Source organism: Coturnix japonica, chromosome 4, assembly GCF_054131305.1.
Source record: "Coturnix japonica strain WE chromosome 4, WE-NBRP24, whole genome shotgun sequence".
Classification (NCBI taxonomy): Eukaryota; Metazoa; Chordata; class Aves; order Galliformes; family Phasianidae; genus Coturnix; species Coturnix japonica.
Genome location: NC_140666.1, coordinates 58562131 through 58631115, shown reverse-complemented (window position 1 = coordinate 58631115; position 68985 = coordinate 58562131). Strand labels below are relative to the sequence as shown.

General features: G+C 35.7%; 2 long non-coding RNA genes across 2 annotated transcripts; one reads left to right on the top strand and one right to left on the bottom strand.

The window, feature by feature from the left end:
* The first annotated feature begins 13248 nt into the window (after positions 1 to 13248).
* On the top strand, positions 13249 to 23717 carry LOC146761088 (uncharacterized). Its single transcript, XR_014945386.1, has 2 exons — positions 13249 to 13557; positions 18252 to 23717. It is a non-coding gene; the product is annotated as an uncharacterized LOC146761088 (long non-coding RNA).
* Positions 23718 to 42292: 18575 nt separating this feature from the next.
* LOC107313580 (uncharacterized) lies at positions 42293 to 59934 on the bottom strand. Its single transcript, XR_001555071.3, has 3 exons — positions 59734 to 59934; positions 43296 to 43366; positions 42293 to 42797 (listed from the first exon to the last, which is right to left on the bottom strand). It is a non-coding gene; the product is annotated as an uncharacterized LOC107313580 (long non-coding RNA).
* Between the last annotated feature and the right edge of the window lie 9051 nt (positions 59935 to 68985).

Sequence of the window (68985 nt, the reverse complement as noted above, 5' to 3'; positions counted from 1 at the left end):
CCTATCCCATGCTCTTTGTTAAGGGCTTCTACTCACATCTATCATAGCAGATCTAGTGCTCTTGTGTGTGAAAAGTACAGTAATGTAGGGATGGCCATAAAGAGAACAGAAAATAATAGACAAGACCTAGGTAGGGATGTGCTAAGTGTAAAGGCACTTTCAGTTGTTTTAAAAAAAGTGATTCAGAACAAGTGAGGGGGTTATCAATAGAAATCAGCAAATAATTTGGGAATGTGTCTGTGATATTATGAATGTACTTGAGTAAAAAAAATGCCATTTTGAATGATAACTTCCTTTATGGAAAGCAGCAAATAGCTGCAGCTGTCATGTTGATGTTGTGCTGACATTCTTTTGGGGATAAAAAAACTTATTTCTGTGCATGATATAATTAGAACTGTTTTCACCAAATGTGGCAAATGACCTTATAAAAAAAGTCAATGCAGAACAAATCCTGATTAGATTGTTTTTGCTAACATCGTATCATTAAACTGAGAAGAATGTACAAATCAAAGAATGGTGTGCAGGTTGTAATTTTGTTCTGAGAGAATGAAGAATTCTATGTTTATCTTGTGAAATGATGTTTTTACTACACTTCTAGAAACAGAATATGCTTATTTTGAGAGCTTTGGCAACCTAAATATCTAGAAGAAAACATTAGATCCACACTTGAGAAGTTTTTGGACTACAACTCTATTCCAAATAAGAGAACAAGCCACCCTTTTCTGTTGAATGTAAAGTGACTTGGAATTGAATCACATTTAGTCTTCTTGTTATCAACTGAATGTAAGTTATTTTTTTTGCAAATGTTCTTTCAGCTGGTTTTCAAAGAATGTGGTTTGTTTCAAAAAAGATATGTGATATTTATATTAAGGATTTAGAACTTCTGCAAATTCTTTTCTTGGGTATCTCAGACTTACTTAATGCCCTTAAATGTATATTTTTATCATTATTATTATTACCTTTAACCAGTTCCATCCATGGGTGTCTATGTTTGCCTATGAGGTATGCTCAGGATCTCTTGAATTTTAAGTAACTTCTTCAGTTGCGATCCAAAGTTATATAGTGTTTGTCAGATCCACAAGCTACCCTATGAGAGTATGCATCCATTCTGAACAGCTGTCACATGAAGTACATAAGGTGTGCCAAATGAACCAGAGAGAGGCTGGGAAGAAATGACATTGTAACTGTAATGGAATTTACTGAAGACTGAGGAAGTAGTGGAGCTGATCTGTTACCTAGCCACTGTCTATAACCAGCATCATTTCCAACACAATGTAGAAATGTTTGATGAATATGCTCCTAGTCCAGTTTCAAAAAAAAGGTACAACTAGTATAGCAATTGTAACAAAAAAGGTACAATTTCTATAGCAATATACAAATAGTATAGTCTGGAGCTTTTAACTTCTGTAAACAGTTTTACATGTCTATGCAGATGCATAGAATTAAAAAAGTACAATAAAAAAATGGTATTTTATGAAAGCAGTGTTGTTTCAAAAAATTTTCCGTATGGCTTTTCAAGATGCAAATAGTGCATGTTATAGCTTCACTCCTTCATCTAGAAATGTACAAGGAGATGTGTAAAACCACCTATTTCCTTACTGTAATGGATATTTTGTAACTATGTACTGTAGAATAAGACTTATCTTTGCAGGAGTACTAATCATTGTCAATCAATAATACCGATCAGTAACGACTTTCCATAAATCTCACCAAGAGCAATCGTACTGCACTAACTTGGGACTTGTTATAAAAAATTGCCTGGGTTATCTAATCTCTATGCTAGACAGAGCTGAAAATGCTTGCTCAAATTAGTTTGTGATAGAAGCAGATATCTCCATTCTGATGTGCCTGAGCTTGAAAAGATCTCCTTTAGCAGAAAATTGGGTAAAAGCTTAGTATGTCTTAATCCCAAATTTGAGATTCCATTTAAAAGTTTGTAAGGACAGTTTCTATATTTATGTTAAGTTTATCTAAAGCTGCAGGAGGACCATCACCAGGGAACTGAACTTTACCTTCTCTCTCACTATTCTTCTGTTTAGGTGTACGTCTCAAATCTGACCCTTACCTCCTCCCAAAAAAGGACTGGTCTGGGCACTTGCAGTCTCTCTGCCACATTGGTTTTGAGCTGGCTGAGAATCCTGAGTGGAAGGGAGCCCATCAAGTCACCTGCACTAAGTGTGATTTGGTGCCGTACTTATTCCTGCAGTTGTTGGAAGGCACTGAGTGGGATAAGGGTAGAAAATAAGCTAGTAGGAATATTTTCTTAGCAGGTTGTATAATTTTTGTAACATTAACGTTAATACACACGTTTCTAGAATATCCAAGAATTAATAATTATAAAGATAAATATTTACCTATCATGAAGAGGTTCCACTGTTAACTTCAAATCCATCCCAACTGGCTTTGTTGTACTGGGTGGTAAGGCAACATCAGCATTCTTCCATACTCTCCAGCAGAGTCATAGACCTTGGTAATTCCCTACTGAGTTTGATTTATTAAGATGAAATTTTAAAAAAATCAACTACACTCTCCGGAGTTGCATTCCAGAGTGAGTTTATACTGTTGTATACTATCTTTTTCATAAATCTAATAGTAATTAGAATTTTCATATTTATAATTATTAAGACATTGAATATCAAATAAAAAGAAATACTTAAATTTGCCCTCTCTTCTTTCTACTTTCTGAAGAATGTTAGAATTTTACTTCAGATGAATTATAAAAACAGTTAATTCAGCCTTGAACACTATTTCTCCCAACTGTGTGTGTGTAATTTTCTTTCTCTGGGAATAAGGTGGTATTAAACCCTCTTACCTCTTTCTCTCTTTGAGAACTAATACTGCTTTTGACTGAGCCTTAGGAAAGTAAAACTATGTATATGCTATTATAAATTTTCACTTTTTCTTTCGCCCCCCCTGTATTTGGAAAGTATCCCCTACACATTTTGGTTTCCTAACCTTTTCATTCTGTGTTTTCTAAGGAAATTCTGAAGTATTCTCTGTATTAACTTGCAAAGACCAACATACCGTTATGAGGAGCCTTTTCGCATTTATCCATTTCCTGTAACTAATTTATTACCACACTTTTTTTTGCCGTCTTGTAACTAAAACTGGTTTAGAATTTTCAACTGAGTAAATACCTACTTTTTTCTAGTTTTGTTCCTGTTTAAAATAGTAATTCAAGCTTGTCCATACAAATATTTTTAATGGATATTAAAAAGGCACAGAAACTCTTTGCAACTACATGCATATGCACAGCTCAATTACTAGTGATTTTCAACTGGATAAGCCTTGCAGTTTAGGTGAGTACCTAATCCTAGATTGTATAGAAGTATATTTAATAGTATAGAATTGTTAGTCAATTTCTACCTGATATTTTTTCAAAATAGTAAAGCTAAGAATAGTTGATATATCAAGTCTGTTGCCATCAAGTGTTTGAACTTTAATTAGAAATCTTCATTGGCTCCCAGTGTTAATCTCTTACGCATTTTAAGACATTTTCAATTTCATATACAAATAATCTTGAAATGCATTGCAGATAAATTGTAGCTTTCAAAAGTCCCTATTTCTGAAAAGAACAGTGTTACAGGTGTATCTTTTGTCAGTCATGAGAACATGGAAATAGTTGAGCTGACCCCTAGAAAATGGTCTGGGAAAACTGGCTGCACATGGCTTGGACACATATACCCTTCTGGGAGGTACTGGAGTCCCTGGCAGTGTTCAAGATGTGTCTGAATTAGGAGCTATGAGATGTGGTTTAGGAGCTTGTGGTAGCAGTGGTAATGGAAGGATGGTTGGACTTGATGATCCTGTAGGTCCTTTCCAACCTTGTGACACTGTGAAGTCTAAGAACTTACAAAAGCAAATTTCAAGTAGGGATTGAGTAATTGCATCTGTTTTAGTGTTGGCTTATGGTAATGGCATCCATTAGGACAGTTCTGTAGACCTTCTACACCTCATCTTATAGTTGATAGGTTATTTTCTTGTTGAACTGTAATTTCAGAACATCTGCCTTGTCTTAGTAAGTTCACAGCAATAAGGCCGTTTCTATCAGCACAGACCTCATTTAATATCAGTACGTCATCAGTGTTATACCTAAACTCATTTGAGAGATTTACTTGAAATAAACTATTTCACACCAGCTAGGTACACTAGTTGTCCTACCCAGCTAATTAAAATAGTTAACATTGGAAAGAGAAAAATAGGTATGATTCTTCATCTGATTCTCCTTTAATTTTTCTTAACAGATTCTTCATCTAATGTTTCCTATGTAGCATGGCACATCAATTACTTTATCTTTTCTAAATCAAGGCTATTTACTTGCCTTAAATGTCTCAGAAAAATAATGTTTCCCCATAAATGAAAGTAATGTCCTTTTTTTTTTTTTTTTTCTTTGTTGGCATTAGGATAGCAAAATGGATTCATGTCACATGAAGAAAGAATCCCTAAACATAAGAAATTAAAAATGAATTGCAAGGTCCCTCTCTATGAGCAGTGTTAAAAGTATAGCTGAGCAATTGCAAAAGAGAAACGTAATCTAATATACGCAGTGGAATAGTGCCTCAGGCCAATGGTGAATTTTCAGAGTGATACAATCATGGGTTTTATGACCCTACACTGCTTAACAAGATTAGAAATAGACTATTTGTTACTGTCCAGAAATTGAGAAAAGTTGGCAAGATCAGCATGTAGTTACCTTCATGGACCTTGACCAATGGAAACTACCGTGTTTTTGATGCAGGAATACTGAAGACTCTAATTTGGTTTATATGCAATTTGTTTACTGAGAAGCTACAGTTACAGGAGACATTATTACTGTTAACACACGTAATGATGCAGTGGTACTGTTGCTGTAGGCTTGATTTTCCAAACTTGTAATAGGGGGAACTTTTGTGTAGAAAGATACAGGCTTTTACAAAGGGACTTAGAGCTTCCCATCTGATTTACCCAGAAACAACAAAATAATACAAACTAAGAGTAGATAATTATGTTAAACAGGCCACCTAAAAGAAAAAATTTAGGCCTCTATGATTCTAGTTCGGCAGATAGATAGGAGTTGAGCAAAATGGAGACAAGGGGCATGGTACAGTCTTTTGAATAAATGTGCAAGCGTGAAGTTATTAAGGGGTGGCAGTTGTGAGAAAATGCAGCAGTCTGTTTGGTTTCATTCTATGTTTTGTAGAGTATAAGATATGAAGTTGCTGATGGTTAACTACGATACCTCCTCACAGTACATTTTGAAGCTGTATAATATTTTCTTTTTATGGGCTTTTTTCTCCTGGCAGGTAAAAAGGAATTATCTATATTTATTTTATTTACGTCTCCTAGCAGCTTCCTTATCTGTACCATGAACTTGTTTTTGAATTCTTCTAAATCTCTTAAACTCGGAAATCTTTTACCTTTTCTGAAATCTATTTTGCTGACTGTTTAGGGAAATAGTTTTATCTACTATCTTCTCATAGCTCCTCATAACTTCAAATACTATCTATTCTTCTGCTTCCTGTATGCAGCAGCTACCCTAGCTAACATTGAGGAGCTAATAGTATTTTGGAAATACAAACTGTACAGTATTTGTAACCGTAACTCAATTGAATATATTCCGTTGGTTACTTTTTTTCTGCTCTACGTAACAATACCTTCCTTTTACATGGCTAAATAAATCAATTGAAGAGGCCACAGTAAAACTTTACCTACAAATTAATTTAGCCCACAAATTTCAGCTATAGGAATGACTCCAGAGCCTACTGAGTTGGTTTTTATATGAAGTTTCAGCTGAGATTTCTAAGTCTACTTTCTTCAGATGCTTTCCAGGCAGTGTATGAAGGAACTTCAGATATGGACAGGAGAGAAGATAATTGCACATACACTCATAAAAGAAGGTAAAAATAATGAATTGTTTTGTTTTTGTAAACCACTTTGCAAACTCATACTGACTTCTTGTGCACTATGGGTAAACAAAACTTGCTGGAAAAAGAAATGGGATGTGTTTTCCCAAAACAATTTTTTTTTTTTCTGAAAAATAGCTAAGAAACTAGTACGTAGAGAGTACAATACTCTGATGCTTTTACTTAATCTTGAAACTGACAATTAAACATGAGGTAAGTATGGTCTATTTTGAGGGTCTCTCTGGATTGTCCTTATTGTCAAGTGTTCACGTGGTTGTTGTTGCTCAATCAGAATGTATTTGTGTTTAAAAGAACTATATTGTTCTCCCTTTTTCTGTGAAAGCATGAGGGAACAATCATCTTGTAAATTAAGGAGCTGAGAAAATGGGGAGATTAGTGTGAGCTATAAAATAGAGCATCTACAGGTCTGCGAATAATGTTATTTTGAAGAAGTACAGAAGAAGATTAGGTTTAAACATGAAAATAATCATAAATGATATGACAGTTAATACAGCATAGTGCTCATAACAAATGTTTTTTTTTCCCCACCTTCATGGGGAAACAGAATGTTCAGCTCAGTACGAAATATGCCTTAATAAAACTAAAACATAAATATCTTATTGCACACTTTACCAGGTACATAATTTTCACTCTAATTCCGAATCCACGAAATTACAGGATAAAACAGTTTGTTAAAGCATCTTGACTACTGTGGGAGTGCACCAATATAAAATGGCAGAAATATTGTCTTGTTTTTAATAGCTAATATGAATATTGAAGAGTTCAAATTGCATGTACTGGTGTTAAGTTAATGTGAGTGCTCTTTTAAGATTTCATACATAAATAATTGATTTTTACTTAAGAGTAAACATCCTTTATTTCTGAAATAGCCTACTGCAAAGACAACCCAAAAAGCTCTGCCTGCACGTTTATTCTCATGAGACAATAGCAGAGAAGAAAACTTCACCGAATGATTTCAAAAAGGTATTAGCCAAGCTTATAAATATGAAACTACATAGAAATATACTACTACAATGGTTAGACAAAGTAGGCAGAATGTTGTACTTTTTAGACTCAGAAACTAAGGAAGGGTGGGAGTAGTAGAAGGCTGTGTTACTGTCTCTGCATTTACTTAGATCTTGATTTACAGTGTCAAGTAAACAGAAGGAAGCCACTACCATTTTTTTTTTTTTAATCCAGAATAACTAATCTTTTAAATTTTTTCATTTTTAATACATTATATTTACTTCATTTAAGACATGAAATATTTCTTAATCTCACTAAGGGGATGAATCCTCTGGGAAAAGAGAACAGAAACAGAACTTCTAGAGCTTAGATTCTCTAAGTGGAGAGTAACACCAATTATATAAAATACCTGATATAAAACCTTTTTCAATGCCATTCCAAATTAGCAGTTTTATCCTCATTATCAAGCAGAACAGAGCTATGCTCAAGAAAATGGGCAGAAGTGGTTGCTGCTTAACATATCATCTTTCCAAATAGTATAACCTGGTTTCTTCGATGCATCACCCGATGCTGCTGCCACACTAGATGTCTGTCCCAGCAGTGAGGCTACTGTTGGTCTCAAGACAAATTTCCACTGTGGGGTTGCTGGCCCAGCTCTGTTTTTTCCATTGCAATCAGAAGAGGAGGAGGATGAGAAGGGAAATTTCTTCTTCATGGGAAGTTAAGGAAAGTGGGTATTTCCAGGCTTAGAAATAGTTCTGGTTGATACTGGGTGACTCTATGCTCCACACTTGTAGAGGAGGAGAATGATACTAAAATGAACGAAAGAGCAGAGAAATTGGAATGATAGTGAAGTGGGTAAATTAGAATTTAATTTAGGAGGTGCCTTCATGAGGACTGTGAAATTCTGCTATGTCCTTGTGTAGTTCATTTTATAAGTTGTTTATTCTTGATACTGGGTACAATACAAGTTTATTCATTGGTAAGCTGAGCTTGATTATGTCGCTGATGCAATACAAATAAACCTGTGAACATCAATGGAAATTGTTACTTTATTATGTAAGATGCATTCCAGCTTGCTAATAAGCAGGTTTAATCTGGACTGTGGACAAAATAGCTCACGTATTAGTATCTTCTACTAAGTATTTACATACTAAGTGTTTAGTAGTTTAGTATTTACATACACACTTCAATTTCTGGAAATCTATCAAGTACAGCTTTGCTCTTCATGGCTTCTATTTAGTGGCTTGAAAAGATCACCTGATTCTTAATAAAATATATCATTTCAACTTGAATCTACTGATTTGTATTACATGGCTTATCTAACCTTTGCAGTTCCAGGAATCAAAATTTCTTCCCCTCCTTTATTTAATATAAGTTGTATCAGGTCCCATGGGCATGCCTGAGTGACAGAACCTCTCTTGGTTAAAGGAAAATTGACAAGAAGTCATAGAAAGTAAAATGATACAAAGAATGAAAGAAAAGCTTGTCAGAAGTGCTCTTGCTCCTCTGCACACAAGGGATTTTAAACATGTTAGTGTGATCCATGAGGTTTTAGGGCTTGATGTTTCACAGGAGAATTAGTGAGTTGCAGACCTGCTTTCAAGCATGCTACAATGTCTCGATTTCAAATAAGATGCTTCTGATAGCTGTTAGGATGCAATTTGTACAACTGTGCCTTGAAGACCTGATCAAAATCAGACTTCCAGTACATCTGGCACCTGCAATAAAATAAAAAATAAAGAGTAAAGCAAAACAAAAAAATGTGATGACAAATTAAAATGGTCAGATAAAATAGGGGGAAGGGGAGCAGAGATGCGAAATAAACGCAGTGCTCTAAAATGCAGGGATTCTGGCTGGGAAACAGTGCTGGGTTGCCTTTGTCCATGCTGCCTTTCTCTTTTTCTTTTCTCTGTCTCTGGCTACTTGGCCAGCAGCCTCTGAATATGTTGCCCCTTCCTATATGAGTGATTTGCTTCATCTACAACAGTTATGGACCACCTCATTTTGTAGCACATTTTTAATGTTCATGGACACCAGTTCCTTGTTAATTTAAATTGCTGTTTGTGGTCTTTGGTGGCAACCTGGGAGTAAGAGTAGATCAGAGAGAAGGGATACAGATGGGCTCCTTACCTCTCAGGTAAGGAAATCCATCTCAGGTTTATAAAATACATTCAGAGGATACTTTAAAGTAAGTGAGACTGCAGTGCTGTTATTGCATAGACATTTCTGTACATACAGACTAAACTTTCTTGATTAATGAATACAAGCAAACTTTTATTTCTGTTTTACTTAAAGCCTAAATGCTATTGTTACAGAACACCTTCAGGTCAAGGTTATTTATAACCTGTTGAAGATATTTTGAGGTTTCTGTTAAGTGAAATAACTTCAGTGTCAGACTCTCCTTTTGTCTCTACTTCCTGAATGAAACAGTTCAATGAAAATGAACATGGGTGAATTTTTCCACACTTTGAACTCCTCCACTGTATCCTTAATTGCAAATTAGTTATTCTCTCCTTTTTTCTATGTAATTTTTTATCTGTTTCTCTCTTTATCTTTTTCTTTATTTTTTGTCCCAGGTTTAAAAAAAATAGTTCTGTGTGCTGGAAGAATTATACCAAGTACACTTTTAGGTTTATTTTGAAAAGTAATAGTGCAATTCTTTCCCAATGCTCGCATTTTCCATTCCCTAGATGGTCTTGCAAACAGGTTTTATATGTAGGCTAGGTTTCATTTTATTTCCAGCTGCTGCTTCTTTCTCTTCTTTTACATGCTGTGTGAGTCTGATTCTGTTTTTGGAGTTCAAGTGTATTTCTGTTCTATATCAGAGACAGGCCCAGATTTTTAAAGCAGTTGGGTGGGAATCTGGGCAAAGAAGTAATTAGAGGGCATCCTGGTTTTAGTCTCCAGTGAGTTTTTTCTGGCACTGAAAGATTACAGTAAATGCTCTGGAAGGACAATAGATTTGGCTTTCAGGTTTGCACAGTTCTTTCGTTTCAGTATGCATCAGTCTGAACCTCAGTCTGTATTCCTTTATTTTTGCTTTTCCCTACGTTTTGCTGAGAAATAAAACCCGGTCATTTGCTAACAATCAACCCCACAGAATTCTATAATTTAATTTCATGTACAACACACTCATCTGTTCTTCTCAGGTTGGGAAAAGCTTGTCCCTCTCACATCTCCCCAGATTCTGATTACAGCCCACTTCATTGCTCTATCCCTGTACGAGTTAGTTATATTTTTTGTCACAATGGATGTTTACAGCTTTTTACTCATCTGTTAATATTCTGCAAATAAGAATAAAGCAGAAACAAATGTGATTATATAATAACTGATCAAATATGAAATAACTGAAAAAGGAGTCATGTTTTTGTTATAGAGAATGAATTACACAAGGCGGAGTGCTGTAGCAGTTTCAAGAAGATTTTTGCATTCAGCAGGCACTAAGGAATATAATTCTCCATTTTCATTTATTTTAGATGCAAAAAGTAAATGTATGGAACGTATATGTAATTGTGACCGGGTTGTAATGATGTGTGTGTGTGTGATTTCTTAAAAGAAATGTTTAAGTTGAAAGGTAACAAAGGCCCTAGTTCAGTTTTGAATATATATGTGAAAAAACCCTGAACTTTATGGGTGGAGAATGCATAGCTATGACTAGACAGCAGCAAGCTATCTATTATTCTATGGCTTTATTTTCCATTGGGGTATGTAAAAACTGTGTAGAGTGTTTGTTTTTCCCTTTTTGCAGGGCAGGTTTTTCTTTTCATTTCATACAAGTCTCTTTGATAACCAGTGATTTTTCTCCAATGTGTGTATCCACAGCCAGAAAACACTGATATTAGACAGTTGCTTGTCTGGATTTGTTTTAGTAGTTTTATGGAACTGTTGGTAAAATAGAAAAAAATAATCTTCTCTGATTCATTCTGCTCTTTAAAGGTAATCAGCTGAAAAGACTTTCTGTAACAGTGATAAATGCACCATGCTGGTAAAACCACCAGAAGCAATCTCCCCAGGATTAAGGAACTGCAATTGGAGGATAGGCTTGTAGCAAAGGAGACAACTCATTCATCTACTATTCCTAAGAATGAAATTGTTTTGTACCATGAGACCCAAAGTCCTCAAACATAGTGAGTAACATCAAATTGAGAAAAAGATAGAAGAATTCTGATTGGCACAACCAGCTGCCTAAGTGTGCAGAAACTTTGTAAAAAATACTGAAAATAGTTAAAGAATCATCTTAGACTTGCCTTTCTTCTCCTGCCTGTTTTTGCAGCATTAATATAATAATTAATATTAGTACCTGGTTTCTTTACGAGACATGCATTTTGCAAAACTGACAAATCTACAGCAGGAATAATCCATGCTTGCTTGTATCCATTAGAGCATAACAAATTTATGCTAAGAACTGCCTAATCTAACTGGAGCATATGCATTTAAACTCTTTTCAGAAGGACATTGGTAGGTGTGAACTCATTCTTGATGCAGTTCATTCTGAACAAGAAATAGTTTCTTTCCTTTATGTACTTACTGTTGTGCCACCTTTCAGGCTCTCTCTTTTAACTTATGTATAAAAGTTAATGTGGAACTTCAACTGGGGAGAGCTTAGGATTTCCTGGTTTCAAGTTTCTTGATAACTTCCTTCTGTACAACTGATCAAAATTAATAATGTTTTATGTATGGGAAAGTTCATACGAGAAGCTTATGGAGTAGATGTGTCCTGAAAGGGGAAAAGTATCGTGGATCAGTGTGCAAGGACTGACAGAGATACTTAGGACATTTTTCATGGCATCTGGTCAATTTTTTGTTTGCTTTTCTTAATAAAAGAGGAGCAAGAGGATTAGTGTAAGAGAAGACAACTCAAGCTTACTTGAGTTTTTTATTAAACTTAGAAAGATATGCCTGGAAGTGAAAAAGCATTTTATGTGATATACCCATCTATGTATACCTCCAATAAAAGCTAGTTAGTTCTTATATACTCAAAAAGTCTTTAGATAGGGAATTGGATATTCACACTTCACTAGCAGAATATCATGCAAACAGAGTTGCAAAGATTAGAAATATGTTCATATTATTAAGCTGAGTGGTCTGTCTCCATTGGCTGTTAATATGTAAGTACTGCAATAACAGAAACTTAATGCTAGTATCAGAAGAGTAATTTTATATTTTCATAGCTTCTTATTTTCTTAAAGTTCTTTGCTGTGCTGTGAGTTATTTTATTCTTTCTCCTGGAAGAAAAAATGTATCATTAGTTTTCTCATAAGTATGTTGCTATGTTGTTGGTAAAAATATTCTTTGCTAAAGAAATCTTTCTCTGAAAACTAACAAACAAACAAACAAAAAAAAACCCAGACAGGAAAGACGTCTTCCTTGGTGTGAAAGAATACTTAATAACAGAAGTGTTGTTGTCTGGTCAGCCTAACCTCTGATCTGAAGATGAAAGATCAAATTGAAGAAATGGATAAATTTATTAGCGCTGCAGGAGGAAATGGCCTGCTTAGATACACATGTATATTAATGGTTTTCTGAAAAGGTAGGTATTCATAAGACCTGATGATATTACATTCATTGCCAATAATTGTAAGTCTGTCCGCATGCATTGGTTGGCATGCTTTGGCCTTTTGGGGTTATGGTACAAAAAGTCAGTGCTGATGAGACATATTTATGCCAGGAACTACAAGAAATTAATTTTCGACATTGATCGGTGGAATGCATCCAAGCTTATTTCAGTAATGAATAAAGAAACTCCAAACACTGCAAGCATTAAAACTTGCAGTTTTCTTTCTTATAAGGATACTTGTAACAATCCAAGCTTGTTGAAGAAATCCAGAGATTAGAGGAATGAGTTTTTATAAGCTAAAACACAGATTGTAGTTTTCATAAATGAGATGTGGTTTAGGAAAGAAACAATACACAAAGTTCTCTGTGACCATAGCATTTTAATGCTCTTTCTTCTCTATGTTAATAAACAAGATGATAGAAAACGTACCGCAGAAATCAAAGATTAGACTGCCCTCACTGTTTGGAGTGGCAGTTCTTTACGTACCTTGATTAAAGAGCATAGTAGTTTGTGACAACTGGCACAGCCCTGGAAACTGGTGCAGACATGAATCAATCAAGTCACTGCAAGTAGATGTAGTACTGACTATTGTTTTCTTACAGCATTAAATAAAAGCAGTACAAAATATGATATTTTTGGAACTTCAAGAAGACTTGATTAGGAAGATATAGTTTTGGAGGGGATATATAAAGAATTGCATGTTCAGAAAAATGCTTGTTTGTAGTGCTTCTGTTTATAAGCCAAATATAGCATGAGTATTTCTTCTCTATCACTCTTTTCTCACTTTTAGGGACATCTGAGGCATTTCTTTCATCTTTGACCTCAAGCAAATGCAAATAATAAACCTTACATCTTGAATGTCAATTATCTCTATCCCTGCTACAATTTCAGGTATACCATTTCACTGAGATTCGACATTTAACTTTTCTGTGTGTTGGCTATTGCATACCTTTTTAAAAACTAAAATATCTTACAGTTTGCTACAGAGAATTGAGGGCTCCCATCACATCAGTGTTACCAGTAGAAGTAAAGTAGTTGCAAATTGTGGTGTCTTAAAGCTTGTCTGTTCATTTTTAATCAGATTCCCCAGAGCACTGAAAATATTGGACTAATGAGGAACAAAAGTGAATATGTCATCTGAGCATGCAGGTAAGGAGGAATAAAATTTCCCATGACCCCAATAGCATTACATTGTCACTTCCACAGAAGGAAAAATACGGTTGGCTCCTCAGTATAATCAATGCATAAACACCTAAGTGGCATTTAAAGAAATAAAAGTAAAACCTCAACCTGTGCATCTCTTGTTTCAAATTCAGTGACTGAATACAAAATGCATCTTTATGAACAAACAGGCATCCAGAAAACGGAAGATTTGATGGGTATTTTATTTTCAGAACATTTTTTTTATGATTATGTTTCTTACAATTATACTGCTGACTGTTTGTATCTGTCAGCAAGATAGCAAAACCAGCACAGGTGTCAGCAGTCTGTGCCATCTGCCATATTAAATTGTGCATGGTGCTATTTAGAACAATGCTATCATCTTAATATTCCAGATACCTTAATGAGTTTCTCACTCTAATTAAATGTGCAACTTGCAGAGATCATTGGATGCCAGATTGAAGTGGCTGGGAAAAAAGCTCTCCTTTTTCAGGAGATCTTTATGGTGATAGAGGCATATTTTAGTTTTTAGTACGGAGGATCACAAACGAAGTAATATGTGATTTCAGATTTAGCATATTAAAAAACTCCTAAAACTACAGACAAGTAAATTCATATAAATACGGTAATGTTTTTCGGAGAGTGATGGTAGATGAGGAAGAACCTGATGGCTGAAAGTGACAGTGCAGCAGAAATGGCACTGATGCTGTTATAGTGTAATCTCAACTCCCTCACTTCTGAGGAGTGGCTGGGGGATGAGGATTCCGAAGTGGGAAGGGATGGGGAAACTTGATAGCTAGAATCTCTTTTCTGGTGCTCAGAAACAGCTATTCTCAAACCTAGAAAAACAGGTAAAAAGAAAAACGTGGTTAAAAACAAGAAGTCCTCATGTTTTTCCAGTGCCTTCAAGGTATATGCTTTTTGGTGTGTAACTAACTAAGAATTTGCATCATTTTGTTGATGTTAGGTGTTGCACATTTCACTTTCTTTGCTCAAATCTAAGTGTTAAACTGCAGATATTTTATAATATATTTTATTGTAAGGATAAACTTTATGGAAATTTATCAAGGGGAGGAGAACTGAGGGAGAGGATAGAACAGTTTTTGCTTCTTTGTCTTTTTAAATTGAAAAGAGGTTCAGAGGTTACCTGGATTAAAAGCTTAGGCCTGCTCTTACAGGACATTCATGCATGTACAAGGTGAGCCAGTAAAAGCTTTATATGCATGCGTAATGGTTTTGAGCAGTATACAAGAAAGACATGTTTTAAAATGGTTAATATAGCCAGAATCATAGAATGCATTAAGTTGGAATGGACCATAAAGATGATCCAGCTTCAGCTCTCTGCCATGGGCAGGGCTAACATCCACCAGATCAGGCTGCCCAGGGCCTCATCCAACCTGGCCTTGAGCACCTCCAGGGATGGGGCGTCCACAGCTTCTCTGTGCAGCTGTGCCAGTGCTTCACTGCTTGATTAATTCATTTCTTAGACAAAATTATTTCACTTTACAGGAAGCTTTGTGCACAGAATTGCACTGTGGCCACTGTATACCATTCATACAGGTCTTTAACTTTGTTCTGCAGAATGAAAATTCAGTGTCTCTGATTCACTTTGGAATTTCTCTCCTTTTTGGCTGAGTGTTTTTACCTGATAACCTGCTGATTATATTTTCTTAAGATATGACACATCAGTGACTAACTGAGTCAGGATGCCTTCTAGTCTTTTTGAGAACTCTGACTCTTCATTTTGTTTCTGTAATCGTTATATAAGTAAGGAGAAGGTGGAAGGGAAATAAATGTTATCCTTTGTCAGTGTGACCTGCAGTGATTTACACTATCACATGACTAACTAGTAAGTCAGAAGAAATCTGACCAGGTTTTACTTGCTGAGTCACAGATGCATTACATAGATATTTCAGTAATAAATGAAAACTCTGACTGCAGGATTTGATGGTTTTGAACGCTGTTATGGTAAAATTAGAGGTATTTGGATTTTCCCCAGTCATTGTGCCTGTGTCATCATAAGGGCTCGGATTAGTCATTCACCTCTGTAAATCCAGTTATGAATCTGGAAAATAATCATAGCAGTGATTTTTGCTTGCTAACTCACCTCCCATCAGCACATAGAAGCCTGGTGATTTAGTATTAGAAAAGATGCTTTTCAGACCAAACAAAAGATGAAACAAGTATGAACAATTAGTGTCATTTGTAGAGTATTGATGGGAGTTGTAGTGAAAGGGAAAAGGTATTTGCCTCCAAGTACTGAGCACATGGTTTATCCCTTGATCTGCAGAACAAATGTAAGTTTATTTGTAAAGGCTCTTACTGTTCTTGTCAAGTAACAAGTCTGTAATCTACTTTGTTATGTATTGATAAAATGGTCTATGAGTCTCACAATTATTTTGTGGATCTGAAATAGAAAAGAGCATGCAACACCCTATATTTGGTGCAGCAGGTCAGGGAACCTTTTCAGGTGGGAGGGTGAGCAGCACTATCCTCAGTGATCAGGTTATTGTTTTTAATTTAATAGCTCTACTGAAATAGAGAAATTATTTCTCTATTATTGAATTATTATTGAATTATTTCTGAGGCATCTGGAGTCAATATAACAACACATCAGATAACCTCATTATACAGAGTAGCAGTGACCTTTAGGAAATTTCTTGAGTTTGTGGAAATAAAGTATGATTTACTTGCAATGACAGAATTCTACACTATACACAAGGTGTTTTGTGGTGGCCTTACACTGAAAGGATATTCTTGTAACTCCCTGCTAGGAACCAACTGGAATAAAAAAAAATATTCTAATCCATTTAGAATCTTCCTAATATTTTGAGATTTCCTTGTGACAACAGACAGCAAAAATGGAATTTTTAGGGAAATTGCTGGAAATTATCTATTTTTTTTTTTGTTCTTGTCTAAAAGCAGATGGTAGACAGCAAGAGCCTGTCTTTGTTTTACAAGAGAGAAAAAAAAAGAAAAATGATGGGAAATACTTTTGAGATTGTAGGCAAACTTCTGATTGATCAGTTTTGTTTGGTTTTAATCATGCCATTACAATAGTATTATTTAAAAAAATAAAGTAAACATTGTGGGAAAAGTACGGTGAAAAGTTCTTACCTGAAAGAAATCTTAAGTAGTATAACTGCTGTTTCTTGCACATGCAGAGAAAGAAAATACTCTGTGTGTCTGATAAGTGACATTTAACAGTACCACCTGCAGAATGTGAGTAACAAAGGGTACAATAGGAATTCTGTATCCATCGTTCGTTGTCCATTACAATGTTAAATCACACGACAGGCCTTCCAAATGCTTTATAGGTATGAAAAGCATTGTCTTTTAATTGCAAGTAGTAGGATGGAGTCTTTTCTCTTGCTCAGGGGGAGACCAGTTTAAAATTGCAATGTAAAACAATTTAGTTGTAACTTACTAAAAAAAAAAAGAAAAAAAAAATTAAAAAAATCCGGAGAATGATACAGGGGTCAGTAGTGTTTTTAGAAAGAAGTAGCAAAGGGAAAAGAAAAAATGTGATGCTCATCTGAGCCTTTTCAGTGATGTGTGGAGTATGGAAGAAAAATTGCATCGTTGTCGAATTCATTGTTGGAACTATGTTTCAGTGTTGCAGGGCTGGAAAGAACCCGTAAGATAGCACAAAAAAATCAGCCTACATGAGTTTCTTAGAAATTTCTATCACCAAAGGGTGTGGTGTCTCAGTAGTTTAAAATTATTGGCCTGTTCCAGCAGATAGTAATGCAGATAAAGTATTCATACTTACTAAGCTGCAGTTATGGGGGGATGTGAAAGGTTTGGAGGACAGCTTATGACCACACTGTGAGTCAAGAGAAACAGAGGAGGTCTGTCACATGCTTGAGGTGCTCTCATTTGTATCCATAGCCTGTTGGCCCCTATAACTGTTATTGCCTTTGGGCTTCTTTGTGAGATGCATTATTTCACAGGGGGACCAGGGGGCTACCTCAAACTCTTCTGCTCAAATTGATCCACTGCAAACATTTATAAATTATTAACTGTCAGGACCAGAGCCTAGAGAAGTTTCTTTCAGACATCTTGAAAACTACACACAGTTGGAGCATATGACAAACACAGTGTGTTCTGAAAAATCCCTCAGCTTACTGAAGTAAGGGACTTTGGATAATTATTCTCAGGGCAGAAAATGCAATTGTAAGAAGCACAACTTTTCTGAATACCTATGCTGGATGAAAAGCAGGACCAGAAAGACTTGTTATGCACGTGTATGGGCAAAGATGAGTGGATCTTGTGTTCTTGAATTTATTTCACTGGGGAATGGAAAAGTATGGTTTCAGTGGACTTTGGGTGACATGGAGTTGGTTAACCTTAAAATGAGACCAAAATGTAATAGCAAAACTAGTGCAACTTGGAGCTTTTCATCTCCGCTACTGATTTTGCAGACATGTATTTTTGTTTTCTTGAACCATACGGCTTCATCGTATTGGTTCCTACTTAGTTTGCAGGACTGGTGAAATTAGTTACAGGTATTACTATAGTCAGTAGTCTGCTGCTGAACCTGAGACTAGGAAAGTCTCATAATTTCACCAAAAATATCACCATTCTTTAAAAATACAGTTAATACTCTCAAACTCTGAAAACCTTGCTTTTCTTTAGCCTTCCTAACAATTTTCTACTTTATTGTTTTCTGTGCCTTACAGGAAAAAGTTTCATACCCATTAGGGTGCAAGATATGTTGTTTGAACTTTGACAAACTATGAAGAAGTTATGATTTCAGTGATTGCATTGTGGGATTTGCAACACTGACACATACTGCACAACTTCGGATGCATTAGAACGAGATTCAGCTAAAAATTCTGTGAAATGCTTTCTGAAATTAACTTTAGATTTTCTCTGACCTATAAATTAAAAATCACCTATCATTTTCCAACTTGCTCCCATTGTAAAGTGCACCTTCTTGAAACTGGTTGACCTGTATTTGTTACTGCATGAGTTTTGAGTAACTGCTTCAGATGTGCTCTTAATTATTGAGAAACTAGGGTAGATATTTAGCTAGCTACCCTGAACAGGTAGATTCATCAGAAATCTAGAATTTCAAGACAGAATATTCAAACTACTGTATTTTAATAAGAAAGAGGAGAGACAGACTTCAGCAAGAAAACAATAGATCTTTATGTTTTTGACTTAGTGCCTATCATGCTTGAAGGCATGGAACTCATTTTACAGCCTGGGCAAGGAGGGAGAGGTAGCAGCATTTTTGTAACAACAGCATTTGCCAATTGCTGGAAAAACAGGCCATCATAATTCCTGCTGCACATAAAAGGGCAATGTGGAATTTCAGACCTTCTATAAATATTTGCTTTACTGTTGCAAATTTACTAAGTGAATTTAATTACAACGAAGCAAACATGGAGGAAAGGGCTTTGACCTAATCATAGTTGTATAAGCTTTGTTGTGGCGTCCCATGGTAGGAGCTGTTTAGTGGTACACCCATACTGAAAGAAAAAACAGCCAAATCAGCCCTTCAACTTTTGGTTGTTTTTGCGAATTATGAATGCATGAATGAGGCATTGCTAAAGAGTAAAAACTACACAATGTAAATTACAAGAAGAGCAATTTAATACCCAAATTTTAATTCAGCTGGAAAACAGCATTTTAATATCCTCATAATGTTCAAAAGTACTTCAGTGTTTTTTGTAAACTTAATTTTATTAAAATGCTGAGTGTAACACACAAGTTTAGATTTCACTGAATTAGAATTTTTTGTTGTTGTTGTTGTCTTAATTAAAATGATTTTGGTATTTTAGCTTTTACCTAAATTTTGCACTATATATCCTGCATTTTTGGTATGACTTTTCATGAGTTGGGGCAAGAAGCCATGGAAAATATTTCCTTTAAGTGGAAATATAATTTGCTCCATTATTGGAAAGACTAGTAATTCTAAGTGGATAAAGAGTTCCAGGAAAATGTTCACTGTGAAAGCATTATTCTAACATTGTAGCTTATCAAAATGTTTCAGGAATCCATTGGGACTCTGACTTTCCTAAAAGTAAGCTGTAAGAAAGTTGTGCAGTTTTTCTATTTCTGCCAGATGTTGAAAATGAGCCTTCAAAAGCCATTGCACTCATTTGCAAACTGGAGCAACTCTGAGGTTTCTTACAGGGAACCACAAGATGCCAAGAGGGCTGGGAACAGCCCTGAAGAAACTAAGCAGTTTCTCCCACCACTGTTGCTGGAAAGCTTTAAATAGTAGAGAATATGTTCTGGCACCCACAGGAGAAGGCTGGTTTCAAGGAATGTTGCATTGCTTATTAGGCAGGGAGGAAGAAGAAGGAAGCAGGAAGATGCTTCAGGTTAGATGCATCTTTCATTTGGGTGAGATACTGTGCTGGAGTCGTGACTATGGCACAATGAGGTTTTATTTATCTGCCTTGCACTTTCCTTTTTACTTGGTGTATGGGAATTGCTAGGTCATGGCCTAAACCAGTGTTTGAGCACCAAGTGAGAAGGTGTGGCTAACCTGCAAGCAATGGACCTGAGCAACAGGAAGGGATAGAGCCTGGGCCTGTCCCTCCTTACCCTTGCTTAAGGGTTAGCAGCTGGAGAAGCAACTCTCTTTTCAGAGATCACACTCTTCTCGAGACATCGCCTGTCTTCAGAAAGGGTGATCCACCTTTTATATTGCTTTCTGAACTAAATCTTAACAAATACTTTTATAAGCATGCTCCTGTTTTAGCAGATGGCATTACCATTGCCTGCCATTGCTCCACATTTGGTTACATGGTTAGAATTCTCTCAGGTTGTTCTGATCTCTGAGAAGTATCACAGCCACCTGTCATTGAAACTGCATGTTGTTGAAAGACTGTGTCTGCTGTAGAAGTTCCTAATTTACCTAGCCCTGGGATTTGAGCTAAACATATAGGGATTTTGTTTTTAGATACAAGAAACATCTCAAATCTCTGGGTTAAGTTCAGTAGTCTGTATAAAAGAAACAGACTTACTCCTTGTTATTTTAGAACAAAGCATTTCTTTCTATAGATGAAATGCTTATTATGCTACAAAATAAGAAATTTAAAAAAAAAAAAAAAGCTTTTCACTGTGTGCAAGAAAAATAGTGGAAATTCATTGTAAGACTGAACTGAACATTTGACTGCTAAGATGAATTAGTGCTATATTTTGCAAGGTTACTATTTGCAGGTTACATTAACACACAGTAGTGCTGAAGTGCATAATGTTTAGTTTTGCCTTAGATTTTGCTGCTGTATATCCTATTTTATAAACTTTAGAAAGCAAACTGAAATTCACCACAACCAAAAAAAAGAAAAAAAAAAGCAAAAAACCACCAGTGTAGCTGCCTCATTTTAAAAACCAAGATCTTACTTTTGACAGTTAATCAATAAGAAACAAACAAAAAGTAATAATGCATGACTTGAGAAGTATTATTTTTATATGTAGCCTGAAGTTAGGACTTGCCAATATGTTAGGATCAATCAATCTTCCCTTTTAGACTGAGGATGCATCTAAATCATTTTGGTTAGAAAAGGCCTTTAGATCATCAAGTCCAACAGCCAAAAATGGACCAAATGCAGAATATTATGACATTTTCAGGTGGAGGGCATGGTGGCAGATGTTGATTTCCTGATTTCCTAAGAATGCAGAAAGGCAAAATGTGAGAGTAATTTGGGCCTAAATTTTGGAAATATCTAAGTGAGACAATCATTTTAATGAGAAAGAAACTGCAGGTATTCTGTCTCCCCTCTAGTTGATTCAGCTCAGTACTAAATCTTCTCATGCAGAAGCAGAATGATGAACAAACAAGCAAGCAACTTAAATTCTGCTTTGAGTGAATCTGCTACATGGAAAAAAAATCTATTATGTATTGCAGAGGAATCTTTGATACAGACGGCATCATTCACTTTTCGTATGGAGTAAGAGGATAGGAACATGATTTTGTGGCGGTCATTTTTTAGCCCTGTTAAAGGACAGGGAGAGAAGGCAACCAGACTTCTAGCCTAATGTTTGGAAATGATAAACTTAGCATGAGAAGGAGCTGATTGGACAGTATACTGTGCGTACCTTTGACCAGCATTCCCTGAGTACATGGGAACTGGTTTTCATGGCCTTGCCTTCCAGTATCTATTCTTATGCTCTCCTGCTACTAATCAGTTGCTAAAATTAATTAGAGTATAGGCTCACCTAGAAAGTCTGCAAAACTTCATTTATGCCTGCAACATAAAGCAGAACAGTTGGCAATGTTAATTGATGCAATAAAAAGACTTGTAAGACGTCAGGAAACTTTCAAGTCAGTCTTCTCTACCTTGGTTTAATGATGCAGTAAATACTTTCTTTTCTGGATATGATTATAGTTATATGCAATAAAAGGTGAACAAATTCCATTATCCTATGTCAAAGAACCCTCCAGAGAAGATAAAAGTGTAGTTAATAAATATGATTACTTTTCAATGACAATTGCTCTGTAGTAAAACATTCACTTTCTAGTCTTCTCTAGGATGCTAATCGTTTAATCAGTTCAGTCCCATGTTAGTTTCTAGCAGCAGTTTCTCTCCCATTGGGACAAAAGTAAATGCAGGGTTTTTGTTGAAACGAGGAAAGAAAGTAAATAGGAAAACTGTCTTATTTCATTTGGAAATGATTGCTTTGGGCAATTAGGCACCTGCAGCACTGATCCTGTTAACAAGCAGCATAAATAGCCCAGGGTAAGACTGTTAAGTCTCTTTTATTTATTAATCTATTTTTTCCCTTGAAAGAAAGTTGAATTACTATATTTATGTGCATCCCCAACAGCAGGAACTAATTTCCATGATCATGGGCGTGATTCCAGCACACCTCTGTCTTTGGTTAAGTATGAATCTGTTACATGTTCCAGTGTCACACACCATCACTTACTCTGAAATCATTATACCCTTAGGACTGTTGACAAAATTCAAATGTTTTTTCTTTCATACAGAATCTTACATTTCATTGATAATTTAGTAGTTAATGCTAAATGAAATACTGATGTGGTATTTTCCTGTTCTATAGTTTTGCACAAACTGTATGTTTCCTGCCCTGAATGTATGCTTTTGTAAAGGACTGAACTGTTTTTCTTTTATTGTCTCAAAGCTTGCTTCGTGAGGCCTTTCTGATGATAAGATTCTGACTGGTGACTGCTAACTATTTAGGAGGGTGAATGGTGGGTGTTGTTGTGCCACAGTACCTATGCTTATGATTGCAAAGATAAGCAGAAGCAGGATGAGCAGTCTTCTTCAGGGGTGCTGCTCGAAGGAGCTGATCACTGCAGAAGGCGATAATGCTTGTGTCTGGCAACAGAGCCACCCCCCCCCCCCCTTCCTTGCTGGCTTACCTGTGGGCCAGGAATGTCACAAAAGCTGGTTTTAAACCCTATTACAAAGTGTGTTTACCTGCTTGTTTGGAAGTTCAGTGTTTGCTCGAGATACGTTCCCAAAAATGCTGAGTCAAACTTCAAAGAAGAAGAAAAACCCCCACCGAAATGGGGGATAAAAGGCCCTCACTAAACTGGGGACTTTGGAGACAAACTCCCAAAGACACCCTTGACAAAGAATTTCCTGAGGGGAAAACATCGTCAGAAGAACCCCCGGGACCGGCTTGCTGCGGAGCTCCCTGGCTGTCTCTCATCCCCTGCGGTGATCAGACGAGTTCCTGAGATCAACGGACCTACTGTGTACCTCGCTGGACCCACACTCTTGCAGAGAGCACTCTTTTGCTCTCTGCAAAGACTCCTTGCTTCTATTTCCTACTTTTCCTATCGCCTACCTTCCCTTCCCTATCTCCCAAAAAAAACGGCTAGGACTTTAATAAACTGGTTGGACCAACATTTGAACCGTTGCTTCTTAATCTCACGCCGGGTATATATACATATCAAAGAACCTTGCCTCCCTCCTGTAAATTGGAGCGAGACAGCTTTACAGTAAGAATTCTTTCAGAATGAAGATTCCATTCATTTGCTAAGGAATTAAAAGACAAGATCACTGATAATGAGTAATTTTATATTGTAGAACTTAGAGGTTGTCAAAGAAGCTTAATGGTTTGGACATCACTAACATAGCTGATAACTGCAGTGCAATATGTTTAGATCTCTGTCAAGTCTTTTACTTGGGATTGCAATAAAATATTTTAAAATAGAACTAAATGTAGTTATATTCTTAATAGTTTAAACACAAAATTAAAAGAAAATCACACTGTCAATTGACAATTAAACGTCAAGTGGCAGAGTTTTCTGTGGTTCTGAATAGATCGATCCAGGATGTCCCAGCATGATTTATTGTATTTGTGGCTAGCTTGAAAGACCACCTGGTTGGATAACAGCTCTCTTTCTATCACTACTGATGACTTCTTTCCTTTCAGAGGTTGAATTCTGAGCGTCTATTTAGAAAGCATGAATACATTAAGATTGACCTCTAAAACTCTATTTGCAAAACATTCAGATTAATTACTGCGCCTTTATGCTAATAGATGTTTTAGAACACAAATCATAGTGCTGATTTGGATCATTTCATTTAAATGACACAATCAGAAAAAATGTTGCATTGACATTTTGGATCTTCTTGGATTTCCTTTGTACTTTGTTCATTTGTTTATTTCTGACTTTACAAGCTGAGTTTGCAGCAGATGTAAACTCTTTCCTCTACCTGTTTTTTGGTGTCACTGATAGTAGTTGCAACAGAGATCTCCTCACTGTAGTATCACTTTTTTTTATTGTGCCTGATCAGTGCACTTTAGCCCTTTGTTTGGGATTCTGTGTTATTGAAGGAGCAAAAGGAGAGATCTATACCTGCTGGTTGGGGAGTGCATGAAGATTGGTGGCAAACAGAAGAGAGCATGCTGGCATCAGCCTCAGGCTGGAGGAACAAGTGTTGGGCCCTAGTATAACAACAAATGTTCTTGCCAGCTTAACAACAATAAAATAGTATCCAGCAGTGTTCATAGTATGAAGGAACCCTCTGCTCATGCTTGGGTTACAACAGATTACAGTCTTGATTATTACTTAATTGTGTTAGAGAAATGGTGGTGGGCACTGATGAAGTCATTTTTACATTTCCATTTTGTTTTCATCAGATTAATAACTAGTTTATAAAATGTCTTGTGTAGCAGAATCACGCACGACCACACAGCTTATTCTTCTGTGCTACCATCACATACATTGCTCTTGTTTCTCTAAAACTACTTAGTTGGCATTAAACAAGATTTAGCATTTGAAATAAAAGCTGACCTGCTGGCAAGAATGTAAAGGATTTTGTAATTAAAAGAATGCCTGACAGCTAACAATTATTTTGAGCCGCTTGTCATGCACTGGATAATAAAAGCTATTCTTACTCATAAACAAAACATTTGCTGTCATTTTGCTAAGGTTAATGAAAAAAAACCCTCCCTAATCCAGAGATAGAAACTCCAAATTTAGTGAAATACTGCACACAACCTTGCTGTACTTCTTAAGGCTGGAAAGGCTTCTGCAAATGCAGGAATTTCCAAGCTGGCCACTATTTTCTCAAATAGTTTGCCTAATATTGATCTGAGCCTGCAGAACAAAATCTTGACAAAAACAACATACATGTCTGCACTTTGCATAGGATCCTGGTCCTCTGTGTTGTGGTGGAAAGGGTAAATACCAACAAACAATATCATTTTTAGCTTCACAAGCTGTTGTTATTGGCAGTTTGTAAGAGTTCTGTGCACATTCTTATTGAGAATTTTGTGTATTATCCCAGTATGCCTAATACTTCAGATTCCTATGAAGAAGTCATTTGGCTTGAGAGACTGCCTAGGAGTAGAGAGTTACACTGTGCCAGGAAGTGTCTTTATTATGGTGTGTGATTTACAAAGCTCCCCAAAACAATGTGTATTATTTCCAGCCATGCATTTAAAACTGGGCTTAAAAAGGCTTTTTGTGTCTTCCATTAGATTCCTGCTTTCTGGTGGCCAAAATGGCATCTCAGCAATTGCATGTTATTCACCCATCTTTCAGCTGTGCCCAGGTATTCAAGTGTGGGTGGTGAGGCATTAACAGTGCTGCCCAAAGATGTTGTAGATGCCCCGTCCCGTCTGTGATCAAGCTCAGGTTGGATGGGACCCTGGGCAGCCTGATCTGGGGGATGGCAGCCGTGCCCATGGCAGGGAATTGGAACTAGATCTCCTCCAACCTAAGGCATTCTATTTTATCTGTAGGATAGGACAGATCTGTAGCAAAGGACAGAAACTCCTGTTGATGGAATAGAAGATGCATATATGAGATCATTCACAGCATGAGCACAGAAATCAGTAAAATCTTCTTTGAGCATAGAGGCACCTCTTTGTAGTCAACCACACAGTGTCATTATATTTAGAGTCTTTTTCTCAGAGGAGAGCTCACTGTATTGATTTATTTTAAACAAATGTTTTCAATTAAGTCAAAGCATTTTTCCTTCACCTCCCACTTTCCCTGAAGTTAGAGTGATTGGTATGACACACTGTTACTTTTATTAGCAGATCATATAATGTTAACTCTCTCAGAGGAAAAGCTATGCCTACTTCACAAAGGCACTTCTGAAATGCCTTATAAACAAGATGGAGCCAGGGGTCTTGGTCACCATTTAAATTTCTCTGCCTGAAGAAAGAGGGAAGTGTTCATGAGTAAGGTGGGCAATTAACTATCCCCAGATGAGGAATTCTTATCAAGATCTATGCTTGTACGAAGGCTTAGTAATGTAAGGAGTATGCTGCAGCATGCTTCCGATTTCAACTTATATCAGCTACTGTGAACTAATTCCCAGATCAGTTAAGCGTTCAGGCATAGAGAATAAAATGTAACTACTGTTGTATGTGAGATCCAGCCAATTACATGAAAATGTGAACAAAAGGAGCACAAGAACACAAAAGTGTTCAAGCATCCATTATAAATAGTTCCAATTTCCCTTTTAAATGTCAAGTGCAAAATATATATTTTAGATGCAAATAACACTACAGTGTTGTTGCTAATATACTCTTGAAATTACATTTTTTTAGCATGACCTTTCTTGCTAACAATAACTTACATTTTAATTAAATCTGTGTCCATTTTCATTTCATACCAAATATCTCCATGCCATATATTACTGAACTTGCATATCAAGAAAGAAGGTTTAAAGGTCATGAGCTTAAATACTTGCTTGAGTTAAACTTTTTGAATAACAGATACAAAATTAAACTTGTGTGCAATCCCCACTGGTTTGTAAAAAGAAAAAAATAATAAAAATTATTTCCAAGATTTAAAAAACATCTTTCCCTAAATTCTACATGTCAGAATGGCAGTGAGGTGAATATTTGGGTTTATGTTCAGCAATGTAATCTTTTTATACTTATTCTTTTGGGCACTTAATGGTCTGGTGCTTCACTGTCTGTGGGCGGAAGACTACCGGTGGTTTCAAGTAATAATGAAGCAAATTGTCACTTGGTTTACTAGGAAAAGCTTGTGACAGCTCCGTGTATAAAAGTGGGGTCCATATTGCATTCTACAGAAAGAGTTTGAAAATTGGTGAGAAATTGATTGACACTTTTAAGGTTGTATGCCCTTCAGCTGGTAATTGTACACTAAGCTGTCAGGAACTTCAGGCTTCTTCACACAGAGATGCTACTTCTACTGTTGAACGGTCTCTGTGAGGTGAATCTAGGATGTCACTTTGAGTGAGTTCTCTGAAGGTAGGAGATGCTGAAGGTGTGTAAGGAGAACCTGCCCCAACTCTCTTCTCCAAGGACACACACGCTCTTCACCTGAATACTGCCACAGATGTACTAACAGTTACTGCTGACTCTAATAGGCTTCTCTGAGCTCGAGGAAATTCTGAAATCAAAGCTTGCTTGGTTTTCACTGTAGGTTTCTGTCTTGTTCTTCTTTTACATTGTTTTATTATGCATTCTCAATTCTTGCTCTAGCCCTGAGCTTAGCAGCAGAAAGTTGATAATTCAGTTACCTACAGAGCATAACAAACAAAGATGTATTTTGGAACTAGGTCTTGGCATCTCACCCTCCCTGCTGGAGCAGGCAGTCTTTCTTAAAAGATGTCTAATTATTCAGGTTAGCTGCTGAGATCAAGCAGTCAGTTTGGGCATTGCCTTTGGTATTGGACTAGTCCCATTCTGAAGTAGAGCAGAGCTAGAAACTCTGGATTAAACTTTCTGCTAATTGACTTATAGGTTTTAAAGAGAGGCAAGCTGTAAATTCTGTGTAGGTGTTCACACAATCTTGTGAAGAAAATATATTTTGTCCTGGCACCAAAGATACAGAAAATGATAGAGATCTAGGCATTTTCTGAGTTGGTCGTGGTGCAGTTGGGGAGCCATTTGGGAAAGACTTTTTGACACTAACCTCTGAAATCAGCAGACACTAAAGGGGGAAAGAGTAAATTCCTGGAGGGAGAGGATCTTTGTTCTAATTACTCCATTGTTTCTTGGCCTTTTAATAGCACATTAACAGTGATGGTTGTCTTGCAACAGTTGTTGTTTGCTTGTATAGTAGAATGGGACATCAAGAACGTATTAGAAATAATCTATCACATCTTAAAGGAAAAACTACCATCTTCAAAGCTGAAAACAGCCATGAGGCTTGGATGGAGATTATTTTTAGGTTTCAAACAAGCTTTGGTATGTAGGATCTGGATTCCTTCTTGCAATGTCTTGGGTATTATAAGTGTAACTTTATAAATACCTTATATCCATGACTTCAGTGATAGATGGCCCAAGGGCAAGTAACATTAAATATCATTTCCTGCTGTGTCTTCAAGATTCCAAAAAGTTACGTTTACAAGTTTGGTCTTTTTGCGAGGGGAAATGTATTTCTGAAACCTTACTAGGAGAAGGTTTTTTTGCTTCCTGTGAGAGGGGGAGTGGAGAGGAAGTGCTGAACTCTGCTCTCTGCTGATAGCGACTGAGCACCAGGGAATGGCATGGAGCTGTGTCAAGGGGGAATTATGAAAAGGTTCTTTACCGGAGGATGGAGGGCATGAATTAGGCTGCCCAGAGCAGAGGGCACAGCCCTGAGTAGCCAGAATTCTAGAAGAGTTTGGACAGTGCTTTCAAATGTAGGGTTTGAATTTTGTGTTGGTCCTATTTGGAGCTGAATTTGGATTTATTTTCCTTGTGGTTCCCTTCCAACTCAGGATATTCTATGATTTTATGAATAAGAACATTTTCAAGAAATTGCTGGGAATTCATTTGAGGAATTAATTCCTTTAAATGTTTTCTTAAAAACAAAGCAAAACAAAACACAACAGAACAATCTGTGGGTTTAGCTTTTGATTGGATTTTTTAATTTTTTCTTTCAGATGTCAAATTTCTGTGTGTGCGTTTGTTTCTGACTGTTTGGGTTATATTTGTTTTGTGTTCTCTCTTTTTCATTTTTATTTTTATTTTTAATTATATAACAATGTCATAAGATAGGCAGAATTATGAAGAGAAAAAACAAAGATGTGGGCACAGCTACTCTATGACTTATCATTAGGGAATTATCAGTCAGGGGAAGAAAATAACCAATGAAGTGTATACTACTATAAGCTCTGGGTAACTAGAAGCAATTTTTGATCAGACTGAGCACTTGCTTCACATCAGTGCATCTCTAAATAAAATAAGAAACAACCCCATGGCACTGTTTATAAAAAGAAAAATAGGGAGAAGAGAAAAAAGAAAGCCGATAGCATTATTCTGCAGTTGCACCCAGTCATGTGAACAGAAGCTTAACAGTTTAATTAAGTTAGTTTGTGGGCTGTTTTTGTTCTCATGTGCTTCCAAATTCTTCCGTAACTTGCTATTACTTGGCCAACTAGAAAATTTTATAGTGAGATTTTGCCTCTGACCAAGGATTCTGATGCATCTGGCACACTTGGACCAGTACCTACAGAAGATGAAATCTAAGGTGGAAATTCCTGCTGTGGTTGGCAGTGAGTATAGAGCTGTCAGGAAAATTAACCTTTCCTGAGGCAGCATGTCTAAGACATGGGTAAGTGACAAAGCACTGGCTGTGGTTGTTCCCAGGCTTACAATTAAGGCACCTTCCTCATATGATTTTTAAATGAGAAATGAGGAAAGTGACTTGGCTTCTCCTCTTATAAGGGGTCATTTTTAGAGTAAATTACAGCTAGCGAAGCATTCTATGTAACTACTCACTTTAAAGGATAATGCAAGTTTGTTAAAGAATAATTAATGTGAAGTGCCTCCGCTAATCTGAAACCTCTGACTGGCCTGCAGCCAAAGCCCTATAAAATATTCTCTTCTGCAAGTGAAAATTTGGCACTAAATGGCTGTACTAATTATATCTTGAAAGGTGCATTTAACCTTTTCACCTTACTAGAAAAGAGTGAAGAACTTTATCTCCATTCTGGCATGCCAGCTTCATGCTGCTGTAAATGCCACTACTTATGCTAAGATACGCTGATCTGATAGAATAGAGGAAGAAAAGGCGATCTAGGGAGGGAGAGGTTTCCAAAAATGCATTTCCTTGATGCTAGCATTTCATTTCAGGTCCAGACACTCTGTGCTGTCATGTGTACTATGTGTACTTTCCTAGTTATAATTATGAATGTAGTAAGATTGTATTATTAGCATATCACCATATGGCAGGATAAAGGTTAATTTGTATCTCTTCTGATTGCTGAACAAAGGAACTTCTTGACTCTTCTCTCAGGATATTGGTGATGCTGAATAACCTGAATGAATAAGCATTCTGTTTATTTCAGTTTAAAATGCCCTCTGCAAGGATGAGGTGGAGAGTCCTCAGAGTGTTTAGCATAGAAAGAAGACTCCATATGGAAACAATGAATCTGAAGGATGTTGTTTTAAGTGCATTTCCCACAAATAAAAATGTATTGTTAGGCTTGGTTGTGCTATGCGAAACCATATTTCCATGCATTCCCAAACCCATAAATATTCTAAACATACATAGAACACATTCATTTACCAAACCATTCATAATCCCTTGTAATCTAATAATCCAAAACGGAGCCAAAAAGATCCACAGGCCTGCAGAGTTTAGAAAGCCCAATAAATCAGTCCTGCTGTAGGATGCTGGAGCTCAGGTTGTACCTGAGGGATGTGGAGAAAGCTAGCATGATTAACAGCCCTGGACCAACAGCCAGGCAGGGAAAACTTTCCAGACTAGGAGCATTCTGCCTGAGGCTTCTGCCCTTGAAGCCTTGGCCATTTTGTAGCTAACTGCCCTTGGATTTCCAAGCAAGGCATTTCTATTTGGAAAGTGTATTTCTCAAAGCTATTAGGAAACAGCTATCATTGCCACAAAAGGATTTCAAAACTGTAGAAGAATCAGAAAATGTAGGTGAAAAAGTGTGGAGAAAAGATTTCTTGTGAGAGAATACAGTAAATAACTTGGCTACTGTTTAGTAAGGCAAGTACTAATTCTCTTCTGAATGTAAGAACAAAAAAAATCTTGTACTGCTTTCTGTGCTCAGTGCCAGTTATTCCAAGTTATTGGAATGCCAGTAGAGTCCAGTGGGCAATCTAATTTTGTATCTTTATTCCAAAAGTAATTCAAGTCCAGCATTTCTTAGCAAATTCATGAAGAAAAGCTGCAACATTTGTAGCATGTGGGAATATGTCCTATATCTGATGGTGATCACTCTTATAGCATGGTAACTTATTGGGGGGCAAGAATATCTGCAAGTCTCTTGGAGCACAGGGTACATTTATGGATCTACATAAATGCATAATAATAGAAGTCACTGCTGTTAGCCATGAGATTCGATAGACCTTAGAATTTAATCTTGAGTAGTGCAGTGCAGTGGTTGTTTTTTTTTGTTTATTTATTTGTTTTAATGTGCACAGTCCAACTACTTTGCCACTAAATATCATACTGCAGTAGTTTTAGTACCATTCAAAAGTACAAAGAAGGCAAGAGTCACCTTTCCATGCAAATAAATACTTCAACTATAATGAAATGAAGTATAAAGTAAGGACAACTACAGCATTATGCCTTTACAAAAAAGCTGAGCCTGTTTGCAGCCCAAATCTTTCTTTGAGTGCAATACTTCTGATGTTCCCTGGTGTATTTGAGACCCATCATCTAATGACCAATACCAGCATTTTCTTTATGCTTATTTCTTTGCTCATGCCTTTTCTGTGTCTTGTACAAACACCAGACAATGATTCACTTGCAAAGAGATGGATGGTGGAAGACCCAGCTTTTACTAGGCTAATAAAGTCAGTGTTCCCAAGGAGGTTGAAGGAGAAAAAGTTTACTAATGTGGAAACATCTCAACCAAATATTTTACTTATGTGGAAGCATCTCAACCAAATTTGCAGTTGTTGCTTGTATAAAAACAGCTTTTCTTCCTGTAATGAAATTAAGGTTGTTCAAGAATGAGGAAAGTAGGTTTAAAAATCTTGTGAATGTACTCACTGATGTTATTAAAGAGGAAGCGTTTCATCAGCTACTTTTCAGAACGTTCTACTCATTTTGGCTTTTTCAGTACTGTTGACTTCTATCCTGTTGTGTACAGAAAATCAGCTCTTGTGCATTTCTGCTCTTGAACAGCCATTCCTGTTTGTTAAATGAATGTTAGGTAACTCCCTGTACTGATGCATCCACACAGCCTCTTATTTATACAGAAAATGGAAGAAGGCTAGACAGCTTGGGTTTTTATATGGAAATGATAATGAAAAGGAGTTTTTCCTTTTCTACCAAGATAGAAATTGTGCTATCTGTATTTATATATATAAAATAAATTATGTCATAAGGATGAATATTTCTTGCCTTGTTTTAGAATGACATTTCAGTATTTGCTCAGCTTTAATTGCGAGTAGAAAGATACTTCAGTATTTGCTCAGTTTTAATGGCAGAAATATTTCCATTTGCTTAAATATCAGTGCTGAAGTGCTTCAAGTTATGTACACACTGAACTTCCTCTCTAAATCTGGTCCAGAAATATTGCTAAGATGGGTGTGATGTTATTTGAGAAGACATGTCTAAACCTGACAACCACAGTGTTTTAATTATCCCTATTTTCCCTGGCATATTTCTATATCAAATTCATATTACAAGTCAGACATACTCTTCTAAGGAAGTGTAGCCTAATAGTAACCAATCGACATGATAACAAAGATTGTAAAATATACTGAGATTAGAAAATTGAAGTCTGAAGTCTCTGTGTTTAAAAACAAACATAACAACAAATGAATAAAATTAAAAGAAAAAAAAAAAACAAACACCAAAACAACGTATTTCTTATCACCATTGATACAACATTTTGGAAAGCATGCAAAGTTGAAAGGATGAAAAGATCCAAAGAACATCTTTAAGGTATGCTTAGGGAAATCTCTTCTCAGCTGAATATCCTTTGCATTTCAGTGTGACAGTGATAGTGTCTGAGTTTTCAATTTTCTGTTTTAGAGAGGCAATTCAGCAAAAATATTATCTTGTATTTCAGTCATCTGCATATGGATATAAAGAGTCAAAAGAACTCGTTCTTAATCTTGCTTTTGTGAGCTCTCCTCCTCTAAGCTCATTAATAGTTTATATTAATGTCTTTTAAAAAGTGAGTTTCTTCTTTGATCTAAAGCTTATTTATAACTATATTTAGAAAGCACATTTCCTTACTAAGTTACTTTTCCACCTAGCACACAGGAAGAATGATGTACTGTAAAGAGGAACCGCAGGGTCAGATGTAGTCAGTATAGGCAGCTGGTATTGAGCACTTCGGATTAGATCAGAATGACATCTTCTGTGTCTCTGGTTCAAGAGAGTATAGCTACATAAAATTTTATATTGCTTTTGGAATTGGTCTGAAGAGTTAAATACCTTGTGATTACTCAGAAGCTGAAGCTAAAGGACGTCAGGGAAAAAATCAGAGAACTGAAATTCATTCTTGAAACCTGTTTTCATATCTTAGCTGGGAGGTTAAAATTGAATGATTGATATGCAGAATGGAAATTGGTGACAGATACAAGCTGACAAAGATGCAGTCCAAGGCTTCTGAACCATGTAACCTTCCAATTTGATAGCACAGTGCTGCAGGAGATCTAGTTTGTGTGTGCTTGCATGGAACAAAAGAGGAATCATTTGAATAACAATACTGTTGCATTAAGCATGCCAACCTTGTCGCAGCTTAGTAATATTGGGTGTCTGAGAAAGACATGCAGATAGATGGAATTCTGAGAAGATATTACCTTAAGGCAGAGGACTGTCTTTGGATCTTCTCTCACTACCTGTACAGAAGTTGGACATACTTGTACAGTCTTGGGTAGAAAATGTATTCTTACACATTTAATACTAGTTTTATGAAAATTATATGTCCCCCAAAGAAATCTCATATTTGTGACATTCATTTTCAGTTATTTCAGATAATGTTTGTAGTATAGACTCTTTTTAATGGGTGTGGTTTCCAGCTCCAGTGACCATGACGTTCTTACATTTGGAGAGCCAGTTATAATCACGTTAACTCTATCTTCACAAAATCTGAACAGGAAAGGAAAACTAAAACACTGGTAGGAAAGATGGTTCTGTATTATCTACGCTGATGAGGAAACTGGAATCTTCATTTCTGTGATGCTAGTACTTGTCCTCAGGATTTAAATTCATGTTCCTTGTCATTAAAAGAGAACATCATGATTTTCTGTCTTTATTTGTATAATCATCTCCAGCCTGATTAGTGTCCTTCCCTGAGAAATGACACAAGTCCAGCATCAGCAATGAGACATGGCCTGGCCATTTTAGGTGAGTAATCCTAAGTAATTGGTTACATGGTGGTGTGTTTTCAGAGAATGCAGTCTCTGAATAAATGATTCAAACCAGTCCTAGAAGTGCTATATGTGGGGTGTACTGAATCTGAATGTCTCACTAGGAAAGAAGTATGTGGCAGGTAACAGATGATGGCATTGCAAAGGTCAAAGTGATATATGTAGGAAAATATTTAAGGTACTTGGAGAATGTAAGGTAACTGTTTAAAAATAAGAGGGTGCATCAGTACTCTCCTCTTGCTAAATCTGAAGATAAGACTGGGAACTTTTGCTTTCCATCCTTTTGTATATCTACAATGCTAGTAATTCAGTTAATTCAATTAGGGGAACAAAGATATGCTGAGAACATTTTCACTATAGTAATTAGAACTGCTCCTCTTACAATTAGGACTAAGAAATGTTTGCAAATGTCCTAGGGGTAAAAGGACCCCTAAGTAATTATTAGAATTGCAGAGGAATTGCTTCTAATTGCTGGACTTCCCAGAAATGATTTTCAGAGGAAATCTGTATAGCCAATTGCATTATTACATTCTCAGATCGATATATTCTTCTTGGTGCATGGATACCCACAGGGCAAAGCAGCAAACTATTAGCATTTCATTAGCAATATGCCACTTCACAAGACTATTGCTCCAATGATTGATAGCTCAGGTGGGACATATCTTCAAATGTTTATGAAGAACTAGTAATCTTCTCTAATTTTTCTTTTCTCACTGTATTTCTTACAGCAAATAAATAAAATTGCCATGATAGTCAGATTTCCATGTTAAACACTTCCAATGGAATGAGTGCACCTGGTCAACAGCAGTGCAATTGTTTCCAATGTATTTTCCAATATATTTTAAGCTAATATAGAAACAACACAAAATAATTATTTCAGCTCATATTCAGCCTTCTTTTCCACACTTCCAATATAAAATTTCTTCTAATTAGTGGCAAGTTTTTAAGTGGGCCACTTTATGTTCAGGTTCTCCATAAGGATTGTTATTTGTCAGAGGTGTACTTAACTCTTCACAGCTGAGGCTTCATTTAAATTCCAATTAAAGTGTTGCACATTCCTGAAAATGAAGTCTCTTGTACATTTGTAGAGAAGAAAAAAATTATAATTATCTGTTATGTGAGCTCACTCAGAGGCAGAGCCACTGGTGTTGTATATTGTGGTTGGACTTGATGATCTTTGAGGTCTTTTTCAACCTGAGTAATTCTATGATTCTATGAAGAATCATATAGAAGTGTCAAATTGCAAAGATCTATCAGCCTTGTAAAAGAAAGTGAAAGGAAGAAAGGAAAAAAAAAAAAAAAAAAAAAAAAAAAAAGAAGAAGAAGAAGAAGAAGAAAAAAAAAATAATGCCGGAACCCTGAAGTTTTGTCCAAGTTGAAAAACTCAGTATGTTTTTAGTTTTAGTTTAGAGAGACCATGAACATCCAGCTTCTTCTACTGATTCAAAGAAGGCATTTATGAATTAAGGGTTTAAATTTTCTTTCTACATTTCTGAAGTAGAAAAGAATAGAATGAGGTTTTTTTGGGGGGTAGTTTTACAGAGGAAATAATCTATTTAAGCCAAAATCTGGATTTAAATGAATATGTTCTTTGAAAAAATAATTGAAATGTAGTTGTTTGCAAAGTTGTGTAGAAGAACATTCCCTCAGATCACCTAACTACTGTTCATATCTTTCAATCTTGCCCAGACAACTGTACTGAGGTCCAGAATTGTGTGTTCATAAAATCACTGTTTTATTGGTATATATTCTGGGTTTTGACTGCTAATATATATAAAATTAATTAGTTGGCAAAGAATAAGTGTATATTTTTGGGAAAGAAAAATGACAGAGATTAAGACAAAATGTAATGCTGCTGCATTCACAAAGCTTTCTCAATTTTTACCATTACAGATAATTAAGCTTTAATTCATGGACTATTTCCATTTTGTGTGTGCATTAGGGAAACAGCATCCAGCTGATAAAAAGAAAACTGACAAAGAATTATTTATATGAATATAAGCTGTTTTAATTGCATTGCTGTACAAAATGTTTGGGGCTAATCACATTATTTTTGATAGTTCTATGTATTCAGTGGCCACAGAAGATTTAAAATTAATTCTGTTTATTAGAATGTAAAGAACACTATTGTCACTGTAGTTACGAGTATCATAAATATCTCAGAATAGAGCTGAGTCCCATATAATTGGAATCACTTTTGCTGTGAGGGGTTTATGAATAAGATCTCAGGCAGTGAATACAAAAATAACCTATTACACATTATTCAGTTAAAATATTAATGTATTTAATGTATTGTGTTGCCTGTATCTTAATAACAGCCACCATTAAGTGAAGCATTTTTTTTAGCCTGATCTTTGACATTAGCTATTTTATAACTTTTTATTAAGAATCAGACAAAAGAAAGAATATGTGAGTAGGCTAATAGGCCGAGAAGATAAAGAAAACAGTAATAGATGTTATATGATAGTCTGTTTCCAACAGCAAACGACCATTTGATTTAGCGTTTGATTTTATAAATTTCTAGGTCTGATTCCCTGACATCTGCATCAGAATCCTTTTTATGGAACGGGGTGTTTATACCAACATGAAAGAGTTGAACATGTAGTACCTGATGCTACCAAAACAGATCTGAGACAGATAGTTTATATCAGCTTACCCAGAATCTTTCACCATAGATGGTATGAATAGTTGGGTCTGGGAGGATTTTGTATTTGATGAATGGATTAGAATTGCTATAAACCTAGATGCATTAAAAGATGGTGAAATTAAGTCAGAATTAGGGCTTCTGTAAATAAACAGGTACTAAATTTTTCATTCTGTTTTTTTTTTAGTTTGTTTTTTTTTTTGACTTCTGATCTTTGCCCAACAACTTGTCTTCCAACAGGATGGGTAAAATAGTCACATACAAAAAGTCCGTTTTGCATTAGCTGACCTTGCTAATTCTAAAACACTCTTTGTGTATGTGTTGCATCAAGAGGAAGAAATATGAAAAGCCAGTGATAATGCTAAGGCTAAAACTGAAGCACTATAGGGTGTGATTTGGATCTGGAAAAAGAATTCATGAATACATAGTTCGATACTTTTGTCTTTGTCATGCTAAGAGATTTTTTAAAAATACATCCTATTCATCACCAGTCACGGCAGGCATCAGCTCCTTTCTGCTGTACTGCCACTGAAAGGGATATGCATCAGAAGCTAACAATTATGGAAGTGGAAGGGTTAAAGGAAGTGAAAGATATTAATGGAAGTGTCAGGAAAATTAATTTGGTATTTTGAGAGTTCTGGGTTTTCTTTATTCTGTTCTTTCCTTCAGGAAATGTTCAACATGGTATCATAGCAATTTACACTTCTTTTGCAAAGTGATTTATCCTTATCCATTTACAATGGAGTTCCTGCTGTTCACTTTATAGTTTTGTTTTTCATTGTTTTGTTGAGATATGACATTAATTTGCCTTCACATCTTTTATTCATATATAGTATATGAAAATTCTCCAAAATGTATTACTATAAGAATTCTGGGAAATACAACATAGGTTTTATTATAGGTTGAGAATATAAATACTTGTATTAACAAATAGAAATCTGTCTTGCTAGAAGAAATGACAAGATTTGTGTATCTTAGTCACACTTTTAAAAATCAAGGTAAAAGTATCTGTGAACCATAACATCCAGTCTATTTGTAAATTAGTATGTTTTCTTTTTTGTCCTGGAGTGGTACTTTTCATCTTGACTTTACAGTTCTGACACGAAGACTGGTTTTCAGTGTGCATGCATCCTTCCTGCTAACATGAATGAATGAAGACTTCCCCCTTTGCACATTGGAAAAGTTTGAATTCTAACTAAAGGTGTAAAGGATTTAAATGTAAGAGCTGCTCCAAATGTAGTGCCTCCTGTTGTGTGATGTTGCCCCATGACATCAGAGGTGGATGTTGATGGTATGACAGTAGAGACTGATATTTCCCACCCGTATTCCATTACATTTTGTTGTCATGTGACAGATGGCAGTAGAGGGGCACCCTGACAGAATGATGTCTGACATGGACGTGTGTATAAAGCAAAAGTGTCTCATTGAATTCCTCCATGTGGAAAAAAAAACTTGTGCCCATTAGCATTCATTGACACTTTCTAAACATTTATGGAGACCAAAGAGTGGATATGAACACCGTGAGGAAGTTGATTATGTATTTCAGCAGTGGTGGCTGTGACAATGGGTCACCATCAGCAGGCTTTTGATCGCCACTGACAAAAATGCATAACTAATGATGATCATGTTAAAAAGTAGAATTTTGTTGCTTAGAATTAGCTCTATCAAACAGTGTTTTTGTTGTGTTTTTGTTAGTTTGTTTGTTTGTTTTTGTATCTGTTGTAGTTTCCATAAATAAGAAGTAATAAATAGCAAAAAATGATAAATAGGAGGCTCTACATGTGGAGCAGCCTATATAAAAAGTTAATTCGCATGGGGAGAATAAATAGATGTGTAAAACATAAAATGCCATTCTGTGTTAATATTGGGTTACTATTTAGGTACATGATTTCATCTTTTAACTTGAAAAGGTTGAAGTTAACACACAGTGCTTTTACACTGTTTGATATAAATGTAGATCCTCTTTAAATCTGACTTAAACTGAATCTGATTCATTTGCTATGCTCTACTCTGTTTTAATACATAATTCCATATGTTATATAAACTGAAGATTATTTTATATTTTCCAGAATGAAAAGCATTCTATAACAGGATGCCTTCTATATAAGCATGATATGCTTAAGTCTGTGATACTGAAATGCACCCAGTCAGTTTCTATAATCATCCCTGCAGTATTAGTTTAGAGCTGCAGCAAAGAAGGAATGGAAGATGGCTTTTTATACTGGGTTGGATTTGGGTTTTGGTTTTGTTTGGTTTTTTTTGGTACTAATCTTGTGTGTAAACTTTTGATGATTTTATTTTGAGCTTTCATGAGGTAAACAATTGAGCATAGCCTTTTAAAGTATTTTTCTGCCATTCTTATTTTATTAACTTCCAAAGAAAGCACAAGTATTTGCTTCAGGAAAATTGTTTGTGTAAAGGTTTCTGGCAGGTGTAAGTTGATTAATTCCATATGGAATCTTAAAAATGACTCAACCATAACATCAAACTCCTTGTTAAAAGGATCATAGAAATGCAGAACAGCCTAATTCACTGTGAATCTCTTCAGGAACCTTTGTCTTTTCACTTAGATTGACTATTGCATATCTGTCATATCTGTGCCACTTTTACTGAAAATCTATTAGGACTCACAGAAATCATCCCAGAGAATCTCACTACTCAAAAAGTAGACTGTGATCCTTCAGCCCTTCAACATCCTGCATACTTTCTCTATAAACCAAATATCATAAATATTTCTCTGTACTATCCCCGTTAGTCTTTAACGAAAAATGCATGACCAAAGTCATTTCAGCTTCTCCCACATGAATTTCACCTTCAGCCGCAGTTCTGAACACTAAGAGTGCTGGCAATTTTAGATTACACCTTGACTGCTCTTCAAATGCTGTGAGAAATTTGGTACAAATCAACAGATTATAATACTTGGACAACAGTGTGAGTGAAACTATCAGTCTGAAGAGAACAACCTTCCAAATGCTGCGAGAAGCCTGATGCACTGCCAGTACCTCTGTTTTTGCTGAACAAAATCTGTGAGCACTGAGTCATTGTACATCACAATTGCAGGCACTGGTACTACTCAGAAATACACTACAACTTTGAACAGTGCATCTACAGTACAAAGGTTTTGTAGTGGAAAAATAAAAACCCATCAGAGTTTCTTCCCTGTTAGATAGAATATCATACTAGTGCAAATGTGTAAAATCTCCAGGTAGTTTCAAGGCATATGGCAAAACAGACATTTTCTTGTAAATATCCTTTTCCACTCTTCAGAAAATCTCAGTCAAATAAAGAAATGTCCTTTAAGTGACAATTGTGGTTTTTATTACCTGTTTAATATTACTAGTAGGCCATGCCTGATAGTTCCTGGGATCCAGTACAGTGGTTGTTGAAATGATGTGATTTGTAGCACTGTGAAGCAATAGTTTTAGAGAAGAAATTCCCAGCTTTCACTTAAAGTTTAATGTGACTCATACTCATCTACTGTTTGATTCTGTGTATTACTCACACTACAGAGACTTAAACACTACAGTATTCAAGACATTGTGAGCATTTCACAGAGTCACAGAATCACAGAATCACCCGGGTTGGAAGGGACCTCAAGGATCATGTAGTTCCAACCCCCCGTTGGATCATTTCCAGGACTTTAAAGGGGGACAAACAGAAAAATACAGCTTTCATATACTTTAAGGGGGTATTAAAGTAATTTGTAAAAAGAAATTACAATAACGATCCACTGCTCTGTTCATTGTCTTAACCCAAGCAAAATGTTGGAGTTGTCATGTATCAATACAGTGATTAAAACATCAGTTCAATTATGCCTTACAATGCCTATTTGTCCCACCTTTTAATATAGTAAATATTTCCTGTTACTGGTCATAAACTAAAATAGGTAAGTAAGTAAATAAATAAATAAAGTGGTTGCTACATTGATACCTTAAAACATTTTAAAAAATGCCCTGGTAAGTTAGATCACATCATAGCACAGTTCGTGTTCACTGGTGGGGAGGTCTCTTTGTCTAGAGTAGTTGGAAAAGAATAAATAGAATCCAGATACCAAAACTGTGTGCCCCAGTGGCGCAGTGGTTAAGGACACCGCCGTGCAACACTGGGGCCCGGAGTTCGAATCCCCCCTGTGGCGCAAGTGGTAGAAGTGCCGCTCTGCTACACAGAGGCTCGAATCCCGGGGGCTGGACTCGATGATCTCTAAGGTCCCTTCCAACCCGCACAAAACTATGAAACTATGAAACTATGAAAACAACTTAATTACAATATTTTAGTTTACTTTCTATAGAGTGGCCATATTGTTACATTAACAGCTAAAACAGCACTGATGATGACAGGATAAATTAATTTAGATTTGGTTACAAAGAAAGAGTGGGGATGTGAAAAATTGAAGCACAGGAAAAATAAAAAGAAAGCAAGAAAAGAAAAAAAAAATATGCTTGGAAACTGGCTGGGGTATGGGGGTCTGGTCTTCTGAGTTGCCATCAGACTTCAAAATACTGTGTTCAACTGTTCTGCTATGTGCCCTGGCTGCTCTATGAGGTGTCTTGTTAGGATATCTATCATTAACTGTAGCAAACTGAATGTCTGTCTGGGGCAAAGAAGGGCAAGCAAGGAAAATGTATCTCTAATTATGAATACTGTTTCAGAGTTTTAGTCCAGCACAAACTTCTGTGCTGCTTAAAGAGCTGGGATAATAGCAGACATTGTCCAAACACTGAAAAATCATCTTCAGCCTCTGTTTTGGATCAGCAGCCAACATTCAGCAAGTCAAATGTGTCAGCAGATGTTAGAAGTAAAGTGGTCATCTGGAGATATATCTGTTCTTTGATGCTGACAGTCTGAGTGGCTCATCTCCTCCTTAAGCTTGGTCCATATCCAAGAATTAAGACTGAGGTGTTTAATGAGGTATCTCAGCTAGGAAATATTTGATTTTCAGACACTTTCTTCCAGAGTCACAGATGGAAGAGTCATCCAGAACCCCCACGTCAAGCTGAGTGGGATAGTGCTGAAAAGGAGTTCTGTGGGAACCCTTCACCTACTGTTCTGGAAGCCTTTAATAGGTGAAGAACAAGCACTGTGGGGATTTAACCAGGTCTCAGACCTGAGATGTAAGTGCTTTTAAGATTAGTAAATGCAGTCATAATAATGGATTATATTTTAAGTTATGCACAAAATTTGTTCTTGAACTTCAGTGTTTTGAATATAGTTCAGAGCCAAATTCACTAAGTTCTAGTTTTCCTCTAAATAGAAAAGCAGGATCTTGCAATCTGTAGAGAAACACACCAATGTATCACTTGTCTATACAGGCTGAGGCATTTGCTTTCTTAAAGAATGAGAGAGAAAAATATGACATTAACTCGATTTTAAGTTAACTTTTGTTTTATTTCAATAAGCATGATAGTGGTTTTCCTGTAAAACTCAAATAAATGTCCCATTGACAACATTGCCATGTACTATTAAAATGATTTATTTTTTTTTAAACAGAAAGAGTCTCAAGAATCATTAGGCCTCATAAGAAAGTAGTCAAGAAATGGTTAGGGCCACACAGTTGACTTAAAACTTCTTACTGAGTTTTATGATGAATGAAAACTATGTAGATTTTTTGTATTTGGTATTCAGCACATCAAACAAAATATATGCAGGAGCCAGCGACAGCAGCATAAATGCTAATTGATAGGGTGCTGGGAATGATTTTTCATCAAGTGCTAATCAAAGTGTTTTCCCACTTATCAGTGTTACCACTCAATAACTGACAACTTTTAGATCATCTTGAAGGTGTTGAAAATCTGCTGTGTTCTCCAAGGGACTCTGACAGCTGTATTCTGCACCAAATCCAGGAAACACAAGCAGTAGTTTTCCTTCTAGCCTAGGATGGATTAAAAAAATAAAAATGAAAATCTTTTACAATGATGAGAAGTAGAGAGAATACACATATGTAATATCACAACTTATTTTTAATACATTTTGAAGTTAAAATTGTTTGTATTATTGAGAAAAGTCACTTAATATCTTGATAAACTTGCTTCTCAATATTTTGAGAGTTTGACTGGGCTGTGCACATATTTCTGAGATGGCTAAAAGAACAGAGAATATCAAATATTGAAACTGTGCTGTGTCTCATGTAACATGTTTGGATTGTGAACACTGCAAATGAATACTAAATCTGTCACATATAAAGGAGACCAAATTGTCTGACATCTAATGAGCTTGGAAAAACAAGAATGAAAAGCTTTTGCAGAAGTTAAGGAAGGGACTCTGTTTTTTTCTTCTTCTATCAAGATCTAGATTTTCTGGTCAATACTGCACTTTATCTGCTTGTGTTTCTTTTATTCTTGTAATTATGATGATGCTTATTGTGGCTTACCCAGCAGACAGTTCAGCACCACATGGTCATTTGCTCACTCCTCCTTCTTCACAGTACATTGCGGCAGAGAACTGGGAAAAAAAAACAAAAAAACACATCAAAGTAAAACTTGTTGATTGATAAAAAATGCTATTAACCAAGAATGAAAAGGAAGAGAAAAGGAAAATAATAACAATAATAATAATGATGATTTGTATTTTCAAAACTATGTGCAACACAGCAGCTATCCCTTGGGCCAACTCCCTTCATTTTTATGGTTCTGTTGTTGTTGTTTTTCTCCACATTGTGTCATATGATATAGAATATCTCTTTGGACAATTTAGATCAGCTGTCCTGGTTCTCTCTGCTCCCAGAAAAAGTGGTAATGCACTGGCAGAGGCTGCACAGGGAAGTATTGGAGTTACTGTCCCTGGAGATGTTCAATAAACATGTTGTTGTGACACTGAGTGATGTGGTTAGTGGGTGTGGTGAGGGTGGGCTGGTGGTTGCGCTGGATGACCTTAGTTTTCTTTTCCAACCTCTATGATTTTATAATGTATTTGCCATGCTAAACTCTGGATCTTTTATTTTATTTATTTATTTATTTATTTTTAATTTGAAATAAGCAGGAAAATTTCCTTGGTGTGGAAGTGGCAGTGACTCAAATCTGGTGTGATGCTGCCTGGAACTGATCCACCCATACTGTGACCTTAGTAGTGGACAGACAGGGCAGTTCTCCTAAAGGGACACCATGAGTAGTCAGCAGCTCAAGGCACAAGCTGCAGACATAGGGCATATTTCTGAGGGATTAGTTGTAGGAATGTGCAGGTGTTAACATTTAGCCCATGCCCACAAATGGAGTTTGTATGTAGTATTATTGATATCAATCCTGAATGTGTGTTAATGACAAGTCATTGCTAAATCCATAAACCTCTTCATCCTGATTCGGTTTAAACAACATAAGCTGGGCTGTTATTCCGTGTAACAGATAGCGAGAATGTAATACCATTGCTACTGAGGACTGTGATAACTGGACAGTTACTAAGAAGACTGCTTTTGCTAAGAAGTACAATTGATGATATTAGCATGGAATCTGTCAAAAGTATTTTTTTCAAAAAGATGCAGTTTAGAATTTTTTCATAATTGTGTTTTTTATTTTTTTAATTTTAAATTGTCTTATTTGAAATGTTTGAAAGTGCTGGCAAGCTCTTGTTAATATTAAGATAAAGCAGAAGCAATGATGAATGCCACCCTTAGTTAAGGACACACAGTAAATTAACTTTTCCCTTAATATAAGTGATATTTTAGGGCTACTTTAATTATCCATAATAGAACACAACATTAGTCTAAGATAAATTCTCATAGGAAAAAAGTGATGTATATATTGATATAAATTTACCTAATTTAAATTTACCTAATTATTACCTAACCCCTTCTCAGCACAACCTCTGTTCAGGAAGCTGTAGAGTGCAATGAGTCTTCTCTTCTCCAGACTAAGCAATCCCAGCTCCCTCAGCTGCTCCTCATAAGACTTGTGCTCTAGACCCCTCACCAGTTTCACTGGCTTTCTCTGGACATGTTCCAGGGTCTCAGCGTCTTTCCTGTGATGAGGGGCCCAAAACTGAATTGGACCCTGGGGGACACTTGTAACGGGCTGCCTGTTAGACTTAATTCCATTGACTATTTACTACCTGTTGGGCACAGCAACCCTTCTGAAGGGTATCTCTGGTGTAGGGAACCTGTTTTGGCAGGGGGGTTGGACTCAACCTCTAGAGGTCCCTTCCAACCCCTACAATACTGTAATTCTGTGATACCTGTCCAGGCCATGGGCAGAATACTGTGAGAGACCATGTCAAAGGCTTTGCTGAAGTCTGGGTGGACTACAACAACAGCCTTTCCCTTGTCCACCAGTCTGGTCACCCAGTCATAGAAGGAGATGATGTTGGCCAAACACAACCTGTCTTTCATGAAACCATGCTGGCTGAATATAAAACTTAGCTTCAACTAACCCATCAGTCTGAGGGCATTTCCCTCCTGTCCTCACTCACTCGAAATATGAAGTATTTAATAAATTAATATTTTCAGTGAAACATTGCTTACCAGCTTTCTACTTGTTCTGAAATGTAGTGTAGGGAATCCCTAATAGTTGTTTTTTTCTGTTTCATTATATGTACCAGCTTCATTTTCCAACAGAAATCAACATATTTTAATATAAAACAAAAATCTTGATTTAAATAATTTCCCTGAATATTAAGGTCATTAAGAAGCATCAAGCTCTCAAATCCATTAATGTAATATGAGTAGTGTCGCCTGCAGTAACACTTCTAAATTTATTGCTTAAAGATAACATTTGGATAAAGAGACCATTCCTTTACAAATGACTTCTGAAATGAAATTACTGCCCTTATAGAACATAATTTAATTAATCTTCAAGATGAAGGCAATAGTCAGTAAAATAATTTGATTTTGTTTAGCCCCACTCATGAATATTAATACTCAATAAAATGATACTTCTGTTTATTCATGAATATTACACAAGTGCATTCAGAGCTCTGAATCTACAAGTTACTGCGATTTTTTTTTTTTGTTCTTCTGTTTTTGTCAACAAATCACATTTTTCTTAGTTACATTTGTACAAAATTTTAACAAAAATTGTTGTGAAACTCTAGATTAAGAGAGGAAAGTGTTAATGAATGGGGACCATGACCATCCTAAGTAACTACTGTGCTGATTGTGTGATTTGAGAATTAACATCTACAACACCTGACATTTTGAATTGCATAATTATACTAGAATGCATAAGTAGGTTTTTATCTCCCTATGTGAACAGAATCCAATTTCAGTACAAAAATCATATAAGAAAGTTTTTTCATGCACATTGAATTATTTAATGAGCAAATCTTTTGGACAGCATTAACCTGGATGCAATAAACCTGATAATGCCAAAAATGAAATTGTATAGATTCACCCTAGAAGTTAGCCCCATTTTTGAAGTGCCCTTCTGCTACTCCCTTCCTAGAACTTGGACAATCTATTGGTACGTCTCTGTGGGGCCAGGAAATCCCACTCACTGCTGTCTTTGTGCTACGTAACATGTTTAGGACCTAACATGGGTAATATCACAGATTCAACCTGAAGTAGCAATTGTCTTGTGCTCTGCTTAGAGCTCTGCATCACTCTCATTGAAGTGATTTCTTCAGGTAACCATGATGCTACCATGAACTGAATCATGTATCAGGGAATTTGATTGGAAATTTTAAAATAATTTAGGTACATCATAGTTACAAGAGATTTTACTTCAATTTTTCTTACGTTCTTGGATATGTAAAATACGTTCCTAAATAAATGAAGAGATTTCATTTATTTAACATTCTTAACTTTGTCACAGCAAATTGGTACTTGGTACATGACCTTGTCACCAATTAAGTAAAACCTCTTTAGGGGTTTGTGAAGAAAAGATGGTAGAAAAGGGGCACTTCTAATGAGTTTGGATGTATGATTTCATCTGAACTGAAAAACAATCCGTATGTATGTTTTGGAAACTGCATATTTGGAAATGTTTTCCTTCCTGAGAATGCTTCTTACAAAATGCCTTTATCATTTCACAATTAAATATTGTAGGTGCAATGAAGAATTCCTTCAAACCTAAGAACACTGTGTCCTGAAGGGTAAGATCCAACATAATTTTTAATGTCATTATGCCTTCTAGTTATGAGATACATTTCTTTTTTTCACTTGAGTACAATCTCTTCCCTTACAGAGTTGAATGTGCAAAGATACTACTTCTTTTAGTAGGAGCTGGGAACTTGTGCATTGCTCACAGATAAGCTGAAACTCGGTCAAAAAATATAAATGTATCATCAATGGAAAATTAGTTTTGGTATTTCTAAAAAGATTGTTATTCCACCACCAGTAATATGCACGGTGTAGCCATATATGTTTCTTTGTTGCAAACACAGAAGGCCTGATCTAGTACAATACTGGAGTTTAATTCTTTGTTTGTAGAGATTACATTTTTTTATGTTGAGACATTTAGACATTTACTTGATGTGGATGTTTTCCAAAAGATATAATGAAATAATGAAAAATGATTTTCCCAATCTAGATGTAAGGAATGTAACAGCTGGTGATTTACAGTTCAGTGACAGATGAACAGACTGATCTATTCACCTGCAGAGTGTAGATAAAAATTAATAAGAAAGGGAGAAGTTAAATAGTAAATAAACAAAAGGGAGAAGGTAAAAGACGTGTAGCAACATATTCTTGTATAACTAAGTTAGAAATTTTGATCAGAGATTAAAATAAAAGGTGAGGTTGAAGGAGTTAGAGGAAAAAATTGGCAAAATGAGCTAAGATTATGTTTAATAAGAGAGGAACTCAATTTGTGCACTTCTTAGGAGTAATTTCCTTGCAAACTCACTTTCAGATAAAAGTTGTTTTAAAATACCATTATGGATATACAGACTATGTTTTTGTGTTTTTGCTTTTGGAGTAGAAGTCTTAATCTTTTGGCTTCATGTGGATGGAATAAAGCACAAACACCTGAAATTAGGTCTGAATGGGGATCAGACATCCACCTGAATTTTTCCAGAGCAGCCTTCCTCCATGTATACTGGCTGCTGACCAGAGCATAATGGCAAACATGCCCCCTTTATTGAATCTTGAAATCAGGGTGTAGATGAAAAACACATTAAATTGTAATTAAACTTTATTTCAGAAGGTATTCTATCTACTTTTTCTCAGGTGTGAATCCTAGGGAATGGTTATGTAGCCTTTCATGCTGGAGTTTTATGTCTTGGACTCTGGTTGAATTCCCTTGCTCTGGTTTGGACATTTTTCATCCTCTTTGTTATACCTATCCTTTGAAATAACAAAGATTTACAGGATGAATCTTGGCTGTCAATGTACAAAAAGAGGGCACTTAGGATATAATTATCCTGCTATTTCTTTGAAAATTCTTTCCTAGTTACTTGAAAAATATAGCTTCCAAGATTATTGTGATTCTCATTTCCATTACAAAACCATCACCACAACTACCAAACAATCCCAAGAGGAACAAAAGGAAAGTATAAGCTATTCCCTATTTATATGCAACACAACTAGAAAAGCATGTGCCATATGGCTCTGCTTTCCTTCAGAGAAGTTCTGTGGTGAAGCAGACTAGAGCTTGCTTTCTTTCCAAGATGATATCAAATTGTAATTCTTCGCCATCCAACCTTTCTTTGAATTATACTGATATAAACATTTTCTAAAATACTAAATGAATGGGTCATATTTGTCATTCACTGAGTTTTCTGGGCCTGAACCAAGGTCTCTGCACTGATGCAAGTATACCCTTCCCTAGCTGCATGTTATGTGCTCTACATGAAAAAAATGTGAATAATAATAATAATAATAATAATAATAATAATAATAATAATAATAATAATAATAATAATAATAATAACAATAATAATAATAATAATAAATACATGCTATAACTGTATGCATAATAATAATATTTTATTAATTAATATTTAATATTTAATAATTAATAATAATTATTATTATTATGCATACAGTTATAGCATGTATTTTTTCTGCCTCTGCTCAGGTATGTTCAGAAGACTGCTCAAAGGCAATAAGCACTCAGTGAGAAACCTTTTCATGACAAATTTGTGCCCTCCAGACCAGCTGTTTCAGTTGTGAATGTCTTTAGAAGTTCACAACAGAAGTGGTTTTCATGAAGAAAAGTTCTTCTCTTCCTGCTGTTCATTAGTCTTGATCTGGAGATTGCATTATACCACTTCTTCTCAGTCTCTCACTAAATACTTATTTTCCCTCAGAAACCAACTTTGATTTCATGATTTCAAATGTTAAAATATATTTAATTAGGAAAGGGCTGTACGTAATCCCAAATTATAGCTGTTGCTTCCAGGTTAGTCAATTATGACCCCCCGCCCCCCCACCCCCATCTGGATTACAAGTAAAAACTGCAATTTATTTATTTATTCTGTAGATAAATAATTTGTTAACATGCAATTATTCATATTAACAGATGAAATATTATAGTGAAAATGACCAGTATTTTCTTACATGACAATATTTTCACCAAGTTGGAAAACTTTCAGTTTAAATTTATTTTGGAAAGAGTACAAAGACTAGATTTATTACTCAACAGATGCTCATCACATTGCTTAATGCTTTATTTCATGGTCCATATTCATCATCCTTTCTGATTCTTAGATCTATACCCTGTTCTTTTTGAACATCTGGTGTTCTTTCTCTTCTGTGTTTTTAACAGAGTAATTCATTTGGGCAAAGTGTTTTCTTCTTGTAATGCTCTTAATCCTCATGGGTGTTTGGAACATAGGCAGAAGAATAGAAGTTCTGCGATTAAATGTAAAGATGTTTACAAGATCGTTTCATTTTCAGAGGAATTTAAATCTGTTTCTTCAATGACATCATCTGTTGGCAGCCTTTGACATAAATCTGCTCTTCCTATGAACTTGGTCAGCCTGTGCTCGCAGAGGAGTTTGTTCTGTAAGTATTTGATCTGTGTGCAGACTTCAAGGTAAATTTAAAAAAAATCAAGCTTAGATTTATATTTTAGGAACTTCAAGCTTGAGGATAGAGTTTATTTAAAATTTACAAATTGTTTAATGTATTTTAACACTAACCGTTTGCCCTGTGATTTACTTTTTGTAAGCACATGTATCTAGTGGGACTTTGGTCATGTCATTTGTATGGCTAATACAGCAGTACTGAAAAAGAAAGGTTGCAATCTCAACTTCTCAGTAGAAGATTTTAAAATCTTTTTTTTTTTTTTTAAATTATTTGTTAGTATATATATATTTTTTCTGTTTAAAAAATAAATGTGAAAATTTCAGCAATTTCCTATAGTGCTATAGCAGATACTTTGCTTAGAAAAAAGATTGAACTCTTGTTGTTGAAAGCTGAAGGTTTTTTAATTCAATTAATGGGTTTGTTTTGGAAATGATTAACAATCTGCTTTTAATAACATGCAATGCAGATAAAAAATAAACTTAAGAAATTAATTCCTCTTCAAGCATATAATGAAGTTTTAAACACAGTGTCTAGTTCCAATATAGAAGTCAGTCAAGGTTCTTTTGATATGTTATACCCGGCATGAGATTAATTAAAAAAAACATTCAAATGTTGATCTGACCAGTTTTAGAAATAATGGACAGCTGAGGGGATGGGGAAGGGAGAGCAGTGAATATCAAAAGTAGGGTGATGGGAACGGGAAAGTGAGTGATAGAAAAAGTAGGAAAAAGGGCAAGAATTGCTTAAAAGCGGGGAGTAGTCACCACCTGGATGCAGCAGTGTCCTGTTGCACATAGTTTCGTTGGGCCGGGGCAAAAGAGGCACAAGGGAGAGTAGCAGCAGAGTGGCCGGCCGAAAGCAGCAGATTGGTGGAAAGGAGCAGCGGGGTCTCGAAGAGTAGTGAGATCTCACAAAGTAGCGAGGTCTCACGAAGCAGGGTCTCGATCAGTAGGCCCAGGAGAGTCCGTTGGCGACAGTAGGAGGACAACCAAGGAATCTGAGGTCAGAAAACCTAAAAGGTTCTTCAGCATGCAGGCATCTTCTTCAGCGTGCAGGCGTTCACATAGTGAGGCATCTGATGACAGAAAACTTCCTTGTTTCCGTAGTGAGGCATCTGGTGTCAGAAAACCTAATTTCATGGTTTGTCCATGCTCTTTTTATCCTACTTCTATCCAGCCTTTGAGACATTCCTGGAAGCTTCGGACTGAGTCATGTGAGTACCTTGGAGACTGCTATCTTCCTTGAGATAAGCCCACACAAAAAGACCACTTTAGGGCCATTCATCAGCATCTTATCTCCCTTTCATAGCTCCTGGACATGTCCATCTGTCATCCTCTAACAAAGGGATTTCTTGGGATTTCTGGAACCTTGGCTAAGGCTTGCCTTAGACAAAAGGATTTCTGGAACCTTGGTCAGGACTTGCCTGAACTTGTCAATTTCAGCAAACTTTTGAGACAATAGTGTAAAAAGCATGGCCTCTTACACGCAGGGATATTCCCTTGATCACAGGACAGATTGAAACACATCCCAATTCAATGAGATAGAGGGGGTGGGGGCAGAAAATAACCCATGAAATAGATGTTTATTAGGAAAGCTACTTATCAGTATTTGCAGGAGTTGAAATAAGTAATATCTAAGATTTGACTTAACAAAAACATTTTTGATTTTGTTTATACTTTGCTTCTCACTTACTGATTTGCTTAGTGGTGCTGCTAAAGTCAACCCTTAGACACATCTCTCTCCTAGCAGCCATCATCAAAACTTGCAACATGCTTGGAGACTAATAAGATAAAAAAAGATGTCAAAATGCAGTCATTCATAGTTTATAATGTGTAGACAGTAGGGTAGAGGTGACAGAAAACATGGAACAGGACTTTTTAGAAAGGAGGTTTCAGAGGCTCAAGAACTAAGTAGTGATAATGAGAAATATCATAGCTGTGAAAAAAAAATAAAAATATGGAATATGAAAGAAACAGCGGGAAGCATTAATCTTCTTCAGTTCTCCACGCTATTCACCAAAAATATTCCATACCATCTTACACCATGTATGACATTTTATGCTGTTCCTGTCAGCCACTGTATACCCAATTCACGTCTATGGAATTGTTATGGTACACCAACCAAAAAAGTAGGAAAGAAATATATAACATTTTTGCTACTGGATTCCAGTAGTTTTTCCAACTACAAGTTTAAATATTAACAGTATTGCAAATTCTTGTTAAGTCTTCCAGGAAACATTTCATTTTCTGTGAAAAGAAGGATAAAAAAAAAAACAAAAACCCCATCCTTGGGTAATTCGGTGCTATAAGGCTTTTTTGGTCATTAAACCTCAGAAGGAGAATTAAAATAAGCACTCTAACTTAGCTACTCTTTCTTTTATAAACTGATATCCTTTTATTGCTTTTGTGGCACCAGAGAGGAAAGCTGCTTGCCACCTGCCTTCCAAGGAACTGCCAGTTTTGTCTGGAGAAAATAGCCCATCTGCTAAGTTATACAGCTCTTTCATTCTTCAGCCCAGGTTACTGGTGAAGACTTTATATGTACAGCCTTGTTTTTAATACTTCCAGCTGTTCATTTTTACTGGGAAAGGAAATCCCTGGGTAGAGACACAGCAATCCTGAAGGCATGCCCAGATTTTCTTCTGGTGTTCAAATAGCAGTGGAGAAGAAGTCTCCTGCCAGTCTCAGCTCTGCTGACCTTCTGTGATGTATATCTGCTCCCCCTCAACACAGATGTGTTTAACGTGCTTCTGCCAGTGAACTCTGAGAAAGTTTCATCTGTTACTAAAGAGGAGGATAGGTATGGCAAAGCACACAATTATTTCCTATTTTGCTTAAGATATAGAAAAGATCAGTTACTGGAACAGCCTATGTGATCTTCTAAACAGCCTTCTGTGAATTTTCATCCATAAACAGTTCTCTAGAGTACTTCTATCTGTCTGTCTCTCTTTATCTTTTAAGCTTGCCATATCCACAAGGCAGCTTTTCTCAGTTTAGGGCATTCTGGGAAGGACTGAAGACTAGGAAACCTATCAGACCTTGTTGTCTTCTGGGTACTTGACTACCTCTTTATTCCCATCTTTAAAGTAAGAGTTTTAACTTTTGTGTTAGCATGCTACATTACTTCAAATTTAAGTAGTAAAATGGAGGCTGTCGTATGCTACCATACTAATATCCATGACAAAACATGGGAGGTTACAGTTAGATGCTTGCCTATTGCTGGAACACCTCATTAGGTTTAGAAAAAATGTTAAATATTGATAAAAATGTGTTTTATCAGACATATTTTGTTGAGTCATTCAGATGCTGAAATTCCTTAGAGACTTCATCTTATCAGTGTCATCACTGAAGTTCTCTAGAAATATAGTGAAACTACCTGAGACCTGTGATTTGTGCTTGTTAGATACCTTGTTAAGTAGGTGGTTTTGGTAGCACACAGTGAGCCTGAACAGGAGGGAAGATATGCTGAGATTTTGTTACGGGAGATAGAGCTCCTGGGACTGGGCCATAAGGATGCTCCAAGAGTGGCCAAAACTTCCCATGAACTTAAATGGCTTCAGGAAGTGTTCATGCTCCAAAAACATCAAAAATGGCTAAGGTGGGTGTTTTTAGTCCAGTTTACAAATGTTTACAAATGTTTAATTTAGAAGTTTGAATAAAGCCTGTAGAATGGTTTGAATACATTAGTAAAAAATACTTGGCCAGTGACCTTCCATGTAGATGCTGCCTCTTGAAAAGCAGTACTGCTTTAGTTTTTCTGACAGCATGAAAATGATTTTCCTTTCATTCTTTCACTGGAGACAGAGTGAGCAAAGAAACTGCAGTGTCTTCAGTCTTCCCATAGTATATCTGTTAGCAGAGTGTGCATGATGTATCCGGTCTCTAACTTTGTCCCTCTTATTCATGTCAGTAGTGGTTGTCTAACAAGCTGTAGTAAAAACAAGTTTCATTTTGTGTGACACCATGAAATATTAAGAGAATCTTGTCTTAAAAACAGGCAAATAATTTGATCTTCAACTGTACATTGAATTTCCAGCAGTACTGCTGAAATAAGCTGAAAGGTGTGTGCATGTGAAAAATGATGCAGGTGCTAAAATACTCTGGAGTTTTCTATTCTGTGTTCTGCAGTGTACTACAATCTACTGTTTAGATAGTCTGCTGTGATAGAAATCACTTTTTTATAGAAATTATTAGTCTCTGTTAGCTTAATAATGTATCAGCCACTTTACTTCTTAGAAACTCTGAGTTCCCTATTCTGTAAATAAATAAATTTCTATTTCAGAATTTCTACTGTGGAGCAGGAAACTCTTGCATATCCCACAGCCTGGTGTAGAATATGGAACTTATTTACTGACTAGTCTTGTCCTTCTCTTCAGGGAGAGTCTTTTGAGACCAGTTTGAATCTTTTTATGCCCAATCCATAAAACTTGTATCCCTCAGACAGGGACAGAAGCAGTGAAAGGTGCACAGCCAGGTTTGCCTGTTTCTCTCTAACAGCAGATCAGCAAAGGTGATATTAACTGCTGTGTTTAGCATGCAGGATGTAGAGCGCATGGTGCTGGCAGACAAATGTTAATACAGAATATGATTAAGCCCTTTCTGCTTGAAAGGATAACTGAAAATGTGGCTGTCTTTTTAGCCATTCTCAAAAGGAGCCCTGCTCTTTGAGAAACACCAGAAGTGACTTTTGTTATTATGAAAATAATCATATGAAATGCCTACATTTTTGCAAAAAAACAGGTATTTTTGAATTGTTAATTTTTAATTTTTTAGATGTCATATTTGATGAAGAACCAGAAGGCTGGGAACAGTGATGTGTATTTATGACTTTTCATCTTGCTAGTGCTTTGTCAGCCTGGAATATATAGAGATTTACATGCATTTTCCAAAGAGCTTGCTGTTTCTCTGACAAGAATTGAAGGAATAGTTGACATCTTTAATAAGACATAGAAGAATATGACTAAAATACTACAGCCATTAACTCATTTCTAGTTTGGTTTAAATCAAAAGAACAACAACCACAAAATACACCCAGCCACTAACAACAAAACAGAGAACTACTGATGTGTTCCTATTAAAAAAACAACCTTACAAAATTATAAAATTCACCCCTGTATGGAATCAGATATTAGAATCAGCTCTAGTTCAGAGTCCCACTGCTAAAAGCAGATAAATAATTATGGAAGTGACGATTAATTAATACTCCATAAGTTGATGCGTAGTTTATGAAACAATTTCTAGGAGCAGCTGGTTATTTTTCTCTGCAGAGAAGAAAGGCTGATATTTTTCTTACTGAGATGTGTGAGAATAGCATTCCCTCAAAGTCCAAAAAGTCAAATGTGTCTTTGTCTGCATCAAAAGAAGAGTGGCCAATAAGTAGAGGGGGGTGATGTTGCACTTGGGCTGGGGCACTCCCAGGTATTTTTATATATACTGGAGCTCCTTGAGAGCAGCCCTGCAGAGAAGGACTCAGGGGTCCTGGTGGACAAGAAGCTGACATGAACCAGCAGCTTGTGCTTGCAGCCCATAAGGCCAACTGTGTTCTGGGCTGCATTAAAAAACGGGTGGCCAGCAGGGAGAGGGAAGTGAATGTCCCCCTCTACTCAGCTCTTGTGAAGTCCCATCTGGAGTACTGCGTCCAGGCCTGAACCCCCAGCACAAGAAAGATGCAGAGGTTTTGGAAGGAGTCCAGAGGAGATCCACTAAGATCACAGTATCACAGTCTCGTGCAGGTTGGAAGGGACCTTAGAGATCATTGAGTCCAACCCCCAGGATTCGAGCCTCCTGTGTAGCAGAGCAGCACTTCTACCACTTGTGCCACAAGGAGGATTCGAACCCAGGCCTCTGGCGTTGCAAAGCGGCACTTCTACCACTGCGCCACCAGGGCACAAGACTGGGGGAACTGAACTTGTTTAGCTTGAAGAGAAGGCTCTGGAGAGACTTCATTGTGGCCTTCCAGTACTTGAATGGACCATATGAACAGGAGGGGGAGTGACTGTTTGTGTGGGTTGATAGTAACAGGACAAGGAGGAATGGTTTTGAACTAAGACAGGGAGGTTTAGGTTAATATTAGGAGGAAGTTTTTCACATAGGTGGTGACACTTTGGAATAGGTTGTCCAAGGAGGTTGTGAATTCCTCATCCCTGGAGGCATTCAAGGCAATGAGAGATGTGCTTCTGGGCAGCCTGGTCTAGTGGCTGGCAACCCTGCACATATCAGGGGGTTGAAACTAGGTTATCTTTGAGGTTCTTTTCAATTCAGGCCATTCTATGATTCTTTTGTCCTGCCTCTCTACTCTGTGCTGGTCTATCCAACCCTGGAGTTGTCTGCCTAGATGTAGAGTCCTCAATACAGGAGACATGGACCACCTGTTTGAGCATATCTAGAGGACCAGAAAAATAATCCAATGGATGCAGCACCTTTCCTGTGAGGACAGGCTGCGGGAGCTGGGGCTACTGAGCATGTAGAAGAGACGGCTCTGGGGAGACCAGATAGTGGCCTTTCAGCATCTAAAGAGGGTCTATAAGAAAGAAGGAGACAGACTCCTTAGGACTAGGGGGAGTGTTTTCGATCTAGAAGAGGGGAGATTTAGAGTGTACATAAGAAAAAAGTATTGTTTGTTTGTTTCAAGAGTAAAAGTAGAAAAGTACTAGAACAGGATGTCCAGAGATGGTGAATGCCTTGTCCTGGGAGACACTCAAAGTTGGGCTGGATGGAGGGCTGAGCAACCTGATTGAACTGTAGAGTCGGACAAGATAACCTTTACTGGTCCCTTCCCACTCAAATAACTATGATTCTATGCTTCTTGTCTTTTTAGTACTTTGTGGATTTATTCAACATATTTACCACTCTTGAGCTCTCTGAAAAAGTTTGGGTCATCTACAGATTTTGTGAGTTCGCTACACTATTTCAACTAAAGTAGCTGGAGGGAACAATATTTATTCAAGTTGTTTGACATTCAGATTTTCACTTGTTTAAGTACATTAGTGTTAAGTGGATTTAAAACATCTATGCAGGATACATCTGTTTGACATGAACCATCTTTTCCAAGAACTGATGATTACAAGTGAGAAAAGCTTCATTAGTAGTGATTTATTGACTTAAAACTGGAAATGGAAAAATACATTAGCGATTTATTGATTTATTTATTTATTTATTTATTTATTTATTACATTTTTTGAGCAGAGATGTGAAATATTTGGAAGATGTAGCCCTATCAGGCAAATTTTTTCTCTAACTAGAAAATTTATCTGCATTTGATCAAATGATACATGTTTCAAAATCTTGTGACATCAAATGCTCAGTGCAGAGCATGCTCTACCCTGTATTAATCATTAGCTGGTAAGCTAGTCTTTGCTCCCACAGCTTGATCTATGCCTAAGAGAGGAATAGTCATGCAGTCTTTCTTTAGAATTGTAATAAACATGTGATAGTAATGATTGCATAGTGGAATTAACCTATGAAGAAACTAATCAGTTAAGGATTTTATCTCCTCTGGTAGATATCCTAATCCTGCTGTATTTATATGCTGTATTTATCTGCCTTTATGCCATTGGATTATAAAATTTTATGTGCTGTAACAGTAAAACAGAGAATAATGCTAAGACATGATTATATGAAACAACTAATGCCCAACTGATTACTTCAGTGACAAAACTGAAGAACTGAAGACTGTCATCAGCTAAATTTCTGTTATTCACTGGTTGACACTGAGACTTTGAAGACCATTAAAGAGATTTCTGCTGTCATACTTACTATTTGTTGAAATGCAAATAATTATGTCTGTTAATTATTTAAAAAAAAACAACAAACAAAGAAACAAACAAAAAAAAAACACCAGTGAAAGCTTTTCTGTGGCACCAATTAATTTCAATTTACCTGTTAAATTGAGAGTTTAGTAAGATATATTTAGAGCAAACTGATATGGTGGTAAAAATGTTTTTTGCAATTTTTCACATGAAGTTTTCTTGTTTTCTGCTCTCTAAGGAAAGTATACAAGCTAGTTCTTCTCCAAAGACAAGTGTTCCTTATTTGTTATGAATATGTGACTAAATCAGTTACAAACTGTGATCTAGTTATGACTGAGGAGCCACCCCAAATTACTGATACAGTTATATATATTTATATGTATTTTTTATTAAAACTGTGAGACTTTCTGCTGTTGTAGCTTCTACTCTTGCTTTCCCTTTGGATATATTCATCTGATAGCATTCTCAAGTGTGTGTCTTATTCAGGAAGTTTATATTTTCAATTGACAGGTTCAATAAGGAAAATGGAATTAATGTCAAGGAAATCTTCAGTTTTCTCCCAAATTCTCTTGCATCTTTTATCACCATCCTAGTGGCTATAGGTAAACTTGCCTTACTGTTAGCTGAAGCTTAACTATTCTCAGTTTCCCTGGACACAGATGGTGTAAAACTTGTGTGTTTATGAGAATATGAATTTTGCTCCGAAAATAAAAGCTTGCTTCTTTTTGTCCTTTTGTGAAAATTCCTAACAAAACTGGGCTGTAGCATTCATTATGTTATAGGGAAAAATGTTACAAAATTTAATGTAAATCATTTCCTTGAGCTAAAAAAGGTATTTTAACTAAAATGTGTAAGTGGAGATCTGCTGGAATTGTTTGCATTAGATACAACATGGTAGCAGCTTAAAACAGTAATCATAAAGGTGAAAAGCAAAACAAATTAAACAAATGGAAACGAAATCTGTCAGAATGAGGATAAATTTTTTTAATATTTGCAAAACACTGAATATTTATAAAAACCTTCAGGTGGCACAGCGCAACTGGCATTGTTGGAAGCCATTATATAATTTCTATTCAAAGAGTTTCAAATACTTGAATCCTATATTAAGACATTTATTTCTACATGTAACACCTTATTCCAAAATGTCTACCTGGTAAAATGGTTATGAATTATTATTTTTTTTTATATATATATATTTTTATTATGCTATGCATGATAGCGGATTCTCTTGAGATAGTTTTAATTTAATTGCTAATAATGTTTACCTGAATTATTCATTTGCTATTTTACTGCAGTGATTCGGGGCAAAGGTTACGATGCTTAGTTATTTTTCTAAGAGTTCTTAAAAATAATTGGATAAGAAATTATGTGTTGAGCACCTACTTATTATTCTTAACAGTTCAGAACTTAAGTGTTTTAATCAAACAGTAAACAGTGTGTTTCTCAGACTACTTTCAGTCCTGGTTTTTGAATCACAGTTTGTAAGCACTAAAGCACAAGCCTTTTCATTAGGCAAAACAAATTTTTGTAATATTTTGTCTTTCTCAATCCACACAGTAGGAAATATAAAACAGACTTAATGTTAGAGGCAAGGCATACTATGCTGTCTAAATAAATACACAGAATTAGCCTATCAGCAAGCTAACATAATTATAATTAATCTCCTACATTTGCAGAATGTCTTATCTAAATCACTCTTAATTGATTACCATTGATATTTTTTCTGAATTGCTAATAGAAATACGGCTTTTAGTGAGGAAAACAGTCTGGTTTATATTTTCATTAGACTTCCTGTGTCTGTATTGTGCTGCACCTGCCTACTCCCAATATGCTTGTTATAGCTGTCATATACTTTTATGAGGATAGAGGCAATGTTCTGGCAAGCTAACTTGACTCAAATTGTGTTCAGAGATAAAACATGAAGACGCACTTGTGATTGCAAAGGTAGTAAGTCTAATTTGATTAGTGCTCCAGTGACACGGCATATTATGATTGTCATTTGTCATTTCTCGTAAGTGCTCATGAAATAATCATTTTTACAGAAGGTGTAATTGAAGTTGGTGAACACATTCACCTTTTGCGCTCAGGGAAATAGTCTATATATCTTGCTCAATGCTGGCTTTAGAACAAAAAGAAACAAGAAAAGCAATAAACAGGAAGTCCTACCTTGCAAACTGAGTCTTCCCTTGATTTCAGTGGGAGTAAGACTTTCTCATTAAAATTTGTGTAACCGAGTCCAAGCTACTAAAAATCTCCGTGATTTAAAATCTTAAAACCACTGTTAAACAATCAGGACTTATTTTCTAAAAATGCTCTATCTTTCCTAGTTGCTAAGCAACTAGGTTTAAAGAAAAAGGCCAGTACCTCAGCTTTGGAGAACTGGAGGGAATTTTATATATACACAGATGCACACCTGTTTTTCAAAAGACTAAGATTATACATTACGTTAGTGTTTCTTTCCACGTTGAATGCATAAAAGTAGATGGATAAATAATTTTACAGAACTGGAAAAAATTATATCTTCTGACAATAGGAGAAGTATCTCCTCACAGTAAATTATGAAGGGTTGAAATTTTTCTTCCTCAAACCTCCTGCTGGCATTTTTGATTGAAACTATTTGTTCATTTTTTTTTAAGCTTTGTATCTTGTTATATAAATATTGGTGAAAGGATTTATTAAGATACCATAAAATACTACGGGAGAAAGCATAGGAAAAAACAAAACAAAACAAAACAAAACAACAATTCAGATTAGTTGTAACAATGATGTTGTGACTGCAGAGTGCAAGAGTGATTGATAATTTTGTTTTATTACTTGCATAGTTAATTTTATGGTGTATTCATGATATTTCCTGCTGCTGTAGCTAGGAAGACAGGCACTAATATGAATACAAGCCATGAGTAAACTTCAGCTTCAATCATGGAAACAACTTACAGAATCAAGTTGCGCTTCGCAAAGCAGCAAAGGAGAATTGTCTTGTAAAATTCCTTATGTACAAGTGTACCTTTTGGCAGATATATGACAATATGAGATTTTTAGAAAAATCTGTATTCTGGTTTTTAGTAACTTAAAATAATTAAAGCAATTTAGAAAATGAAATTTCAATTGACACTCGTTATACTTAGATTTCTGTATTTTAGGATGAAATAGAAATGAAATTTATACAATGAGCTCATTGTATTCATTTTTTTCTTCAGTTTTTTCTATCCTAAAACTATTAACATCTTGCTCTTTTATAAAGTCAAGTAACAATGAATAACTTTTCTTTCAGACAAGTTCTGTCTGCTTTTACATAAATAAATTGTCTTCAGATCACTCATTAGAAACACCACAAATAATTACTCACCAGATCTGGCTGCTCCAGTGTGAATGACTATGACAAAAGAGAATGTGAGAAAAACTCTCTGGTCTTTTTCAGTATAATTAATACTGGTAAATTAATCCTTCAAGCATTATACACGATACAACACTACTGAATTAGAGTTGCTTTGACAGATAACTTCTAGGATGGAAAGATAAAGATGTGCTAGCTGGTACTTGGGGAAAACTGTGATGAGTATTTCCAGCAGCTGAGTGCTGCCTTTTTGAGGACTTTCCTTGATGAGAAACAATGCTCAGGTATATGTGCTTACATCAGGAATATTGTAGGAAGGGTTAAGGGAACAAGCAGAGTTGGGTGAAGATGCAGCAGTAATATCAATATAATGCTGATGTTTTCATCTTTCCATGGATCTGTCAGTGGAACAACCTTAATTCTTCAAAAATGGAGGTCTATTTTATTTTTAATAGATTATATTAGCTGTTATCATGAGAATATTTTAGTTTTTGAAGCCATGGGCTTTGCATTTTATCACCTACTATCTAGTGTTTTGAATATGTTTAATCCATTATAGCAGCAACTGTGTTAATCAATTCTAGTCACTGATTCATATTAAATGACATATGTAGAAAACAGTCCATCTGTCTCTGTTATATCTTTCTATGCCTCCTTTCATGTTTCCATTACAAATTCTGTAATAAATAGTCTGATCATTTTGAGTGACATGTGGGATCTTTATTGGGCAAGACATTTCAAGTACATCTGTCTTTTGACTGGTTTTTAGATGACAGTTCTAACAACAGCTATTACCTTCAAAAAGGCTGCAGTATTGAAGTATTCTTTATATTCCTGTCACTTCCTCTAATTTTTTATTATTTTTTTTTTCAGGATGTATATTGATGTAAATTTCTAGATTTTTTTTTTCTTTCAATCCAAACTTCTGCTGTATGATGATTATTTTCTCCCTGTTTTGCTGAATCAGGCCAATAACTGCCATAGCTCCTTTCTCTTCAATTGTTGTATTCTCTAAATTTTTGTTGTTTTTTTTTTTTGCCTAATCCTATTTCTATTCTCCAGTTGCTTTTGCCACTTTTGCCTCTTCATATTAATGGGCATAGCTTTCTCATTACTCTTGAACTTTCTGGACTCTTTCATATATAGAGCTATTGAGACTGTCAGAGAACTCATTCTGCCTCTAAAGTTCTGCTCATAAATTGCAATTGCAATAGCACCTGAAGATCTTTATAAAGAAGCAGTGCTTAGATTTTTATTATTATAAGAGTTTCTGTTAAGTTTGAACAACGAGTAAATTTTGCACTAAGGGTGAACACTAACTGTTAAAATATCGCTCTTTGTCATAGTTGAATCAAAGTTTAACTGAATGTTTTAGGTATCAGGAATTAAAATGGAAATCCTTATGGATTTTCATTTTGTATGTCAGCCCATAAAACACAGAATGGATGCTTTTAGTGACTAAGTTGTAAGGTGATTTATTATTTTCTGAGGTTTTGGTTCATGGCTTTAAATATTAATATTTCATTATTGTAACACTTATTTTAGAGTCTTCTAAGGAATATCATCATAAATTTTTAATTTTTTGAAGAGATGCTTCTAGTATGCATAGGAGTTTTAATAGTGCGTGCATTTTCTTCTGTTTCAGACTAAAACTGAGCTGGTGGGCTGTATCATGAAAGGGGACAAGTAGCATTTGTATATTTTCAATCCAAGTTCCTGATTTGAATGCTCCACTGAAAGCCATTGCTCCAGTGGGTTTTGTAGCAGCCTACTGGAAATGGAACTGGGACTTCTGATAAGTAGCTGTAGGGGAAGTACTTGGGCATACTCATACCATGTGGCTGAGATCAAATGCTCTCCTCTTAATGGAACTGAAATCAATGACAGGTATCCTGCTGTCCTACTCTGAAGTAGTGTGGTGATGTTGAACATTCATAGTAGAGATTTTAGGTTGACCTAGTCTCTTAAAGCATATGCTAGTTTTTCCTGGTCTTTCTGTGACTGTGTGACACAGTTTTGCCATATGCAAGTTAATAGATACAGAGACCGAAGGAGTTCTGAAAGCATTAAAGAAACTCATGAAAAAAATGCCTAGGACCAATCTCAAAATGAATGGCAGGAAGAGCTGAAAGAATTCAGCATTAATCATTGTTTTCATTCTTTTTTCCCTTGATAAATTCTCAGAAAGGTATGAAATCAATGCAATTTTTCCTTTCTAAAACTTCCAGGTGATAAGGACCTGAAAGTACACCACAGCCACAAACTGATTTGGCTTAGAATGAAAGAGTGATGGAAAATTACAGAAAATTCCACCTGAGTGTGGCTCCTCTTGACTGACACAAGAAGTGTGTTTCTTCTGCATGAGCAGCATTCACACACACTTAATATCTGTGAGAATCAGTACTTTAAAAATTCGCTTTAACGTCACTCGTGAGAACACTTTCAGGCCAACCAATTGTTACTAAGCCCAACTTGAGAAAACCAATTCTTCTGAAGAAAAATGAGCAAAGGAAATAGCTACTCAGAATACCGCTATCAACCGAAGAGAAAAATAAATAAATAAAGACTTTGGCTCTCATCTGTCAAACCCAAGCATGCAGTACTCTCTCTGGACACAGATGTACGTATATTTAATAGCTTTGGAAGAAGTATTATCACAGGTGCAGAGCAGGCAGGAATGCATAATTGCTTGTTGCTACAAAGCCTTGGCATCCCAAAATGCAATATGTATCATCTTTACACAGGCAAGAAACAGCAGGATCCAAAATAATCTCACTCATTTCCCATTAGTTTTATAAAATGCAATTGCAATTAATTTATTCACTGGGAAAGCTAAAAATCATTTTCTGTGCTCATCTTCTTGCTTTAGAGATAACAAGGAAAAACGTCAGCATCTACATTCCTCAGCAATGACAGCAGGCAAACTATCTGCTCTGTTCATTTGTCCTGACTGCTCTTCACCTGTAAGTCACTGAGGTTGGATGAGTCCACTAAGATTATCTAGTACAGCTATCAACTCAGTACCGCCATGCCTACTAAACCATGTCCCTCAGTGCATTTACCTTTTTCTTGAAATCCTCCAAGCATGCCTGCCCTTATGCTAACTAGGCATGTGACTCAAGAGCAAGAGAAAGAGTAACAGAACTGTGAGAACATGATATTTCTTGTCACCTGAGCAAGGGAATATATTGTTTACAGAGTGACCTAAAATGGTTTTCTTCTACTCATATGTGTTATGGTGTATTGATTCTGAAGATACTAGGTCAACTTTCTGAGGTAGGTTTGTCTTCTGTTTGTTTGTCTTATCAAATATAAATTGGAAATATATATTGCTTTGCTTTAATTCAGTAAATTTTCCCAATAAATTGGAACAACAAAAGTCATAAATAGTCTCCTTAATTTAGCTTACCAGCTTAACTCAGTGTAGTATAGGAACTTCAGATACCTCAGGATCTTCCAAGATCTTCTCTGTGAAGGTGTGGGAGAGATCCAGTGGATCTCAAAAGCAACAAAAGCAGAGAAAGATTTGATTCTTAGAAACAGACACAAGAAAGAATGTTTTTCAAGAAATTCTTTGAAAAATCAATTTCTAAATCAGTAACAAATTAGACTAAACATTCTATGACTATGATCATACAAGTAGCTAGTGAAAAAGCCAGAGAACATCAAAAGGAATTTTCAGGACATCCTGGGTACTGCATGTTCTGCCATCCACTAGTCAGTAAAAGCCTTTCACTGACATTAGTGGTTTGGAAATGAGGCTCCGAAAGTGAACAGTGTGATCCTGTTGATAGAACTGTGAATTATTTTACTAAGATTGGCAGGCATTTTGTGACAAAGTTGAACAAAACAGATAAACAACTGATTTGCAAAAGGGTGTAACAGCAGAAATCTGTTGGAAAACTGTAAGTATTGATTAATTATGTATTTACTATTGGCCATGTAGGATTAATTGTAGTTGTATTACTCAAGCCTAAAAACTCTGTGTTAAATATGTTGTGTCACAAATAACGTGATTTGATGCAGGTAGAATAGGTTCGTTCCATTAAGGAATTCAGTGGCATAAACATATCTATTGCAAAATTCTAATAATGTTGGATTGAAAATCCACTTTTTCTAGGAAAAAAGTTTAAGCTTCTGAACTGTCATCAGACTAAAGGACTGACGTGTTTAGTTCAAACTCATAAATCTCATAAATTTTTTTTATTTTATTTTTTTTTAATGGGTAATGACTTGTTTAAATACAATTTCTGAGGACTGATATAGTCATGTTTGTGAAATACTGTTTTCTGCTATTTATAACTTGTGCTTTTTTACTACCCTGTCCTGGGTCATACTTTTTGATTGCTACTAGCAAAACTACCACATCAGTTAGCTTTTCTCATTAGCTTATTGTTAAGGAAGATTTATTTGGCACTGTTATTCATGGGAAAATATGTGATTAAATTTGTGAATTGTTGCTTTTTTCTCTAAGATTATCTCATAAGAGCAAAGCAGGAGCAGAACCTTTTCTAAGGAGGGAAAAGATTGTTATGTAAATATATAATTTTTCATTTTAAAGCTTTAAAAATATAGAGTATGGCTGTAACTGATGAAGATGACTTGCAGCACCTCATGAATAAAAAAGTATTCCCAAAATTTCTGTTGAGTGCATCTTCGGAATGCTAAGGATCTGTTTTATATAAGACACATGAAAAATTTCAGTCATGGCTTGTCTGCAAGTTTCATTGTGTTCATTTATTCCAGGTCTGCAGGAGGTAATCATTCAAAAAATATGCTATCAATAATACTTATGAGAAATTGAGCCTAATGGTTGTCAGATGCTGTTTTATAACACTAGCAGATAAAAACAGAAGCATGCAGGCTTCTTGAAAAAGGTACTCAGTGTGATCCCAAATACTTTATCTGATTATACAACATCTGAAATAAATCAAATCCAGTTTAGTGTTTCTGTTGCTATTTGCTTTGCTCACTCTACTTTTTATGTTTTTAGGATTCTACTGAAGAATGGTTGTTTTTCTGATAATGCACCACACCAACAAAAATAATAATTAAACTTTGGAGGAACCTTGTATTCAGATATCTAATGGTTCACCTGTGTAAAAAGGAGTCTCAGAGTCATTCATAACATCTACTGTATGCAAAAACTTAAGTGCATTGTAAATTCATTTAGTTAATAAACAATCTGTTCCAGCAGAAAGAACCAGGTCCTAGGTCATACTTGTCTTTCTTCAGTTGTCTATTTTAACTGTGAGTGACTTGAATAGATTTTTTGTCACCTTCTCTAAACTTACTCCTTACAGAGAGATGGAAGCAAGATGATATAACTTCTTAAAGACTTTTTTTCCTGTCTTTAAATGGTAATCAGTAATTTTTCGAATAAGTTTTAAGTTTTCCTTTACGTTCATTTCAGAATAATAAATAGAGAAACAGTAGGTGTGATTGAATCATTGATTATAATGGACTAATTAATATATATTTAAAAGATATTTCAGTTGCTGTCCTCAGTTTAAAATAATTTGTGACTTCATTTACACTAGTTATGGGATTAGTAAGTATTAAAAATAAGGACTTAAAAATTAATCTTAAAATCAGTGTGAGAAACTGTCAATCAAAATTTGTAAATACGTTAAACGTTTTAGGTTTTTTAAGTATTAAAAAGTATATTATACAAAATTCTGATAAAGGGTCTTTCAAAAACTGAAACACATGCTTAACTTTGAAGAGTAATTTTCTTTACTGAATTTTCACTGCATGTGAAGAATATTTGTCCTGATCACTTTTCTAGCAGTTATTTGCAAATGCTCACTGTTTTGAATAGTTTTTATCATGTCTACTTTTGAACAGTTGTATCATTAGCTTTTTGATTTAAGTTAATTTATATGATTGACATTTGTAAATACATTGATTGTTGCTAATATTCAGTAAACTTCTTATAGGCTTCTAATGAGATACTTAATATATTTTGCATTGCTGTGCCCTACTTATGTTTATATTAATTATTCTTGTATAGTTTACGTGTATCTGTTGTCTTGGTATCATTTGTGTGTCTGAAGCTTTCCTAGAATGCATTTTTTTTCTGTTTCTATCATTGTCTAGCAGAAACTGCAAATGGATTTGCATGGAAGAAATAACCTTTGAAAGATATATTTTGGATAAATAGACATTTTAAGGATTCAAACAGAAAAGCTTTCTTACACAAAGCCTTCTTGTTCTTTAAAATGTATTGGGGAAAAAAAATCAACCCACTGAAGACAGGATTTTGCAGATTGTTTCTGCAAAAGGTATTTGTGCCTTGTGAAAGTAGGGAGGATTTCCCAAGTATGTTCTTCCATGCTGGAAGAAGATCATCAAGTGAGATTCTCCTGAAAAAGGTTGAGCATTTGTTTTGGAGAGGATCTTGTCTAAAGTTAATGCAAGAATTACTTAGCTGTGGTTTCCTTGCTCACAATCCACTATCAACTTTAGAGATATCAGAGGTCCTTAGAAACTACTCCAAATATAGTGAGTGTGCAAAATGAATCTTTCAGGAAGACTATTCAAGTCTTATTCTTGTAAATTAATAAGTGGACTGTTTGCACATTAGATGGACTTTGTCTTTCTTTAGTCACCACGATGCTACTCAATTTAAAGATCATTTACTGTGGGAACTGCCATGAATCAAATAATCTGAAAACCTTTTAAATGGGACAGTGCTGTAAAATAAGTCTTTATATAACCTGCAGTTTGAAATAATCCAAGTTCAGAGACAACGAAGACTGACAAAGGTAGAAGGGATTAAGGACAAAGTATTTAGATAGAAATGAGTAAGCATTTCAGTTCTGGAGGAAAACTCACAGATAATCAAAACCATTTCTGAAAGAATGTTTGGGGTCTTCTAGCGTTAATCCTCTCTGTTCTAACACAAGACTTGTAAGATATTTAGATAAGGAGCCATAAGTGTAAAAACACTTATACAATCTACAATATCATTACATGAAATTTCCCTTAGTGGATCATAGGTAGAGCGTTAGAGTGCTACTGTATGTGTTATCTTAATTTAGAAATATGTGTATCTGTAGAACAGGAAAAACAAAAGAAAAACAATAAAATAAAATGAAAAAAAGTGTGTTATACTTCGATGTAAATTCCTCAGAATGGTGTGATAGGTGGGGAATCTGCTCTTAAGAGATCTGAAATCTCTTGTGTGAATCTCTAAGTTTTATGAAAGAGAGAGGAGATCAGTCCTAATTTTTGTCCTGCTGCTCTCCTCACTGTGATGAGTTATATATATAGAAATACCTTCATATCTGCAGTTATTAGAAGGTGTGTTCAGTGCATTGAAGAAAACATTCATTCAACTACCTGGTCACAAGAAGGAAGTGCAAATAAGCTAATATTATGGATGTGGCTAGCCTATAATTATAAAAAAGTTTAAGTATTGAATTCTATAGAAAAAGTATCTTGCAGAACTGGCACATGATAGCACCTTAACAGTATTTCACACGAATATCCCTAGTTGGGCTTGTTCCAGTAATTGTCACATATAAATTCAGCAAAATATCGAAAGACCATTTGATAGACTATTTATAGTGATTTTTTATTAAGGAAATTGAACACAATTTTTATGCAATAATTTTAAGTCTTTTCTTTGCAGACTGTCACAGAGAAATTCATTTAATATCCAAAGTCCATGAAACATGACAGAAATATGAAGTCTGTAAGCAAATGAGTTTCTGAAGGTCTGATAATGGTTCACAAGTGTTTGTATTAGCAGTCCCAAAGCTGGCTGGCTGAAGAGCAGGCATCACATGGCAATTTATAAAGAGGATTTTTATTCTGTTAGGAATAATACAGTTCTGAAGCAGATGAAAAAGACAGGGCAGATTTGACTGTGTCACATACATAAAACAACTAGAAAACTGCTTCAGAGACTCAATATATCGAAAAATATTTTTTTAACCTTTTATTATTCTCATGTCTCTTTTTACTTTAACTTTTTTTTTTAATATTTTTTTTTTGTGATGAAGTTCACATTATTTTTATGGTATTAAAATGTTGCTTATATGTTTTAAAAATGAAGCAAAGTCTTGTATGAAATAAAA